The following is a 72,089-nucleotide window of genomic DNA, read 5'->3' as shown; positions in this document are numbered from 1 at the left end:
TTACTATACACATAATGCTATTATAATACGTGATGGAGTTAGACTATTTTAAATTCTATCAAATCTCTTACAGTTGAAAAATGGTAACATCTATTCTAATAAGTAATCTCCCTTTATTTTTATTAGTAATGACTTAGTTTACAAGATTACATTTCAAAGTTATATTTTTCTTGACAATATTTAAGGCAGTGTAAGGTGTAGAAATTATCAGAATTAGGAATATCAGGAGTACCTAACAGTAAAATTCCAATAATATAAATTTTGAAATTAAAAATTATATCTCCAAATGGTGTGAACTCATATCATTTTTAAAGTATGTTGACATAAAATTACAATTTATAATTTTAAAATTCAAAACCAATTTAAAATATACAATTATAATTTTTAAAACTAGAGCCAAAAAAGAATGATATTTATTGACGAAAAATTTTCCTTTCAGACCTTAGATTTATTAATATCAGGCAAAATCGGATTAACTTTAATCTTCTACTATTCTAGTTGCAAATGAGTTAGATTCCAACCAGAAGCGCAAAGATCTTTTTATATCTATCTGCCTTCAGTGCTCTTAAATTTTGCAGCATACGCAATAGTTACAAATCTAAAAACCCATTGAGGAGTGGCAGTCGAGTAATCAGTGGTATCAGGCTTAATTGGGATCAGAATCGGATGATGACTAGCGATGCTTTTATTTACTAAAAAATTTGCTTGTTCTAACTTTACTTTCACAACAAGGGAATCTGATACTTATGAGACGTAAATTAAGGCGCAGCCTTTTAAGCAACCCGAGAGAAGTTGGGAGTTTATATTGATCTTCCCGGGTGTAAACTAATAGACTGACCAGTAGAATTTGATATTATATGTACGACTATATAAAAAAAAATTGCTTTGACAGGTAAATCTACTCAATCAAGATGCCAACAACCACTAAATCTCATCTAGTGTTGTTTGAAAATCTACTGCTTTGACTGGTAGATCTACTCAATCAAGATGCCAACAACCATTAATTCTCATCTGGGGTTGTTTGAAAATCTTTGGTCGATTTTTTTTAAAAAAAATAGGTTAAATCAAGATATTAGCGTGATAACCGCGCCTAGAAATTTCGTCAAAAGTGCGGCTAAACCCTTTTCCCCGTCATTTGACAAAATTCAGACGGGTGTAAGCAATAGTTATTTATTTGTATCCTTGATTTAGCCATTTTAAAAAAAAAAGAATCAGCTATATCTAAGGTTTTTATAGCGCTTAGTCTAATTACATCTCGACAACATCATTTTTCGTAAGGGAGTCTAAGAAAAAATCGAAAAATGACAATTTTGGTATTTACTAAACGCTGTATGATTAGAGAGTGGGGACGCTAAACCTAACCGGATATTGTGGCTAACAGAATAGAGATTGGTTATTCTAATTAAGCTAGAAGCGAGTTAATTATTTCTAAATAAGTATAAGCATATCGGATAAATAATACTTCTACTCCCCCCCCCCACCACACCCTTAAAAAATTATTAATTGTGCCATAGAATTATTTTTGACCATGCCATATACTATAGAAGTAGGAATATAGAGTGAAAGGGTTTTTTTTAAATGGGTATATGTTTTCTCACCCTGAAGGGCCTGCTTACACCGTTTATCAAGTCACATTGATATTGACATTTAGAACTTTTAATTCTTCAACATTTAAATATTTTCAATTAAGGTTAAATTATAATAAATAATTTCTTATTTCAATCGATGATTTTTCATGGGTTTATTCACGCTATTATTTTTTGTCATTTAGACATAATTTTTTGATTAAAACTGACAATCATTATTTATCACATCATAGTGACAGACTCTTTCCTAGTACATGCGTGCAATAGATAAAATAAAAATGCAGGTGATTAATTATAAGGATACACACAGACCTTAGAAAATTTGAATGGTGTATATTATGGAGAGACAGGAGAAAAGATACAGAAAAATTTTACTCTTGAAGAAGGTTGCCTTGAAAATTTTTTGAGTTCTATTTACCAAAATAATATTAAAAAGTCTTCTTTTAAAATTAAAATATTTACATGACCTTTTCAAATCGTTTTCATATTCTCATTAAATATTACAATAATTTATAAAAATCCAGGTTTTAATTCCAAATTCTTTCGATTTCTTTAAGCGATAATAATCTCACTTTATTCATTTTTTTCAAATTATAAGACACTTTAGAATGGTATAAAGGCTAATGACGCCGCTGGAATATATTTTAAATCTATTCTATTCTTATACCATTAAGATGAGTGTATATGATTCAACTATATGAGTTGGTTTGCCATAATTGAATATTTATTTATTTTTTAAATTATATTTATTTTTTAAGCCATATTAAAATTATGTTATTTAATTATGCGTTATGTAATGCGTATTCCTATGCTATAGAAGGATATTATCTTATTGATATTATTCATTTTAATAAGGTCCCTAATAAGATTGCGTTATTATAAGTATGATTTCCCCATTAATTGGTATTGCTATTTTGATGCTTATTTAGTTTTAATATATTCAATTGGTTTTTACCATATTCAGAAAATACAATTTCCTGGTTTATTTATTTTATTTTTTTGATTGAAGGCGTCAGATTGATTATAAATTTTAATTTCTATGCATATCTACTTAATACCCGTATAGCTTTCGGTAATGTATATTTTACTTTTGGGTGAAAATTAAAATAATTTGTTTCCCATGCTGAGAGGGAGCTAAGGAAAAGAATTCATATCTACAAGTATATATAGCCTTATTTTCCAATTACATCATTATCAAGTACAGAAATTTTTCCGATTCATATGCAAGCGACTTAAATTAAACATTTGATAGGTAAAATAATTTCGATTAAAATGAAATTTACAAAACAAAGTAGTCTAAAATACGAAAATATTTTAGTGTCGTTTAAACGACTCAATTTAGAGCCGTTTTCTTTTTTTAAATTAGGGAAAAATATAGTGCAACAAGCCTTAAGAATGTTGCTCAATAGGCGATTAACGAAATCTCGAGGCCTAGACATAGTTTTTTTTTCTGGCTAAAATATTGAGTTAGCCATTTATAAATGTAAAATTTATTAGAAATCAATTTAGAAGAAAGGAAGAAAGGAAGAAAGGAAGAAAGAAAGAAAGAAAGAAAGAAAGAAAGAAAGAAAGAAAGAAAGAAAGAAAGAAAGAAAGAAAGAAAGAAAGAAAGAAAGAAAGAAAGAAAGAAAGAAAGAAAGAAAGAAAGAAAGAAAGAAAGAAAGAAAGAAAGAAAGAAAGAAAGAAAGAAAGAAAGAAAGAAAGAAAGAAAGAAAGAAAGAAAGAAAGAAAGAAAGAAAGAAAGAAAGAAAGAAAGAAAGAAAGAAAAATTATTTTGAATACACACAATTTTGGGTAAAAATTTTTCCGTTATTTTTTTTTTTAAAAAATATCCATATTATCATTATTTCGTTGAGGTAATATTAGTGTTGTTAACTCAATATTTTAGCCAAATAAATATTGCCTAAGCCCACAAGATTTCCACAGTATATGTCTGGATCTTTGTTCCTTCTACGAGCAAAATCTTCAGACTTGAGTAATATTTTTTTGGATGAAGTATTGAGTTAGCAGGTTTTTAAAAAATCGAGTCGAAACGAGCCGTTTAACAACATCAGATATTTATATATATATTTTATTATATAAATGATAAGTTGCGCAAAAATATTAAATTTTTTTTATTCTGGTTTCAACCGTGATGACGACGATTACTACGGTGACGATTACTATGATGGCGATAACGGTAGTCGTATGGATAATAATCATTGTAGTACTGTTCTCTTTTCTTTCTCTCCAGCACCTCCCCTTCTAGACCTTCCTCTGTGCCGTCTCCTTATTTAATCTCTCTGAGTTTCCTAACCACGGTAGGCGTTTCTCTCCTTTTCCTAAATATATATATATATATATATATATACACATAAACTTTATATATATATATTATAAATTTCGAAATTCTATAAATTATATTTTTAACTCCCATAGAAAAAGGAGAAAAAATATTACGGGAGAAATAATTTGTAAGTTTTTCCTATTTGTTAATTTTGCGCCTAAGCGACCTTTTTCGGACAGCCATAAATTGTGGATCACAAATGAATCCTCGAAAAAGACCGGAATTTATTAGTTTGAGATTATTTTTGCAAATCTCTAGTTTCAGAGAGGTATAACTCGCACAAATTACTCTGCGATTTTTTTTTTAAAAAACCCTGTATCTTAATATTTAAATCTATACATTATAATACACGTATACCTGCTTCCATACTCTTTCATTCCATTTTCGTAGGATGAAACGAGGGCTTCGCTTGGAGCCAATTTCGAATCTCCTGAAGCACTAGAACATCTTACAACGTTATAAGTGACCAAGCCGAAAATGGTGATCCACAACTGAGAATTCATTATTATATTTTTATTTTTTTTTTGGTAATAATAATATACACTATGCAAAAAAAAATATATATATATGTTATACAGACAATGTTAAAAATTTAGCTAATTAGAGTGTAAATAATACCTTATACAAGATTAGTAAAATTTATAGAGTGGAGGTAAATAGATTATATACATGTATACTAAAAATAACATATCAGGTGGAAATTTAGAAATTTTTAAATTTAAACAGAACGCATTTCATTGAATAATTTAAAATTCTTAAAAAAAATTTGAAAATTTGATTTTGTGCCGGAAATGTAATCATCGTAAAAATGGCCATCATCCTTATAAATTCCGCCAAGAACATTTGACTCATTTTAAATTTTATAAATACTGACAGCATTTTCGGAATTGAACTTGACTAATAAGGACAATTACCCGATTATGAGTAACTGATTTTCCAAAATTTGCCTCTAAAAAGTGCGTTACACCAGAATATTATAAAAAATAAAATATTAAATGAATTCAACCCAAATTTTGGCTCAGAGAATGTATTATATTTTAGGATAAAATATAAAAAGTTGTAAAATAGCAAATAATTTTTTTATTTTCCTCATTTTGATATTTATTGAAACTATTAAAAAGAAGAAAAATGGCATTATTAGGGGAAAAAATTCATTTATAAAATAAAAAATAATTTAACAAAAAATAAATATATACCATAATATTGGAAAAATTCCTGTTCATATTTTAATTATTTTAATTCTTTAAAATTTTTGTAAATAGTTTTTCTTAAAAAAAAAATTAAATTAAATTAAATGCTTATCAAAATTCTATCAACTTAAAACTTTTCAATTTACACTTTTTGGCAAGAATTACAATTTTTGTTTTTATTATTAGATTTGATTTTCATTTTATAGATTTAAAATTTTTAAATTATTAAAAGTGATTTGGAGGTTATATTATATTTAAAATGATATCTTAAAAAGAATTAAATTATTAAAATATAAATCTAAGTTACTTACTTACTTAGTCCTATCTATACTCTTAGATGACTTTTAATTTTAACCCCCAAAAATATTTTTGTACTTTTAAATTAATTATGATAATTTAATTAAATTTAAAAAAAAATTTAAATTGGCACAACCATAATACCATTAAAAATAAATTTTTTCTTAATATATATTAAAATACTTATTTATGTAATATTACCTTTTTATAAAAGTTTAATAATTATATAAATTTAAGCCTCCAGAAAAGTTTCAATTATAATAAAATTTAATTAATTTCTGGAAAATTTAAAACTTGGAAGAAAAGGTATTTCAAACAAACTTTCTAAAGAATACCAGAAGTAGAGGTCTGCATTGGGCTTGGGTTTTTTTTCTCCGCCCATTCCTTGAATGGGCATGGTCTGGGCGGGTGGCGGGCGGATCGAAATAAATTTTAAAGTTATGAGCGGACGTTGGGCGTGTGAATTTTTTAATATATTTTTCAGGCCAAATGAACAGAGCAGAACTTCAATTTTATTGAAAATAATAGTTTCATTTCGTGATATTGCATATCATATACATATATATATGTTTAATTAAATATCCATTTTAAATAAACAAATAAACAGCCCCAAAAAACCAGCCATTAAAATAATTTTTAAACATTGGGTGGGCGGTATTTTTGACTAAAAACCCGCTTATTGTGGACCTCTAACCGTGTGGGTTATAATGAGCCGGAGTATCGCCCTCATTGTATCTTTAACTCACACCGAAGTATCAATATAGACAAATATCCTACCAGAGTATTCTTATCGGTTCCATCTATCATCCTTGAATGGCCCACGAGGTCAGCTGGCCATCTTTCATTTTTGGTTTGTTGGACATATCCTAGCACCCTGATGTCCAAGCCTGTCGGTGACCGGGGTGGCATTTTCCAGCTCAGAAATTCATCCTAGCATATGTCCTTACACATCTGTCATCAAAGAAAAACCGGAAAACTTTTTATGTTCCTCACCAGGATTGAACTATGGAACCTTCTGTTTCCAAACATACATCATAAACCCATTAGGCCACCCCGGCGACATTTTTAGATTAAATAATATGCAAGCGTATTTAGGTACAACTTATCGTAGACCTTAAAATTACAGTTATTCTACGTGCACTTTTATGAATATTCAGGACCAAACAATAAAATGCTAAAAATTGATTTAATTTTTTTTTAAGGTCCAAGTAGTATTATATTGTACTAAATTTTTTAAATATCCGTCCAATCTAACTAATAGGATTTTTAAAATAAAAAAAAAAACTCAATTAGGTGACCAATTTTTAAAAAAATTTCTTTACTAAAAATACAAATAAAAGTCGAAAACTTATTATAAACGGTTAAAATATCGTGTTCAACTAATTTTTATTTTGGTTCCACCCAAAAAAAGGATCCTTAGTTATCTTTGTGAACATATCAATCTGCATTTTTTTTGTATTTCTTGGTTCGTTAGTAAATGTCTTGATTTTTTAGCATATAAAAGTTTTAAAAAATTTGTTTATTAATTGAGATAAATGTCCGTTTGTTGACAATATAATACGATTGGAGTAAAAAAATGTAGTTTTTATAATTTAAAAAAAAAAAAAAATTTTTTTTCTTCTTTATATCGGGTGTTAATGGGAAAGATGAGATAAAAAATGAAGTCCCAAATAAGAGATTTTTCTGACTCCCAAGGAATTGTATACAATCCCTCTGCTCACTAACTATCCTCTAGTGATAGATTGGTAGGTTCGAGAATTTTGGAATATATGCAGCTTCTAGGCTCTGACTCATAATTAGATTAATGAATGTTTGGTGTCGACCTTTTCTATATAAATAGTAAATCCTTTAGAGTTGATAAAAGTGTTTCAATCAATACAATAATGTGGTTTGGACAATTCCACATCTTAGTCGTTAAACATTATGTCTATTCTCACTTGTTCATCTAGTAAGAGATTACCCAAGATAAATATAGGATTTTTGAGCTAGCGTCAAATCATTTAATCATTTTCTATGAACAAATCACATTATAATAAGAAAAACAATAATAGAGATTTATCTAAAGCAGAACTTGAATATTTAATGATTATGTATATATGTATGCTGGAAAATTTGCCGCGAAAATCGTCGCAACCGGCTATTTGCAACCTTACAAATAATTTGTTGTTATGAAGAAGCCAGCTAATTCGTTAACAGGTTTTAGTAAAATGTATTTTTTTAAATTATAAAATCCGATATAAGGAATATGGCGAGACTTAAAACTCCACGAAAAAAGCACTTGGGAAGTCTTATTCTGCATTATACAATGTCACTTTTCTAAAAAACAAATTATTATTATATCTTAGTTGAGATAGTGCGTAGTTGGATATTGTAAAGCAATCTAATACTAAAAAAAGGGTCTATATCGAAATGCAATAATATAATACCGATTTTATATAAATTGACAAATTTTATTCCACTTTATTCGACAAAGAATTTGATTTATTAACATTGGCAATTTATTTTGGTATAGGAAATTGTAGCATTAGTAGTCTCTTTGGAGTTTGTTAGAAAACAAAATTTTCTAAATCTAGAATTATATAATCTTCTTCTTTTTTTTTACCCTACATATATTTTTAAAAATCAATTTCAATAAAAATGTATAATAAGCTAACCTTATCCTCACTTAGTTCCGAGACAATCTAGAAAGATACTAAGGGGAGGCCTTTCACTCCCAAGTGTAATTTTGGCATTCTCTTTCCAGACAAAAAATTGAGAGATACCCTTAGAACTAGGATGTGACATAGTACAATCACATATTTCATAAATTTCAACATATTTGTCACCTCTAATTGGAGATAGGAACTTAAAAATTCATGCAGCCAACGCTGACACAAACGTCATATCTTAATAAATCTAATGTTTTTTTTTAAAGCAGTAAACACCCAAAAAATTCTAGAACATACCAATTTATCGTCAAAGGATAATTATGAGACCAGTTCCAGTTAGATTGATTACAAATCCTTTAGGAGACAAGAAAATCTGTGTCTCCTCATTTCATATCACATAAAAAGCCTAAACCTTTATGCGGAAACCAGGAATACAAAAAGGTATCTAGATATCTAACTAAATACTAAATGTATTCTATAATACAAATGGATGATTTTCACTTGGTTAATTTTTATAATAACTTATAAGTTATAAGCAATACAATCAATATGTTTCAACTGAACCGAGAGAATTTCTATCTTGTACAAAAATTTGCAGATAAAAACCTTCAAAATATAATTATTGATCCTTCTTGCAAGCCTAATTAAAAAATAATAATTTCCCCAGATATGTTATTTTGTTTGTAATTCGATTTTTGTCAATTGTGTAAGGTATATTTAAATAAAGTATATTTAGTTTAAAAATTGGGTGATTTTTTAGAAATAACATTACGTGTATTTTTAATTCATAAAATAATCAGCTATCCATTTTTTAATATTGCTTACGTAATTTAGATAGTATTGTGTATGTCGATTTATAATTGACATTTATGGACGTTTTTCAATATTTTTTTTTCGAGAAAAAGATGTTTTGATTTTTTTTCCCCTTTTGTTTTAAAATCAGGTGATTGGGTGTTTTATTTAAACAGTATAATAAAGATTTAGATGATCATATGAAATTTGGTGTTTTGATATTTATTGTTTGATATGCATATGGAATAGATCGAATACTATGATAAATTTAAAAAAAACACATAAAGGGTTTATTTCTCAATTTGTAAAAAGGCATAGTAGGTTTACATAAAAATGATTATTTGAATCAATCAGATGTATGTTTCCATGATTAGAATTTCTTAGAGTCTTAATTATATTATTTATATACGACAACAATATATTCTGGATAGATAGTATAATTTATATTAGTATTATCATCACTTGTACATGATAAAAGATGAGAGATCTTCTCAGCAGGCTTGTTTTATATGTTGTAAAGAAATCGTATAATCAGTTTTAATTCGCGTATTGACTGAATTTAAATCCTGGTGTCAATATCGTGTTTAGCTAATATATAAATAAATTTAAAAATGCTTTCAAAAGTAGTTATCAAGTTATCTGAAATTTATAGGATAGGTATTCGACACTTACTTGGAATACATGTCAAAAATTATATTTATTAAAATGTAAAATGACACTAGTGGTAATGTTAATAGGCTTATTTTGAGCCGATTATTAAAATATCGGTTAACGCAATATTTTAATAATGAAAAATAATATGCAAGCCTTAAGGATTTTGCTTATATATGCTATAACGGTTTGAACATCTATTAACGAGATCTAGAGGCTTAGCATTTCTGGCCAGAATATTGAGTTAGCCGTTTTTAAAAACCGGCTTAATTCGAGCCGTTTAACAAAACGAAAAGACATTTTAAACACATGATTGTTCTATTTAATAACAAATTTAGCATATACAAGCTAGCTATAAAAAAAACTAGAGTTGTTAAAGGATCTAGATACGTTATAAAAATTTGGGTATCTGTTTCTAGATAGATTTTTGATTAAAATATCTGTATCTAAATATTATTTTAGACGATGTATTTAGATCCATTTAAAAAGTATCTTTTAACAACTCTGAAAAAAAACTAATTAGATTATATTAGTTATATGAAAAGAAAAAAAATAATTAATAAAATGTTTACGATTATTTTATGTTTTTTTTGGATTTTTATTCTTTTTAGATTTTTTCATTTTAATATAATTCGTTTAAATCACCAAAATATTTTCGCGTTTAATATTTGCATCAACTTAATTAATTCTTAAATTTATTTGTTTTGGGCCATCATAACAATTATTCACAATTTTTATATAGTTATTATTGCCATTATATTGTCATAAATCAGGTAACCATGAGAAACGGTGAAAATAGCCAGTAAAAAAATAATATATTTTTTAAAAAAAAACAGATTTTAATAAAATAAAGTATAAATTAAACTAATATAGAAAGCATCAAGTTTACACAACTCATTTCAAAATAAATTTTCAAATGTTAACATCAACGTAAGTCTCTCCCTTTTATACATTATTATTTTGGAAAAGTGTTTTAAAATTTAAAGTTCGATAAAGAATTTAGTTTCATATATATATATATATATATCTCAATATACTTCATTCAGAAAAATAACATTATCCAAGACCTGAAGATTTTGTTCTTAGAAGGAACCAAAGGTCTAGACATAATATTATCGTAATCTCGAAGCTTAGTGCTATATTATTTCTGGCTAAAATATTGAGTCAGCTGTTTTTTAAAAATCGGCTCAAAACGAGCCCATTTAACAAAACTACTGTTCTACTACTACACACGAAAAAAAAATTATACTTCAAAGGAAAGAGAAAGATATACTGAGATCAGAATCGGATGCCAGCGATGCTTTTATTTACTAAAAAAAAATTTGCTTGTTCTATAACTTTACTTTCACACAAGGGAATTCTGATATAACTCATTAAATCAATGTTAGGACGGTAGCCTTTTAACCGACCAGAGATACGTTTGGAATGCATATCGATCTACCGGGTACAAGTTAATAGGAAGATTTGCCCAAAATTTCCACAAATTTCGCACGCAACCATAATTTTTTGTATTTTTCATTTAATAACTTTTATACCGGAACGTAACACTCCTCTGCATCATGTCCTTTGTTTACACAATTTTTTACAAACTACTGGTAACATTCTGTGATTTAATCCCTTCAAGTACATTCTCAGCCTATATGACGATATTTTCCACAGTTATAACATACTCTATTTTGACCCATCCCACTTAACCATCCCCTCTGATTTTTCTCCTTTTTCACTTTGATTTCTATAAATATTTACATTATACCTTTGATTTGCCTCATTTCAATTTTTTTTTTAATTTTCCATTCCATTTCTTCAACTTTTTTTTAAGTAATTCTTTTTTTTCCCTTCTTTTTCTTTATTTTACTTTTCTAAATTTTTCTTTTTCAATTTTCTTCTTTTTTTTAAAAAAAAATATTTTCCATTTTCTATTTCTTTTATTACCATAAAACCTTTATCATATTTATTATTTCAAATTTCATTATTTCCTCCTCCTATGTTTTTATTTTCCATATCAATTTCATTTCTTTCTTATTTTCAGAATCTCTAATGATCTCTGTTCTATTAACATTAATTCCAAATTTACTTTTTTTTAGCAGAATCTCTAAAAGGAATCTGTTTTCTAATAATCCATATTTTTCAACATTTTTCATCATACATATTTCATTTTTGTAACTTTTCTATTTTAGATTTTTCACTATTATTTTTTCTATCCATTTGTTTTAACAAATCTTATTTTCATTCGCCTCCTTATTAATATTTCTTCTTCTATACCAAAATATGAATGCTTAATAATTAGACTTAAAACTAATACTAAATAAAATACACTGAGACAAATTTTTTATCTAACTCACTTTACAAATTATTACAAATTATTACAAATTCTAAATTTTGTAAATTTATAATTAAACTTATTAAAAAAATTTTATTATAATGATGATCTTTAAAATTTCTAAATGAAAAAAAAAGAAGTATATGCTGACGCAATTATTGTTAAAATAATTATTAAACAAATAATATTGGGAAATCTGATACAAATCGTATTGAGTGTAAAATTTTCACGGAAATATTGTCTGAAATTAGTAGGGTTTAGGTATTCCAAACATGATTGGAATACATTCCAACACAAACAAAAAAAAAAGTGATTTAAAGTTGGAAAAAATATAACACACATTGACGATTACTCATAATAAAATTATATATATATACACTCTTGGGCCTAAAAAAATATTTTTTTGAACGTTATTATTTCCGTCAAGATTAATATTATATTAAATTACTCATAAATGTGAAAATTTTTATTCTAGTGTCTTCAACCGCGTCGGCGGCTCTGTCGGCGGCTCTGTCTACGACTCGGTCTACGACTACGCCTTCGACTACGACGTCTATCGCCGTAATAGTACGGATATCTGTAGTATTGTTCCCTTTTTTCTCTCTCCAGCACCTCCCCTTCTTGACCTTCTTCCGTGCCGTCTCCTTCCTTGATCTCTCTGAGTTTCCTAATCATGGCAGCAGCCGTTCCTCTCCTCTTCCTAAATTACGTTAAAAAATAAATAAAACAAATAATGATAGGGATAATATTATAGAGAAAATATTATTTTTTTGAATTTGAACCCTAGCCCACTTTTTTCGTGCATTAATTTAAAGGGAATGAAAGTAGGGGGGGGGGTGAAGGGGTTGGCTATAAATTGTGAATCCATAAAAGAATCCTTGAAAAGACCAGAATTATTAGTTAAATTATGTTTAAAACGAGAATTTTCCTTGGGAAAGATTGAATCCTTTGAACCACACCGACGAATAAATGCAAATCTCAGATTATCGATGTAAGTCAAATTTGGGAAGTATATTAATCACACAAATACCCTGAAATTTTTTTTAACTTGGGGTCATAAATAGGTGTATATATATACATACCTGCTTCCAAAATTTTTCATTCCATTTTCTTCGGAGGAATCGAAGGCTTCGCTTGAAGCTAATTCAGAATCTCCCAAAGCGCTCGAACATCTGACAACGTTATAACTTACCAAACCGAAGATGGTGATCCATAGCTAAATGATTCATTATTGTATGCAGCGAAATATATGCTTTAAATGTTGGAAAATTAGACAATTAGTGTAAACAAGACCTTATACAAGATAGGAAAAATTTATGGAAGAGTGTAAATGATTGATTAAATAAACATACCGAAATAAAATATCCGGCGGAATTTTAAAATTTTAAAAGAAAACAGAATTCGTTAAATAATTTAAAGTCTTATAATTATTTCAAAAATAATTTTTTTGCGGGAAAATGAGATCTTCGTGAAAAATGGCCCAACATCTTCATAAATTCCAGATGATTTTTTTTTGCCAAGAACATTTGAGTCATTCTTAAATTTTATAAATACTGCCAATATACTCTGCCGATCATAAATATTTAAGATAAAATTAAAAGTCCCCATTTTTGGTATTAAATAAACTATTGTAGAAATATAAGAAAAATTGTCATTTACGAGGAAAAAAATTTCCTTATTAAAAAAAATAATAATAAAATTAACAAATAATGTAATATACCATAATATTCGAAAAAATCTTGTTCATATTTTAATTTATTTTTATTCTTTAAAAAATTTTTCTTAAAAATTAAAAAAAAATATATTAAAATTAAAATTAAAATTAAATGCTTATCAAATTCTTACAAATTTAAATACTTTTTTTGGCAGAATTAACAATAATTTTTTTTAAAAAATTATTAATTTAAGATATGACTTACATTTATAGATTTAAATTATTAAAAGTGATTTTTGGAGTTACATTATATTAAAATAACATCAAAAAAAGGAAAATAAAAAGAATTATTTATTATTATTAATAATATTTATACCTAAGTTTCCCTTATAAATTTAATTTAAAATCTTTTTTGAATTTTTAAAAATATAAGATTTTTTTTTTTGACAAATTAATTATAAAAAAGTAATTGACTTTAAATTTAACCCCTAAAATATATCATATTTAAATTAATAAATTAATATGAATAATTGAATAAAACTTTTAAAAATTGGCAACACCATAATAAAATACCCTTATATAATAAATTTTTTGTAATATTTCTTTAAACTTTCCAGAAAGTTCAATTATAATAATGAAGATTTTTATTTTTGGAAAGGGGGGGGGGGATAATATAAAACTTGAGGTATTAAAAATAAACTTTAAAAGTATGTCGGAAGGGTTCTAAAACCCATTCATATAAAATGATGATATATTTGCAAAAAAATAATTAAAATATAGACAAAGGCATTATTGAAATTTCACTTATTATTTCTTTTGTTATTTTAATTTTCCCTTGGACATATGCCAAGCGGAACCTTAAAAATTCTTAAAAAATATATGCGATAAGTTAAGAGTCCTTACATCAGGAACCAAAAGAACACTATTTTTTAAAACAAAATCTGCAAATAACTATTTAAAAATATATAATAACTATTCATGTTTTGTGGGAACTTGCAGTCCCACCTCTGGTTTTTATAAAATAATGTTTTATTTTATTTTATATTTGACATGTTAATTTTAATATTATAAGCCACTATCAACTCTTTTATAATTTATTACCGTGAGAACAATAACCATGTAAATTTAGTGGTTATATCAGATTATTTAAAGCACAACGCATGTGCATTTTATTTATTTTAAAAATTGATCGTATTCTTGAAGGAAAGATTTAATAGAGTGGCTGAAATTTATTATTTTTCTGATGGAGCATTAACCAATATAAAAATAAAAGGTTTTCATTAATCTCTACAATCATGAAAATGATTTTGGAATAAAGGCTGAGTGACATTTTTTGAAACCGCACAAGGCAAACGTCCATGCGACATTTTGGGGGGGCCGTTACTAAACGGTTAGCAGCTCGAGAAAGCTTGCAACGTCCATATGAACATCACATATTGACAACAATAGATTTATTTAACTATGCAAGAAATAATATCTATGGGGTAAATTATATATATTTGTGAGCAATAATGAATATATGAACATAGAAAGTCATCTTGAAAGCAGATTTTTGAGAGCAAAGAGAATTTCTGGAACACAAAGTTTCAAGCTTTTATTCCCCTACACGAAAACAAGTCATAATTTATTAAAATTCCTTGGATGATTATAATATATGATATATTTTAATTATAAATTTTTGATTGTATTATATGTAATGCAATTTGAGGCAAATAAAGTTATAAATATGTTTAGAATTATTTTGTCAAGTAACTTCGAGACAAAATTTAACTAAAGAATTAAACAAAGCTCATTATTCCAGCCACTTCTCAGAAATTTTGATAAAGATTAAAAAAGTAAGGGCCTGTCATTTGGATAAAATTTTTAAATTAACATTATTTCATAACTATTCATTAAATTAAAATATGATGATATTAATGTTAAATTTGTTCAATTTTAGCCATATAAAGAGTGATAACTCCTAAACCCATGTTCATCCCAGTCTAGGATTTTGTACAAATATAAAGCAGTGTGATATCTATCTATTGAAAAAAAATTTTGAAAAAAAAATATCCTTTTTTTTCTATGGCCATTTTCGGTTTTACATATCCGGTTTACGATATTAATCAAATGTCCATTATATTTATTTTTATGTCATTTTAAAGAACCTTTATTAAGCTACAAAATAAAATTTAAATTATATTTCTAACTTAATTATTTCTCGAGATATTTGAAAATAAATGAGGTGCATTTTGTCAAAAATTTACCATTTTTCCGCGCTTTAAACGGCAATATCTTAGCGGGTAGACAGTGTTGGAAGGTAAAATTTCATTTTTTTTAGTTATAGTGTATACTACCAGCATACAAAATTTAAGAAAAATTAAAGGGGGTTGGGTTGAAACCTTGGTTGATTTGATATGGAATTCACCATACATATATTAAATAATTAAATATTTTAATCCAGTAAAAAAACAGATTTATTCCATAAAATAACCATTTGATTAAAGTTTAACGTTGCAAATACTAACATTTAAACATAGGACACCCTAATAAGCGAGTAGCGAAAAGATTTCAAATATTATAACGATAATGTTTTCGTGTATTTAGTTAACCATTATTAATTTATCGTCGACATAGGATTACAGTATTCTGCGTTAGATGTCTTGCATTTGGCGGGTTTTTCTTCCGGCCCACGCCTGCCCATACTTTGAATGAGCATGGTCGGGTTTTTTTTTAAATATTTTAAACACTCTTCTCTTCTCTTCTCCTCTCCTCTCTTCTCTTCTCTTCTCTTCTCTTCTCTTCTCTTCTCTTCTCTCTCTCTTCTCTTCTCTTCTCTTCTCTTCTCTTCTCTTCTCTTCTCTTCTCTTCTCTTCTCTTCTCTTCTCTTCTTCTTCTCTTCTCTCTCTCTTCTTCTTCTCTTCTCTTCTCTTCTCTTCTCTTCTCTTCTCTTCTCTTCTCTTCTCTTCTCTTCTTAATATTGCATATCATAATAATATGTTTAATTAAAGAATACATTTTAAATAAAATAAAATGAAGAAGCCAAACCAAGCCATTATTAATAATATTAAACATTGGGGGGTTGGCGGATAAATAATTGTAAGTGGGCGGGCTTTCTGGCTATAAACCGGCCCATCGCAGACCTATATTCTACATGAAATAAATATAGATCAGGACCTATCAATTCCCTCTAATCTAATGAATAGGAATAAACTCAATCAATGGATCATATTTTAAAAAACAAATTTTAAAAAAAATATCTTGGTCAACTAATTTTTTATTTTTTTATTTGGGTTTTTCCCCCCAAAAAAAGGAAGCCATAGTTAAAATATTTTATACTAGTGTTGTTAAAATATACATAACTTAAGTCAACTATAAAAGAGTGTATCCATGTTTTTAACCAAAGATATTCCAGATCAATCTTCAAGTTTGGAAGTCAACTTAAAGATTTAATTCGATTTTTTTGGCTAAAAACCTAACTTAGCCACTATAGAGATTGTGAAAGTTATATAATTTAAACAACACCAATTTGAACATATCCATTAGCATTTTTTTTTGTTGCAATAGAAAGAGGAGAAATTCTATTGGTTCATTATGTAAATGTCTCGATACATTAAGAAAGAAGAATTTTCGTTTTGTTGTTCCCCAAAAAAATACATTAAAAATTATATTTTTTTGTAGATTTTGCTTTGAAAAAAAATAATATTCTTTAGGTTCTGATGTAAGGGCTTTTATATTGTCGCCTTTTTAAACATTTTAAAGTTCGGTTTGACATTATGTCCAAGGGAAGAGATAACGATTGGTAAAAAAAATTTATATATAATTTGTTAATTTGGAATATTTAATTGTTTTTTTTTCTCCGCTATATCAACCGAATTGGAATTTAAATTTGGTAAAGAAGATAGGCATGCGAAGTCTAAGGATTTCCCTAAAGACCATGGCATGGACGTTAAGCCCTCTGGTCTTAGGCTCTCATCTAATGATAGATGTGGGCTCCAGGATGTTTGGTATTCGGGCCCTGGTAAGAGAACGGCTAATAGCTAAATTAATTTCTGCATGCCTAGCATGTCTGCCATGACTTTATATATTTACAATTTAGACCATGTCTCCCTTTGGAGTCAACTAATATTTTACATTTGATGCATGTAAGTGGTTGAACTATGTTATATCCAATTCGATGGCCTATGGCAACTCTTAATTATTCATCTGATAAGAGGTTACCTAGGTTGCGACTTGGTAATGCTTCCATCCAACCATTCATAACCACTAGAACAGTCAGCATTCTGTAATAGTTTTATAGTCTAATATACTCCGAAGGGGGGTTTGATGATATTATTTTTAAAAAATATTTAATTAAAGGTTTCGAAAATTTATTGGAGTGATAAGGTTATGGGTAAAGCAGCTTCAGGTGGAGCTAAAGATACCCAAGCTGTCAAGGCCGCCGAATTTAAAAGATTATCTTTGGGAGTGAAAAAGGAAGATATCATGGCGTTATTCATCAAACGCGATGCAAAAATGAAGAAGAGATATAAGTTTAATGGTTATAAATCTAAACCACCCATTTTCGAGGGTAATTGTGAGAAACCCCAATTAAAACCTTCCAATTTAATATTTGAAATATTTTCTAATATGCTTCTAACAAATTCATGAAGACGATTAATAATTTAATTATTTTTTAAAAAAAAAGGAAAAAGATCTAAAAATATGGAAAATCTTTGGTAAAAAAAATATTTTTTAATAGAAAAAGGTTCTGGTTAAGTCCCTAATAAGCCTTCGAAAAATTTTTCCAACGAACACCTCACAGTTGGAAAAACTGCTTAAAGGTGAACCAAGAAGATTAATTTCAATTTTTTTAAAATGATTATAAACGCCTGGACTTAGAGAGTATTTGGAATTTAAATAGCATACTTCAGATTTAGCTTTATTTAGAGTAAGGCCTATCTTTACAGAATTCCTCTACTTTAAAATTATTAGTTATTTTATTATATGATATTTGAAAGATACGGAACTTATAAAAATGGAAATAGATATTTGGATTTCAGGTGTATACATTATAATTTAGAATATTAATAAATATATCATTCGTTATATAGAGATCTCAAGAAAATATTATATAATTTTTATTTTTACCAGATTTTTGTTGGGTGAGAAGAATATAATTTATTAAACTTTAGCCTTTACAGCTAAAAATTTCTTCTTCGCTTGATCATAATATCAGGTTATATGTTTTTTTCCCCGATTTCCTTCCAAATTTTCCTATTTTCTACAGAATATCTAAATTTTAAGGCATTTTTAAATAAATTTTTAAATAAATTTTTATAAATACCGAAAAACTGGACTCCACTTTATTTTTACATTATAAGCTTATGTTATTTATTTTTCTTCAAAATTTTGTGATTTTTGGTCTCAGCCTTAGAAATTTTTATTTAAGAATATTTTATTTATTTTTATACTATTTTTAAGCTGTATATTAACGATAAGAAAATTAGAATTTATCACTTATAATATAAATATATAAAAAATTATTTGTTTTATAATTGATATTGATATTTTTAATTAAACATCAACGATTTAAGGAGCTATATATATATTTTTTCTTCTTTCTAATATAATTCTTAAATCACCAAAATATTTTAGCACTAATATTTGCTTTGCATCAACTTAATAATTCTTGAATATTTAACTGCTTCGTTTGGCATCCAATGATTCCCAAATCTATTTTATTTTTATTTTTGCTTAAATGGAAGGGAAAAAAACGAAAAAAAAACAAGCCAACCGTGAGAAATGGTGAAAATAGCTAGCAAAAATTATGGTGTATTTTTTTTAAGCCTAAATTTTATAGATAGGCATCAAATTTTCCCCACTCATTTCCATAAATTATCTTTCAAATGTTAACATTTAATGAAAGTCTAGCTTTTATAGATTTATTATCATGTAAAATGTTGTTTTTTTTTAAAGTTCGTCAAAGTTTTCCCCACTCATTTCCATAAATTATCTTTCAAATGTTAACATTTAATGAAAGTCTAGCTTTTATAGATTTATTATCATGTAAAATGTTGTTTTTTTTTAAAGTTCGTCAAAGAATTCAGCTTACATATATATATATATATATCATATATCATATGTGACTTCTTATATTCTAGATCAATTATTTTGGTTGTCAATCTACATATTAAAAACACAAAATTGAATCACCCATATATCGTTATTTCCATTTTCACAACATCGCACAAACATTCGATGGATAGTTGTAAATAGCATTAATATTTTTAAACCCCACCCCTCCCCTTGTTCTCATTTACATAATTATATATATACTTTTCTATAAGAGAAAAGAGCAAGTTAGTTGAGAAAAAATTGTTTTTTAAAAAATGATATTTGATGTTTAATTTATTCCCAAAATTGAAGCTAGAAGAGTACTACAACCTTACTTCATCATTTTAGTCAATCAGTTAAGCGAGGAGCGGAGTATGACGGAAAAATTATCATTGATAAGGAGGGGTGTTAGATGATATCTTCAATTAGTGTTGTTAAATTACTTAAATTTGATCATCTGTCTCTCTAGCTCTTATCAAGCTTTTTAGCCTAAAAATTAAAATTTGGATTAAGCTTCTAAAGTTGAGTCTCAACTTGAATATTGATTAGAATATTTTTGGATAAAAATATGCTCACGCTGTATTAATAGGTAAACTAATGTTGGGTATTAACAACACTATCGTCAATAGAACATAAATAGATTAGGGTATAGGATAAATGAATATAAACGGGGGTAAGGGCTATAGCTTATGATTTTCGAATTTCTCGATTAATTTTTTTACTTAATTTTGTATTAGATTTTCCTATATTTTGTTTAGGGGGGGGGGGGTAGTATGGGAGATTAAGGATTATAATCATTAATTTCTAGGGTGTAGAAATGTCTGCCGTGTCAATCAAATGAGTTGCATGCCAATATTGTAAGAAATTCGAATCGAATTCTGACATAGGGTTATTTATAACATTTATTTTTCGTAAAGTTTGTGTTGATTATATCTTTTATACAATTTATTATTTTTTTAACTTGGCAAAAATATACATTATCATTTGTCTTACGTGAAAAATTATAATATTAGATTATTTATATATATATATAAATAAAGATTATTTATTACATTTAATTCTAAATAAATTTATAATTACTTAGTAATTAAATTACAAGGAAAATATTTTCTATAAATAGATAGACCAATCATCGTTATAACGATGACGACGATGATGATGATGATGATGATGGCGGTTCCTGGAACGATCACGTTTTTCCCTGTTTTCGCCTGCCGTTTCTCTCTTTCTTTTGTTTACAAAGTTGTCGGCTGATTCCTCAGCTAAATGAGCCTCGGATTGTGATATCAAATCATTTTCGTCGGAGCTAGAACCAAGTGCAGCGTTGCATTTTAAGACGTAGCAGCTGATCAGACTGAATAGCATAACCCATAGCTACATAATTGACACATATATAAATATATAATAACGTACATAATTCAATCGTGATAAGAAAATGTTATGCTTAATCCAATGACATTTAATACGTATTCTAAGGCGAACAATTCATGCATCGAAATAGATTTTGCGCTCAATATTAATCTGCCGCTGAAACAGCCTTTCTGGTTTTTCCATGTAAGAATTTAATATAGATAAAATGAAATTTTGCTTTTTTTAACTTTAATTTAAATTTATCGTGCAAATTATTTTACACTGGGAAAGCAAAATGGCGAGTCATCAGCTGATTTCTATTGGCGGGTAAAATGAATGAAGAGTCAGTCTAGTATTAGTTTTGTATGTATATATTATTTTTAAAATAATAATTATTATATTATATTTAATTTTATGGGATTTTTTATTAAAAGCGTATACCGTAAATTTAGATGTCTTAAACATGTCCCGAGTATATTATAATTTTATTAGATATTTCTTATTGTATTTTTTTAAAAATTAAAATAATTTTAATAAAATCCTCAAAGTCGTGATTTCTATATATACTACACACATATTTATTTGGCATTCCATGTAAAAAATACGCCTGATCGATTATCATACAATATATAATCCAAAAAATGATTTTTTTTTAAAAATAAATTCTTGCTTTCCCATCACAAACACTTATTCTATCCAAAAGTAGAGAAAATGAAAAATAATATCCAAAATTTCCTTAAAATAATCAATTTTTTTTTAGAAAAATCATTGGCCAACAAAAAAAAATATTTTTTTCTTAATTGAGTAAGTTAAACAAGGATTATTAAGGTTAAAAAATAAATCAAATTGGCTTTTTACAAAAAAATATAGATTGATTTTTATAATTTACCTGTAATATAGTTGAGAGCCAATTAAATATTGATTATCGAGAATATAAACGAATTAATTGATCAAATTTTTTTCTTTTTTTAGGTTTGAGATTCAAAAATATTTAAAAAAGAGATGATTTTTTTTCATTTTAAAAAGGTAATTGATTTGCCTTTTATTAATTGTTTTTTGGAAAGCGACCACAAATTTAATAGCTTCTTTCTGTCTCCCAACCAATTTTAAATTAGTAAGGATTGGCAAAGATTTTAAAAAGTGATATAATTCCAGGAACTCGGTATCGTTCTTCCGGTTCACCTTAATTAGGAATCGCCTAATCCCTCATTCATAGTTATGGAGAATTCGTGGCAAATTGTACGAAATACGCTGTTGCACCGCTAATTTTTCGCTTAGCATCTGTGAATGGGGGGGGGGGGTTAACATTGCATTTACAGTTGGCACAAATTTGCGGCGAAGTATAAAATGGAAATCTGCAAATCACTACCCGAAACCGGTCCGAACAGGTTTCGGGCCGGGTCCGGTCTATTTTAAAAAAGTAAGTTCGGTTTGGGCAGAGCTGAACCTAACATTTTTATGAAAATTTTGAGTCGGTATCACCAATATTTTGTCAAATAGATTTGATATATATTTTTAAAATTCTCGCAAAGGAAAAAAAAAACAAGACGCTATTTAAATAATATACAATTATAAGTAGATAATTGTCTCGTTGGAAATTTCTTGGTATATTAATAGATGAAAACGACAAATAAAAAGTTCTACATATTTAAATAAATTCGCGCCGAACCGGACCGGGCCGGACCGGTTCGGGTCAAACGAATAGATAATTTTTATTTCGGGTTAGGTCGGGTCGGGTCGAGCCGAAAAATTAGGCCCGATGCAGATCAGCTAATACAAAAATGTCTTAATTTTGTGTATTTTATTATATAAATCGCGCCATAAATCTGAATGCAGGGCATAAGAGGGGGGGGGGCGGCACAAAAACAAATATGGCTGCAAAGATTTCTTTTTTTTAAAAAAAAAAAGTAAAAGTAGATGAATATATATATGAATTTTCTTTTAAAAAAATATTTGCACAATTACTTTATCTGATTTTTAATATAATAATATCTGTTTCAACTGAAATGATATCACCATTTATTTTTTTTTGCTTTATCAAGAAATCCGTCTATTCACGTTATGATTCAATAATAATTTGATGGATTGGGGAGAGTGCTATAAATTTTCAATATTTTCTGGGAAAATTTTCATTCTTTAAGATTCTATCAATCAAAGTCTAAAGTTATGCTCATTCTGAGTTGGTTAAAACAAGATTAAAAAAATGATGGTTCACAAGTGAATCGGAGTTTTTTTTAAGAACAAGAAATACATCATAGACCCTAAAGTCTCAGAAATTGAATAGATTGATTGCACAAATTGATGCAATACCAGATCAGCTAAAAATAAAAATGGTATGTTAGGTTGGTAAACTAGACTCAGCTGATGCTATGCTAAATATTGATTGTGCTGAAACACTCGTAAGAAGACTGACCTGGCACCTACAGAACATTCGCTCAGGTATCCTTAGAAACTGGTATTTAGCAAACTTCAGTACATAGGTTTATCCACAAAAAAAAATTACAAACTGAAATTTTTAAAAAAGAAACATCCCCATGATGCCCGTCTGGTACAAACAACTTTTACGAAAATACTCTAGGTCTTGCTTGCACAGAGCTCACACCTTTATATATCCGGGAGGGGGGATCAAAATTAATGATGCAGAGATGGATAGCTTTAAAGGATAGGATAAAACCAGCTATAACGCCGTTAGCTAAAGAATAAAATAATTACCCGAATTTTCGGTGGCTAGGGCTGGGGAGAGTGTTAAACATTCCCTTTGCTACATTATATTCTCTTATAACGTTAAGTGAGATCCAAAACTAAATCATGACAATTATATAGCACTTATATTAATGGAAAAGAGGGGTGTTTTATTAAAATTAAAGGTTAATTCTTTCCTTCTTTAAATTTTAAAAAGATGTTGATAGATTTGTGATCAAAACATTTTTTTTTTTGAAAATTAAAATAAGTATTTAAAAAAACAACGCAAGAGAAAAAAAAATAAAACAAAGGTTAATTACATTATCTTCTATTTCAAAAAAAAAAATAACGATTAACTTTCTACATTTAATAAACTTACATCCAAATACCCATTCCCACCTCCCCCCCCCCTATCCTTATATATAAAAGGTGCTTTGGGAACCAAATAAAGATTCTATTTTTTTTCTTATCACGAAAAATTTGGGAGGAAAATAAACAAATATGAAAAGAAGATTTTCTACTCTTTTGGTAATAATTTTTTTTTAAAATAATTTATATCAGAGAACCTGCGGAGAGGTACCAATTGTTCGACCCGGCCCGGCCCGACCCGGCCCGGCCCAAAGTATATTTAAAAAAAATTAAAATACGATCCGGGTGCAAGTGCCGAGTTTAGGGCCGGACCGGCATGTCTCGAATTTGTACAATAACCCTTTTGTGTAAAAGATTTAGGTAAGGATTCAATATCGTTTTTATAGCCTTTTTCAGTCACATATACATACATATATATTTTTCAAAACGCATGAATCATTGTATTATGAAAATAAAAAATGGATTTATCAATATATAATTAATATATTTTATAATATGCTTCTTTTTTTGAAAAACTGAATAGTTACTGATCGCCATCTCCTGCTTGGCGTATACCGTCGTAAAGAGTTCCGTCGCGTTAGAGGACTCTAAATTAGAATCCATCGGAGCCGTCAATCTTGCCGAAGTTGAAGGAATCGATAATTTAGCCAGCAGGTAATGAAACAAATAAATTAATTGTGAGCAAAACGTTTTCAATTTATAACTTAAATATGTATGGGAAAAACGCCGTAGAAAATATAGGTGTAATCCTTTTTTTTAAAAAAATATATATATATATATAGTATAAATAAATATATAAAAATATAATGCGGTAACCTTAATTACTAAAAAAAAAATGTAATATTATTAACCTTTGTTGGAGAAAATTTTCTTTATTTCTCTCTGATTATTACTATGATCAGAGACCTGCAATCCGGGGTACACGGGTCGGGCCGTATTTAAATTCTTTAAAATATATCCGGGCCGGGTCGGTTCGGAAAACTCTTTACCAGATCGGTCTGAATAAATCCGGGCTGAGTCAGGCCGGGCCGGGTTGTGCAAAATGGCAACCTCTTCAGGTCTGATATATATACTCTTTAGTTCTTCAACCTATACGCACAAATATAAATTTTCTTGTGGTATACTAACTTTAATTTGAGTAGTAAAAAAAAAATTTAAAATCATTTTTTTTAAACCATCTTCATGGCTTCCCTTCTCCCGTGGACAATTATTTGTTGATCCATTGGTCTGAAAAATGTAGCATAAAATAGAGATCTGCAAAGTTAGGTCTGGACCGTACCCGGCCCGAGTCTAGCCCGGCCCAAACGGGTTTCGGGCCGGGCTCGGGCCTAATATTTTAAAAAAAATTCGGGCCGAACGGGTCGGACCTTGGATTTTTTAAAATATATCCAAATTTATCAATTTATTATTGAATTTTTTAAGTAAAATAAAAATATTAGATTTTATTTATCGAAACTAAACGACATTATAACACATGTCTTTTATTTTGAATAATTATAAAAATTTATTTCCATATTTAATTAATTTCGGGTTCGGGCCCGGTCGGCAAAACTTTTTAAAAAAATATTCGGGCCGGGTTTGAAAAATTAGGCCCGATGCAGATCATTACTACAAAATGCAAAATATTATAAATTTATGATATTTAAATATATATAAATTTAATTAGAACAAAGAGAGCGGTGGCTATTAGTACGGGAAATGTTGGGGCGATCGAATCGACGGGTCTGGAAGGAGTCAAATTGATTCGCGAAAAAAGGCAACGCGGTCGCGGTGGAGGTCGCGGTGGCGGAGGTAGCCGCGGTGGAGGACGCGGTGGTGGACGCGGTGGCGGAGGACGCGGAGGCAGTGTAGGACGTGGTAGAGGATATGGTGGCGGCAGAGGAGGTTATTCCAGAGGTAGAGGTTATTCCAGAGGTAGAAGTTATTATGGGGGCAGAGGAGGTTATTACAGAGGTGGTAGGTATTACGGAGGTAGTAGGTATTATGATGACGACGATGATGATGACAATAATCGAAGTAACAGGTATTACTATTATGGGGGTTATGGCGGAAGAAATTTATATGGGGTTGGTCGTCCTAATTACTGTAATTGGTAAAGATCTTACAAATTCCTCACTTCCGAAATTAGATTCGATCCCTTTCCCGGCTTAAGAAAACGATCATTTTTGTTAATAATTTATACGCTTATAAATTCTGTAATACATCTAAATTTCGTAAATTTTTGTTCATCGCGTTTTTAAATAAATGATTATGATTATGAATTAACTTCTATTTTTCTATTTTATAAATAGAGATATTTTATATTTAAATAATGAATTTGAGAGTAGTTTCGAGAGAGAATTAGCATTGTGTTTTTAGCAAATCTTTTTTTAAATCATATAATGAATGGTATATATATATTTTCTATAAATTTATTAAGTTAAGCATCATGAAGCATATTTCTATATATCTATTATATCTATATCAAAAATGGCTTATATATATATATATATATAATTTCAATTCGATATAAAAATAATGAGCAGAAATGTAGGAATCAGCTTGGTTGACTGTAATATTGATAAGGAACAATAAGAATGTAGTTATGAAAGAATTTGATATAATTAGAAGAATTTAGGTTAATTATTTAAAAGCGATGTTATTTATGTTTCATATCATAAATATTTAAATGTCTTGTTATGTATAAAAACAGTGAAATATAATCTGATATTTAAATTGATCCCGTCAGAATATAAAAAATATTTAAATCATAATAAACTAAGACAAAAACAAAATAAACATTTAAATAATATTTTACAAAACATGTGTAACTAAAATATAAACATTTAAGTATCGTGTTACAAAAAAAAAATGTAACTTTAAAAATAATTATCCTAAACCATAATACAACCCGAATTTAAATTAGGCATTTATATAATGAAATAAAATAAGTTTCAATAATAATCCATCATATGTTATTAAAATATAAGAAACATAAAATTAAGATATGTAAAAAAGGATTTTTTTTAAAAGAAAAAAGGTGAGATTAGCTCCTTAGAAAGTAGGATTCAAATGAAACTGACGTAATTCCATTATGAATTTCAATGGGGAGTCTTTGTTTTAAAGTAAAAACCTTCCCTGGGTTCATCAGTGATTTTACGATTAAGTAAACCATGTTCCTTGAAGAAGGCTATAGCTGACAAATGTGGCTAATGTAGATGAGGTTGTTATAGGTAAAAAAATTGTGTTTCATTAGATATTTCCTCTGGTGTTCAAGATTTTTGTACTAAGATTTGTAGGGGCTAAGAGGATATATACAGGAATAGTGCCAAACTGACCTCTCTTCCAAGGAATTGGATTAATGCCATCCGGACGTTTTCCGTCAGATCTAAAAAAATCACTAGATTCTAGGATCGATGCAATCTGTACAAATTTGTGGGCTCTTTGAATAATGGCATCAAAATGATTGTGTCCACGAATGCGTCCTTAACATGGAGATCAACAGGAACATTACATTCATAGTAAAGGTAAGGTTGAATAATTGAGCAATTGGGACAGATTCCAAAGAAATGAGTGAGTTAATTTTTGGTGAGTTGTAATTGTAGATTAAGGGAAGGAATAGCCTTGTGGAACTTCTGCTCAGATTCATTTAGCAAGTAATAAAAAGAGAGGAAGATCTATGGATTGCATGCTTGATAGTAGAGTTTAGGCGAAGCAACAACCCGGATGTCCCATTCCTTTTGAATTGCGTGGTTGGAGAATAAAATTAAAGTTATATTGTTCCACGAAAGTATCTATTAAATAATTTAAGAAAAATATATATACTTAAAATTACTTTTAAAACAAAATATAATAGGAAAGGAATTACCATAAAATTGATATTACAGGTGTCACTCTACCCGCCATTCATTAATCATTCGGTTAGCTCCAGTCCGAATTATAAAACTTAACTGAGATGAAAAATAAAAGTTCTATTAATAGGCGCCAAAATCAAAAAAAAATTTAAATTTTTAAATAATTTTTTTTAATTATTTTTTTCTATTAAGCTTTCACCTTTTTCTGGTGGGTAAGCTCTTTCAATACTCTCTCCACTTTATTATTCATGTTTTCTATCTCTTTTTATCTCTGATATCCCCCCTCCATCGGAATTCCTTATCTATTCTTTTTAAATCCTCCACTGGAGTATCGCCATCATTGTATCTTCATCTCACACCGAAGTATCAATATCGACAGATATCCCACCGGAGCATTCTTATCGATTCCTTCTATCATTCTTGAATGGCCCACGAGGCCAGTTGTCCATCTTTCATTTTTGGTTTATTGTATGTATCCTAGCACCCGGCTGTCCATGCCTGTCGGTAACCGGCATAGCATTTCCCGGCTCATAAATTCATCCTTAGCATATGTCCTTACACATCTGTCATCAAAGAAAAAAAACCTGAAAATTTTTATGTTCCTTACCAGGATTGAACCTGGGACTTTCTGCTCCAAACATACATTTATAAACCCACTTAGGCCACCCCAGCGACATTTATTAAAAATAAAATAATTATTAAAAAAATTTCTAAAAATTTCAGATATTTATTTTATTTTTTTTTTTGACAAAAGTTTTGAAAATTATAATATATTAGATAAAATAAAATAAAATAAATATAAAAATAAATGGGTTAATAATTGGCAAGATTTAGGCCGATTTTTTAGAATGGCTATATATCAATATTTTACCCAGAGAAAAATATTTACCTAACCGTGAACATTTCGCACTTAGATGGAAAGGTTTGGATATCTATTATCGCAATCTCGAGGCTTAGGAAAGTATACTTTCGGCTAAAATATTGAATCAGCCATTTTTAAAAATGACCCGATATTCTTTATGAAATAAATTATGATATACCCTTTGATTAATTCGATATACCCATTAATTACTGGTTAACGGTGCTCATATATATATATACACCAGCTATATATAATTTTTAAATATAGTTAGTTTCAGTGTTGTTAAAATACCTATCTTTATCCAACTATAAAATAGGGTAGCCATCCTTATATCCAGAAATATTCTAATCAATCTTCAAAATTGAGGCTCGACTTAGAAACCTAATACAATTTTTTTAGTCTAAAAATTGACTGACATAATAGAAATGGCTAAAGTTAGGTAATTTAACAACACTAATGGTGACGAGGAGGTATTCTAAGAAAATATCTTCTAAAATAAAAATTCCTCAACCAAATATGATCACTGCTTATATCAACCCATGGGTGGAGTTGATCTGTGTGATATTCCCATATCTGCTATAGAATAAAAATAAGAGGGGAAAAGTGTGGTGGCCAACATTCACCAATTTTATCGATATAAATTTGATAAATTCGTGGAAAATCTGGAGATTCATGAATCAAGATGAAAAGAAGAGTTTGCTTGCATTTAGGCGAGAAGTTACTAATTACTTCCTTCGAGCTCCACTAAAAATTGAAGATAAAAATTTTTAGTACAGGGCACGCAAGCCAGTTTGCATTACAGAGCTAAAACCCTACTGATATATCTGGAAATTATTTATTCAAAATTCTAAATGGAAAAAAAAAACGTAGATGCAGATATTGCCATACGCACTCAAGATATATGTGCCAAACATGTCAAATTACACTCCGTTTCAATGATTTTCATAGTATATAAACCCCTTTTTTATTATAAATTACAAAAAAAAAAGAATAAAGATTCTATTGATTTTACTAAATGCAAACTCTGGCTACGAATGGTTGGAAGCCATCCCCAGCGCCAATCTTGGCCTCCTCATGACTGGCGAACAGCTACGTATATGTAGAGCCCTCCGTCTCGGCTGTAATGTCGTAGTTCCCTCCATCTGCATCGATTGTGGTCAGCCCATTGAATCGAAGGCTTACCATCCCTTGCACCGCAAGTTCTCCCGTGGACGACAACCTCGTCATAAATCTATCAATAACATTTTACTAGCAGCCTTAAAAAAGTTAATATCCCATCTACACTCCCAGGGGGTCTTTCAAACGAATACGCCATACACCCGGATGGTATTTCTCTCATACCCTGGTTAATGGTATTCCGCTAACATGGGATTACACTTGCGTTGATTTTGCTGCCAAGTCTAACCTCTCATTTTCTGCAATCGAAAAGGCAGAAATCCTTAAAAAAAATAAATACGCTGGCCTCGCCAACACTATGTTCATTCCTATCGTTGCCAATACCCTAGACATGTTTGGAAACGAGGCCCTCAATTTCATTAAAATTATAGGGAAAAAAATGAGACAGATCTCAGGGACCCCAATGAAGGATTTTACCTTCGCCAGCAGATTTCCCTGGAAATTTGCCGGTCTAATTTTTTAAGTATTCACTCTTCTCTTGGATGATATATACCCCCCCCCCCTTTTTTTTAAAATATATATATTTTTTTTCTTTTTAATGTCTTCATAGATTATATATATATTATATATTTATTTATTTTTTTTAATTTTTAATATATCCATTTTAATATATATTTTTAATCCTCTGTAATTTTAATGAAAATCGAAAAATAAAAATATAAGTGAAAAAAAATATCTTTGAAAGAAAGAAAGAAAGAAAGAAAGAAAGAAAGAAAGAAAGAAAGAAAGAAAGAAAGAAAGAAAGAAAGAAAGAAAGAAAGAAAGAAAGAAAGAAAGAAAGAAGAAAGTAAGAACCAGGCTAGATTTTCTATTTATGATTATTTTTTTCGGCTGATTTTTTTAGAATATCATTTTTAGCAGTAATCAATATATTTTTAAAAAATTGAGCATTTTTATCCACTAGAAAAAATCTTTGGGTTAATTTAGATTTAACATTTTAGACTGTACAAAAACTTAACAACATAAAAATAAAATTGTTTATAAAATAAAATTAAAATAAGGAACTTTTGCTGGTTTGTTCTGAAATTAACAAACTTGGGCTTAAATTATTTATAAAAAGATACTTTTCAAAAAAAAAAATATATATTATATAATAACATTACACTTTTTGATCATATATTGTATAAGTAACGATACAAAAAAGTAACGTGCTATTCGATACTTTATGAGACGTGTAACGAGTGGCATTTCTTTTCCTCGGAAATGTTTACCCCGTTAATAATCACCTAGAACATTTATCGGCATAAATTTTAACAGCATTTTAAAATTATTTTCTATAAATTTTTTTAACTAAATTTTTTGCATCAAAAAGGATAGATTAACAGATAGGACATTAAGCTAGACAAACCTTAAATTCATAGTGACGCGATTGCGATATAGCCCCGAATACATTAAATATCATATCGCATTTAAAGTTACCGATCGCCGCGAATTTTTTTTTTATAAAAATACAAATTTGTATATCTCTCGTAAAATAAAAGAAGTAAGAATTACCATAATTTTCGTATTGTTGAACGATGGCTGGTAGGGGGGGGGGGGGAGTTTGACATTCAAATTTTTCACTATACTACAATATATTTACTTTAAAACGTTAAAGTGAGATATCCAAAAAAAAATATATAAATCAAATCGGTTATTAGTCGATTGATGACATTTACAGCGAATTATTAAAACAAAAAGGGGGGTTTATATAAAAATAAAGGTTAATTCTTCCTCTCTTAAATTTGGAAAAAATTATGATAGATTTGAATTAAAAAATTAATTTTTTATTTTTTGGAATTAAAATAGGTGTTTAAAACACACAAAAAAAAAGGAATGCATAAGGTTAATTACATTTATACTTCGACTTTAAAATGTTAAAACTATTAACTTTATTAATTTATTGAACTTACATCCAATTAGCAACCACCCCCCCCTCCCCCTCTTCCACTCGCGTATATAATAGGTGTGATTGAGATCGGCGGAGTAATAGATAATTACAAATATATTTTTAAAAAAAAAAATTTTCTTCTTTATTATTACAAAATTTTGCAAGAAAAATTAATATGAAAAAAGGATTTTCTACCCTTTTGGTATACAATCTATTTTTATAATTTATTTTAATTTTCAATTTATATAGCTTTTTATCAGTTATTTTGCCCTTATTTTTTTATCCAAATAACGATAAATATATATTATTTTTTGAGAATTTATTTATATTTTAAAATGATATATTTTACTCAAAAATGTTTTTAAAAATTTTATACTGGAATAGTTATGGATCGCTATCTCCGGCTTGGCTTATAACGTCGTGAGGAGTTCTGCCGCCTTAGTGGATTCGGAATTGGAGTCAAACGGAGCGGTTAATCTTGCCGAAGTCGCCAAAACCGATAATTTTGCCGGCAGGTAAAAAAAAAGAAGCAAATAAATTAATCGTAATTCAAATCTTTTATAATCACTAATAACTTAAATATGTACTCTACTTGAATAATGAAGAAAATAACGGTTCGGAAAATATAGACGTAAATCTTTAAAATATATATATATATAATATAATATAGTGAAGAACCTTATCACCAAAAATTAATATTATTAACTTTTTTTGATTACGACAATATTTTAATTTATATTTTTCTTTATTTGACTACGTGTACGTAAGTAATATACTACTAATAAATTACCTATATTCAGTAATTATCCTATAAAACCTATCTAAAAATTGAATAATTTCGTTTAAGCTCTCTTATTTTATCTTAAAATGATACAATGTTTATATTTATTAGGTCCATTTGATTTTTCTTTTGAATTACCAATCTAATACCATCTTTCATTATTTTAATAAATTTTTTTCACGAAAATATGTTGATAAAATAAATAGGGGCTTTTCCCCCCTTAAAATTAATAAACTCCTTAGTTCTTCTCAACCCTATATGCATTTGATAAAATTTGCAAATTCATCTGTTGAAACTCTAATTTGTCTTCATAACCCCTAACCCCACTTCTTCGTTGATCCAATTGATCTGAGTCCCAGTTAAAGTCATTATACTATACTTGACGCGCATATATTATATAAGATCTAACAAATAATATATATATAATTAATATAAAATGTAAAATATTATTTATTTAGGATATTAAGAATGAAAAATATATATATATTATTTTTTATTATTAGAACAAAGAGAGCAGTGGATATTAGTGCAGGAAATGTCAGGGCTGTCGAATCGGCAAGTCTGTTGGGTGTCAATTTGATTCGTGAAAAAAGACGATCACGTGGACACGGTGGAAAACACCATGGTAGAGGGCACGGAGGCAGTAGAGGTCATGGTGGTAGAGGATATAGTAGTGGCAGGGGTTATTCCAGAAGAGGAAGTTATTCCAGTGGTGGCAGAGGTGGTTATTACGGAAGTGATAGAAGGTATTACGATGATGATTACGATAACGATAATGATAATGATAATAACTATAACCGGAATGTTAGGTATTACGGAAATTATAGAGGTAGTAGCGGAATAGGGGGTTACGGTAATAACTGTAAATGATAAAATCTTATAAATTTCTTCTCCTCTCTTCCTTTTTGAAAGTTTTATTTCCGGCTAAGAAAACTATTATTAATTATTTTTTTAAATTTAAATTTAAAAAAATAATAATTATATGTATAAATGTATTTATTGTATTGTATTGTATTGTATTTTACATATCTAATATGAAAATTTTGTTCATCGCGTTTAGATTGTGTTATAAATTATTATAATTATAATGCCTTATTATATTTCATTTTTATTAAATATTTTCATTACAAAATAGAAGATGTTATTGTATTTAATAGTGAATTTGAAAGGTGTTCGAAGTGGATAGTATGATATGATAGTGCATCAAATTCTCCTTTGAATCATAATCATATGTATATTTTTTCTATAAAAATTTAATCGAATTCCATTATTAGTAAGATGGTTTCTTCTTAATATTGATAGGTTCAATAAAATAAGCAGCATTATGATTACACGTAAGTATGATAAAATAATACAAGTATTTCATAAATCATATTTCAAAAATATATCGTCGGTCTAGAATTGGAGTGCTCCACTAGCGCAATGTTTAAAATGAGAAAAAAAATCAACGTTAAAGTATAAAATAAAATATAGGAAAAAGTTATTGATCCAAAAATTTAATATATTTTTAAATCTAGTTTTTATTTTTATATATGTATATTGGGTATTATAAATAAGTTATTATCCACTTTTAACTCAAAAATTTTGAATGTTTAAAAATGGGAAAAAATCAAACATTGAATTTTTAAAATAAAATATATAGGAATGTGTTATAATTTAATATTAGTTTTTAAATCTAGTTTTTATTTTTGTATATGTGTATGTTGAGTATATAAATAAGTTACCATCCACTTCTATAACGCAAAAATTTTGTAAATGTCTAGTGGGAACACTCCAATTCTAGACCGAAGATATGTCTAGTCTACATTGTTGCATATTTTAAAATAAAATATTATTTTTAATAAAAAATTTAAACATTTATTTTATTGATATTCTTTTAAAAACTTCGAATATTTTTTCGTGACAAAAAAAGTTAGAAAATAAAAATAAATTTTTATTCTTATCAAAAAAAAAAATTATAATTTTTTTTCCATTTTTCAATTTTTCGAAGCCTTCTATTAAGAGAATAAAAATTCTCGACTCAAAAAAAAAATTCTTGGTTTTACCGATTATATATTCCAGGTCCTGACAAAAGTTTTTTTCCTAGGTCTGGGAAGGGAACGTAATATTTTTCTAGGTCTAAACCCTAAATTCGCAGTTAAACTTTAACTGACAACACATGTTTTCGCCCAACTTTGGCAAGGGGAATATAAAGGTAATGTTGGTTAATTATATGAAGGTTTTCTTAATCGGCACTGGTTGAGGATTGAACTTGCCCCGAATTATATTTTTATAAACAAAAAACCAAAATGCAAGTTTTGGTCATTTTCTTTTAGCAAAACGCTTTTACGTTCGGTTTATTAAACCTCTTGTTTAGACGTTATCATTTAACTCCTTTTTTTTTAAAATTATTATCAAAACAAACCACATAAAAAAAACTATTGGTTACATGAATTCCACTGTGGTATATAAAATAAGTTCACGTGATATTTACGTAGTGGTTCACTCAAGACCGGGGTAGTTTGGAACAATTTTTTGTAGAAACCCCGAAGAAGTTTAGTATACTATTAAAAAAAACCAATATGAATAAATAAAAAACTGATGTTCGTAATGGTACTCGAGAAAAATAAATATTTAGAGTTTTTTTTTTTTTGTATAAATTCTTTTTATAATTTAAATGCATTAAAATTCGGATTCATTTTTCTCAACATTTAGGGACATTAAAAAAAGGTATTTATTTTCGATTTTTCGGATAGTTTATTAAGAAATATATTGAAACTTTACACCTTATAATAGAACAAATATGAAAACTTCAAATAATGAAAATTTAAGAATCATAGCGGATACGCGTTTATATCTAGCGTATCGTAACGCGTGTTATAAGGAATTTTTCCTAGGTCTAGGAAGGGAACGTAATTTTTTTCTAATAGTTATAAGCAGAGTCACCATTTAACGCCATTTTTAAATTCACGGTTAGCTTTAACTGACATGTTCCCCAACTATAACACGGGTATATAAACCTAATGTTGGTTTAATTATTTGAAAATTTTCTAATCCGTAGCGGTAGAGGGTAAAACGTGCCCCGTATTTTAAATAAACAAGTTTTGACGATTTTCTTTATCATAACGTTTTCACGTTCGGTTTTATTTATAAACCTCTTGTTTAGGACGTCATCCTTCAATTCCTTTTTTTTTATTATCAAAACAAACATATGAATTCCATTTGGTATATAAAATAAGTTCATGGGTGATCACTCATTCATTTAAAGGAGACCGGGGTTAATTTGGGATTTTTTTGTAGAAACCCTGAATAAGTTTCGTACTATTAAAAAAAAATTAATATGAATAAATAAAAACCGGTATTCGTAACGCTCCTCGAATTTCAGATATTCGGATAGTTTATTATTAAAATATTTTGAAATTTTGTACTTATGATAGAACAAATAAGTAAATTATATATATACACATATATAAATATATCAAATAATGAAAATTTAAGAATCATGGCGAATACGCGGGGGTTCTTTATGCACCGTATCGTAACGCGAGTTATAGAGAATCTAATATATTTTTTTAGAAAGATTTTGTTGTGTCATTCAAAAAAAATACTGTCATATGACGAATGATAATTCAACCACCATCCTCATATTTGTCATTCATGTTGCCCCTAGTTAAACTCTGGCTTCTGACTTCTGATAAATTTATGACTGAGATTTTTTGGATATGGATTTCAGCCTTTTCCCATAATCTTCCGTACAGAAGATATTGTTCCTATCCTTTTTATTGTAGGGTTTTCCCATAAATTTATTCATAAAAAATGCAAAGCTTGCAATTATTTTTAAAACACATATTTTCTTCCGTAAAAATTGGGATAACAAAAATTATTTTTCGAATCTTCTTCTTTTTTTTTTTGGCCAATCACGCATGACGTAATTAATCTATGTTAAGGTTCAAAATTTACAAGTCTTAATAAAATAAATAGCTCAGATTATAATTGGAGTGACCTATAGTTCCTCTGTACTCAACGTGCCCCCCCTCCCACCCCCAACATAACCGATTTATATTCCCCCTTATATAAAGGTTCTAATATAAAATAAAATTTCCTAGTGGATGAAGCTCATCGTCAAAAATTTTTATGTAGTGCTCAATGACATGTACTAATACATAGACTGGCGATGCACTCATTTAAAAGTGTACACCAGTGAAAACAGCTGGGGACGCCGTTTTGATTGCCCATATCATTATTAAAAAAATTTTAAACGAGAGATCAATTTATTCCCATGTCCGACTTTATTAAGGAATCGCCTGATCATCGAGTAAATTAGGGAAGCAAATTATCAATTCCAATAGAAGTTTTCTAAGCCGTGAAAATAAATGCTGTATGGGAGTTATCAAAATGGCGTGTCCAGCTGATTTGCATGACTGCATTCGTTAGTCTAAGTTTTCATTATATGTCATTGGTAAGGTTCGACAATCAAAAATAATAATTTTTTTTTATCACTATTCATTGATTTTGCTAATTGGTTTGAATATATTTTAAAAATGATATTCAAAAAATTAAGCTCAATTATGAATTCTTAACTAATAATCAAATGAAATCATTCCGATAAATAGCCTAAGCTTCCCCCAAAACATAACCTTGTTTTTTTTTCGAAATCGATTTTTTAACATTGTTTTCGTTTTAAGATAACACTTTATTTTAATATAAATACATGTATATAAGATATGTATAATCATCTATCCGATCGTACATCGATATTGTGTGATATATACCATAATAACCTTAAGTGGTGTTTTTTTAAAAATTTCGCCGCACTTATTTGTCGTTATTTTTTATATTTTTGTTGTTTTTTTTTTGTTGTTTTTTATTTGAACGGAGAAAATAAGATCTAAATATTACTGTAAAAATGATTTTAATTTATAACTCGGCTAAATTTATGAGAATTATTTTTAAATTATATATAATATTCGGTGTATTCGTAGTGGAGATAAGTTAAATATTTTAATAAATTTTTTTCTTATATATATATATACTTTCTTTCTTTCTTTCTTTCTTTCTTTCTTTCTTTCTTTCTTTCTTTCTTTCTTTCTTTCTTTCTTTCTTTCTTTCTTTCTTTCTTTCTTTTATATATATATAATTTCGATACACGCTATAGAGCAATATTAATTAACGGTCACCAACTCGAGGCCGTCAGAGAATTCTTATCTCACACGTTGCGTTTTTTTAAAAAAAGGTCATTGAAACAATATTTTGACCGCTTTACGCGACGTAACGAAAAAAATGTATTTTCCTTGGGCGATCTTTTTTATACTTATATTAATAATCCCGGCTTAATCAATAATAAGTGTCCTAAATTTGATTCCCTATTCAATTAAAACTTGTTTTTAAAAAGCTATCACTATGAACCTGTAATCATAACAAATTATTTTCATGTTGTGTTATTCTAAGAATCTCAATGGTTTTACGACTATCCGCAAATGGCTCCTCCTCTATCGCCTCCACGAGGGAGAGTACAATCGAGCGACCATCTTGAAAGTCTAATGGTCGAAATATTCAGCAAACCTAAATACTTGGATTCCCTTATTCAAGGCCTTCAGGACCAAGGGGTGCCCGATGCTATACCGGAATCGTCCGATATAACCGTTCCTCGCCATATGTTTTCGACTCCCATAATCGGCGGCACTGAACCTCCCGAGGGTGCTTATCCCTACATCGCCGCTCTCACGCTGGGCGTTTCCGGTATCAAAGAAAAACATTTGTGCTCGATGATTTTGATCTCCCAGCTGTATTTGATTTCCGCGGCCCATTGTTTCGAGATTAAGTAAGCAGCCATTTTTAAAAAAATTTAATTGTAAATAAAGTACATTACCCCCAGTGAAAACGAAAAAGATAAAAGTTTGATAATAGACGTGAATATTTCTATAATTTAAATCACGTAACCTCCATTCTTTAGGCATTTATGCTCCAGCTATTTTTCAAAAACATCAGGCCTTACCATTTAATTTTGAACTTTTTCAGGTCACTTTGATTCATATTGTATGCAAAAGTTTTAGAAACATTTCTTTCCTATTTACTCCAACCTTAGTAGCAATAACCTTCTGAAAGTTGTGACCCCTGAAATTTATGTATATTCTGGGATCGTCAGGAATTTAACAGCTATTTAGTAAATATTTTCATTATTTTTTAAAAATTATTGTATAGGTTATCATGATTTTTTTTATATTTTCCATAATAAATCATAGTAACAGTTTTTGTTTTATCAATTTTTTAATCCTCTAGGAAGAAAAAAAAAATGAAGAGAAATTTTGATATAACAATTTTATTAAATTTATTTTTTGTTTCGTTCTCCTCTGGCAGATTTCCATTGCGCTTCTATTCAGTATTACTCGGGAAACATAAGAAATTCGGACACGAACCTTCGGAAGAGATCAGAAAGATATCCAAAGTTCTGATCCATCGACTATACGATTCCAGCACATTCAATTATGATATAGCTCTGATAAAAATGGATAAAAATGTATAATTATTTTATTGTATTCCCCTTACCTTATACCTCCGCTTAAAAAAAGTTTTAAAAAAAATTAATGAAATCAAATTTTGTTTGTGCGAGTTAAAAAATAATTTAGCGACTTCTTATAGCTACTTCTCGGTAAACTCTGAACAAATAGAAGTGTAATGAATACAATTAGAAAAAAAGGAAGGAAGAAAGAAAATAAGAAACTATATTCAAACCAATAATTAGGGTTCCATAAACGGTAGACGGCTTTTCAAACAACTGAATAACATATTCCTTTAAATACGATCTAACAAGCTTTGTTAATATCAATCACAGGATCGGAACCAAGGCATATTCATGCTCCTGTGCCCAAAAAATACGTTTCGTTTTGAGTTTTTTCGAAACGCTACGTTAACCCTTAAAAGAAAATTTTTTCTAAACTTTATTCGTTAAATCTGTACAATGTGTTATACATATAAATAAGTAATCGATTATAATTACCTAAAAGTATTTATCACTTATATTTTTATGGCGGGTAATTTATAAATTTGTTTGTTCGACTCAGTGTTGTTTAATGGTTCGATTTGAGCCTCCATTTAAAAAAAAAAAAGAGGCTAACTCAATATTTTATCCAGAAAAAAATATATTACGAAAGCCCTGAAGATTTTGTTCATAGAAGCAACAAAGTTCTAAGACATATATTATCGCGAACTCGAAGCCTTAGGCAGTATTTTTCTGGCTAAAATATTGAATTAGCCGTTTTCGGCTCAAAACGAGCCGCCGTTTAACAACAACACTAACTTGGCATTCAATTTTTCGAATATTCAAAACTTTTAAAAAAATTATATATTTAAAAAATATATATATATATATATTCAAACATATTTAAGAAGATACAAATTTTATATAATGCGTGATGCAGAGCTAAGGATGGAGATTAGATAAAATCTACATATCTCGAAAGATATCCTTTATCTAAGGGTATATATTTTCTTTAGAATCTTCAGTGATTGTTATTAGCTAGTTTTGTTTTTTTTACAACCATTTTTGTAGATAATTTAATTGTGCTAATAATATGATAGGAATCCCCCAAAAATCCTTTTTTCAGCCTCAACGTCTTTTGGGCGACTAATAGCATAAAGTTCCCTGTATTCTGGGTCTAGAATAGGCATCACCGTCTTCTAGACGGGTGGTGTAAAAACCACCGAAAGGGGTTTATGGCACCGATTGTAAAAACCTTGCTACAAAATTACCTGGGTAAATCCTGGAAATCGCCATTAAACGGAGAGGAAGAAAAATAAGAATCATAGGAATATGTTGCTTATCCTGTTTTTATATCAATTTTTGATATACTCAATTTTTTAAATTTAAGCAATTAAAATTATAAAGTTTGTCGGCGATAGGCATGTTGGATTAAATAATATTAAAAATGAATTTAAGATAAATTTTTTTAAAATTTTTGCTCTAGAAATTATGTTTTAATATGGGAGTAGAAATAAAGCCAAAAATAATCAATTATGTTTATTTATATTAATATTTTGTTCAATATTATTTTTTTATGCTCTCTCCACTCCAAACCCTGAATTCTATTTTATAATTGTTTTAAACTCTGAAAACCGAACCCTATTTTATTTGTCGAAGTGTTCTTATCCCTGGTATATATATATAATACAATATTTCAGATTTGATATACGAAAGAAAAAAAAGTTTTCGAGATTGATTTTTAATCCCAAATAAACGAGCAAAAGTATCTGTTAAGAGAGTAACTTCCGCATCATCTGGAACGCTCTGAAATAATTTATAGTTCCTTTTCAGATACGTGATAAAGAAGCGTTTTTCATAAGCTGGTCCAGCTGATGAAATATTTTTATAAACTTAATTTGATAGTATATAATTAGTAATTAAATTTGTTTTTTTTTAAATTATGTGCATATAGGTTATATTTACGGATAGGATAAAACCGGCTAAATTGCCGTTAGCTGAAAAGGAATTGCCAGAATATTCGTATTGCTGCACAGCTGGATGGGGTGATACTCAAGGTTTACGATGCTATATTATATCATCATTTTTTTTTTATTTACGATAATTTTAATATTTTCTTAAATATCACCTCCCTACCTATTTATATACAAAATTGTTCTTTAAGTAGTGAGATGAGTGACTCTTATATTACTCATAAAATATTGAAGATCTTTTAAGGGAAAATTTATTTTACTTAAAAAATTATATGCGCAACCCGACATCGCGTTCGCGCCGCTAGATTCACGTTAGGACCCAAATAAAAATGTGTAAATATTGATGCACGAACTTGTAAAGATTTAGGAAATGAATGCCATTGTCCAAAAGCTGTTATATTTCATTTTTACTTTCTAGTTTTCCTAAGTTATACGCTAGATAATCGCTTCAAAAATAGATGTAAACAAAAAACACTTTGGTATACATAGCAGAAACCTTCATGGGCCTTAATTTTTTGACCAAGCTCGCAGTAAAGTAAGTTTTTAGGTTACGGTCCGGCCAATATCTAATATTTAAAAAAATACCTAAGCCCATAATAATTTTCAAAAAAATTTCCTAATCCAGGTCACTCATATTATGAAAATTTAATTTATTGTATTTAAATAAAAAAAATATATAAACAATTAAGTATATTTAAGGCAATTATATTGTTTAAGATGCTGAAATTTTTTATTATTTATAAGAAGAAAAAAAAAGAGGCAATATTTCTTTTAAGTCAGCAACTGTTTTCAAAGAGCTAAATTTATTTATTTGATTATTTAAGGTAATAACCCAACCCAATAAAAAAACTAGGTCTGGTCTAGGTCCGCTAAAAAATATGATATTCGAAAAAAAGATTCTGACAGGGCTAAAAAAAAAATTTTTTTATAAAAAACAAAGGCGTCAATATTTTTTATTTTGTTGAATATAATTTTTAAAAATAAAATATTTAAATTTTTCTATAGTTAAAATATATTCTGGCATGGCTTTTTCGTGATGAATAAATATAAAATTAGTTCGAGATGGCCTGGTTTACAAATTTAGGCTTCTAAGCAGTTCACTAATACTAGATGTAGCTTAAAAAGGATAGATTTGGGTTGATTTTTTAAAAACCACCAGTTTAAAGATTTTAACTCACAAATAGCAAATAGATGCCCAAACCTTTCTGCCCTTCTATTAGCAAAATCTCCAGGCTTCCATAGTATCAATTGTGGTTATCATCTAAAATCGGACTTTTTAAACAAACACTATACTAATATATATATATATATAGTAAAAGAAAATGAAAATTCTGTGTTTTTCAGGTTTTGGCGATTCCGACGTATTGAACGAAGTGTGCTTACCCTCGATTTCGAGCGCCACTTGCAATGGCAGCGACTATTATAACGGGGCTATAACTAACAATATGTTTTGCGCCGGCGAGGATTTTGGCGGGATCGATTCCTGCAGAGTAACATTTCCCCTTTAATCCATTTATTTTTAAAATTTATTTTCAAAAATCGTTTCCTCGTTAGTTTCTGTATAACACAATGTATACAAAAATATTTCTCATAAGACAGGGGTCCGGCATATAATAATACCTAGACTGACGATGCCTTCATTAAAAGTTGTTCATCTCAATGAAAAACAGCTGGGGACGCCATTTTGGGTACCCATATCATTATTTAAAAAATTTTTAAACGAGAGGCCAAATTTATTTCCTATGTCTGACGTAAACTTTATTAAAGAATTGTCTGATCGTCTATCAATTTAATAGTAGTTTTTAACATGAGTATAATTATTATATGGGTTACCAAAATGGCCGGACCAGCTGATTTGCATTCAACGACACGCTTCAAATGCGTAATTATGAAAGGCATTGTCAGTCTAGGTTTTATTATATGTCATTGTATATATATAATTAGTGGCGTGTAAACAAAAGCCAGCAAATACAATTTTTAATCGTACAATTCACGATTCGACCATCGAAAATAAAAATATATTAAATTTTTTTTTGGAGTGATAATGATGCAATATAATTAGGAATATAGGGTTTTATTTTGTAATAATGGTCATCTAGGTCCCAACCCATACTTTCCTTATTTTTTTTTTAAAAAAATACTTCATACACCAACCCCGGGTCTTGGTTTTACATAACCAACCAAATTAACAACACTAGATATGTATGTTACAGGAAACAAAAAAAAATATTTTTATTTTTTAAAAGATTAATAACTAATTTATAGCAAATGCGGAGATATAGGTCTTTAATGTAAATGCTTCCTAAATAATTTGATAAATCATGGAAGGATGGGGGGGGGGAGGGGTGATAGAATTTTACCACTTATTTAAAATTCTAAGCTCTTTTTTTGTCATTACAAATCTAAATTTTCTAAGATTGATATATATATATATTTTTTAAAGGGAGATTCAGGTGGTCCATTAGTGTGTCTTTTGGGTGACGACTTTAAGCCAACATTGAGCGGGATAGTATCTTGGGGGTTTAGCTGTGCCCAGGCCGGCAAGCCCGGTGTCTATACAAAAGTATCGAACTTTTTGGCTTGGATTCGCTCAAACATAAATTAATCGACAAATTATTTTTATACATATATAGAGATAGTAATTAACAATCATTATAATACCCCATGATATTGAATCAATACAATTATTAGTTGTGTTTATATGTAACATACTACAACGGATAATGTAAATAATGTGAAAAATATAAACGTGAAATTTACGAAAGTTTATAATTTTTGGAAATAAAATTGTATCCTATTTTTTTTTATTAAAAATTAGCTTGAAATCTAATTTTAGTTTATTTATTAATATTTTTTATTATAAATCTCAAAAAAAAAATTTTTTTAAGATAAAAGCGAGCGATAAAAATATTCTTAGAAGTAATTCGCTCGTATGACATTTAAAAAACTGTTTCCGGAACTTGCGTAATCGCGGGAGAAAGTAATTCGGAGACGCCTACGCCGAGAATTACACGCTACCCAAATGAATGCGTTTTTTTTTGAAAAATCTCCCTACGTTATTTTTTTAGGGAACATGTTAGTGAGTGAAATAATCATTTTATGGATAGGCGCTATGTAACACACTCAATTTTGTTTTTAAAGAAAAGGTATAACCCTGTTCTCATAATATATGTTTTAGTGTTGTTAAACTAACTAACTTTAGTCAACTATAAAACAACGTAGCCATAATTTTTATCCAAAAATTAGATGCTTAAATTAATTTTTTTTAGACTAGGTAATTTAACAATACTAATATGTTTTATAGAATTTCAAGGCAAACAAATTTGTATCTGTATAAACGTAATTGAAATTTTTTTTTTCCAGTATATTATACTTTTAAGAGCAAAATTTCCTAGGCAAACAATCGGGTTTTATTTCCCGTATAACAAGAGTGCGGTGGTTAGGTCAACGAGTCCCTATAACCTACCTCCCGAATCCCTCACCCGACCCCACTCCATCCAGGTTGGTACGTAAAAGTTCCAGTAACTAACAATAAAAATACGCGAGTCTGAGCAACAAAATAATAAGTTTTTTTTAAGCAAGGCTTAAAAACACTTCATGACCAATTTTCCATTTATTCACGAATCCACCCTTCTTCAGCATATATATATAATTTTAAAACAATTTTAAGGGTCTATCTATTACAAGTCCAAAAAATACTATTTAAATAAAACAGAGTTTTGTTAATACAATACAATACATTAGAATAGCGAATTAATTTCAATTTTTTTTTTGGCATTAAAAAAAAACATGGATTTAATAAACAAAAAAAAATGCATCTTTTTCTTTAAGACTCATCATTCCCCGATGCACAATTCGCCGGAATTAAAATCGAAAGTAAATTTGAGTTCAATCTTTAAATCATCCTTTTTGATAGCGTCCGCTAGGTAAGGCGGATTCAAGAGGGCGTAACCCTGCCTCACGTGTTTACTCTTCCACTTTACGGGGTTGCTGCGGTTGTGAGAATCCCCTTTAACGGCGAAGCCGTTGTCTATAACGAGACGCGTATCCGGTTGCGGGGTCGTGTCGGAGATACCATAATAGTTCATATAGAGTATGACGCCATTCACGCTATTAGTATGTACGCATGAAATCAAATTTTGAGTAAAATAATTCATTTTTCACAAAATCCAAAAAAATATTATTTATATCGGAATGTCTTTAAAAAAATTTTTTAACCACTTTAAATGGAATTTTAATAATGATACAGATGCTTTCTTTTTAGTTATTTCGAACTTTAACCCAGTTAATATGATAAAGAGTATCATTAATAGACATAAGGATATTACAAAAAACGATATCAAAAATAATAGCCAATTTTTTATAAAAGAATCAAATGTTTACGAAAAAAATTTATATTTATATAAAGCTAATTTTTTTGATAGTTTTATTCAAAAAAATATATAAATATATATTTCCGCTCTATCTACATAAACTAAATATATAAAATAAATGCTCTAATCTGGAAGTGATCTTAATTTGTAATTTAGAGAACTTATTAGGGAATTAACCAAATAATTGTAATTAAATTACTTCTCAGATTTTTTAGATATAATATACACACCCACCCCTCAAATAAATCATTGTAAACGATAGAAAACCTTTGGCCCTCCCCGATTTTGAAAGTCAAGGCATTCCTCATCTTGTCGCCTTTTCTGCCGGTTTCCGTGCCCTCTTCGACAGTGTTCGCGTCGAAAGAAAAGACGTCGTACGCGGACGAAACCGCGTCGAATTCGTATTCCCATAAGTTATTGGAGTCCATAGTGAACGTTCTGGTATTCATGAGCGTAACGGTGTCCATTTTTTCGATTTCGGATTTACGAGACGGGTAATTCTTGATGATGGACGCCATTTTCTATGGGACATAATTTATTTTTCAATGGATACATTTTTTTTACTTCTCCATAAGTGGCTCATATATTCAGGAGACTCTGAAACAAGATACTTCCTAAAAAAAATTAACCACCCTAGAAAAAAAGAAGAAGTAATAACATCTGATATCCCACCACCCTTCCTTAATTGCGCAATACATTTTAGGCCTGACCAGGCACCGATTCTTTTGGCGGCTAATGGAAGTCTAAAAGTTTCCCTGCGGTCTAGGTCTAGAATAGGATCACCGTATCCTCGACAGGGTGTAAAAACCAGCTAAAGGGGATTGATGTCAGGAAGGGCATCCGATTGTAAAAAGCTTGTTAAAAAATTTCCTAATGATTAAATCAGGGAAAACTGGCCAACCTGGGTAAAACCTGGAGATCGCCATTAAACGGAGAAGAGTGATAACGTATGAACGAGATGAACAGGCTAGTGATGATGATGATCAAGCGAATGATTAGACGATCAGGATAAAGATAACTTAGAATGGGGGGGGGGGGAATATAAATATTTAATATCTAATTTTCTAAATAACCTTCCTTTTTTTTCCACCATAAAACGATAATAGTTATTAAATAGGTTTCTTAGTCGTCAAGATTTGATTAATGTAATTTTACCCATCGTAAGTATACCGGAAGTGAATAAGGTGGCGGGAATTGTTAATAAATTTGGAAAAAAGTTACAAAATAATCGAAGAATTTTTTGGTCTAACGCTGGAACTAAATATATGTTTTTTTTTTCAAATTATGAAAAGGTTTAAGACTGCCCACATTATCAAAATTTGGTTTTGATCAATTCATTTGTCCCTTCTTAAAACTATGGGGGGAGGGGGGGGGGGGGGTAATGATATATTACGGATCCTATTATTTATACTTTGAAACATTTTTTTTAAGATGTGATATAAGGAATAATAAATGAATTTTACAAAAAAAAAATAAATATTCATATGTCCCATGGGTAGTGTTGTTAATCGGCTCGTATTGAGTCGGTTTTTTAAAACCGGCTAACTCAATATTTTAGCCTGAAAAATATCGCCTTAGCCTAGAACTTCCGCTGAAAGGTGTCCAAAACCTTTGTTCCTTCTACAAAGAAAATCTTCAGGGCTTGCGTAATATTATTCTGGATGATGTATTGAGTTAGCCGTTTTTAAAAATCGGCTCAAAACGAGCGCCGTTTAACAATACCCATGGGGGGGCTACAATTATTCGATTCGAAAATATGAGTCAAATACGAATAACGCAAATACCAGATTCGTAATGTTGTAAGTGTACGCAACATTAAAAGTTGCGGCGGTTGAGGAAAATTAAGAAAAATTAAATTCCAAAAATTATGGTTATTGATTTATTCGTTTCTTTTTTATGCCGTGTGTATTTAATATTTTTAAATTTTCGAGTTTCAAGTTATAAAAAACAAGAAAAGGGTGAATCAAAAACTGGTATAATTATTGGTAAGAGAACTTATTTTAAAATTTCTTTATAGGCTAATATCGCGGTCTTAGTAAATTAAATAAATTGATATTTAAATTAATAATCTAAAATAAATAAATTGATATTTTAAATCAAATAAATCGTATAGTTTGTATCGAAGATGTAGTTTTATAAAATGTCGTGTCAATTTTTTTTTTTTGTGAACAAATAAACATTATTTTCTAAACCTCGAGGCGGTCACGTGATGTTCAAAAATATTTATTTTTTTGAATAATCATTTTTAATCGCTATTTAATTTTCTTGGCCAAATTAATGCTAGATTTTGATTGGGAAATAATGTGCACAAATGTTTTGGCGGCAAAGCTCAAAATGGATGATTCTTCTCTAAGATATTCCAGTATCTGGGGATGGGGGGGGGAATAGATCAGTTATTTAGCCGAATTAATCTTTGTTTAGAATAAACATGAGTGACATGACATTATTAATACAATTTCTCTGATAGGTATTATAAACGACCCGGTTTCCGTTATTTTTATTTGTGGTGTTACTCATCGAATCTTATGACAAATGCACGTCAAGTGATTCGCTGGCTGTTCATATTTTTTGCATAATTATAATTCTAATAAAATAACCATCATTTCGTTGAAGGGTGACATATCGAATTTCGGAAACGGTTTGTATTGATCCGTATCCGCTTTAACATCGCTGTCGTCATCAACCGCCATTTCATCGTCGTCTTTCGAAAAAAGTTGGTGAGGATAAACGGGGGCCTTGGTTTTCCAGAGCTCCTTGAAGTTAACGGCCACGGCTTTGAGTTTGGCCGAAAGAGGGAATACGATAGCTTTCGATATTATTTAAAATAATAAATTTATTTTAAAAAAAAAGAAGAATTTATAATTTTTCTTCATTTCTATTTCTTTTAATTTATTTCTTTCTCTTTTTTTCTTCTTCCTTTCGTTCTCAGAGATGCACCTTCATGGAAGTAGGAGGATCAAGACCTAGAGGAAAGCCCAAGATGACGTGGACCGATGTGATAGCGGCGGATATGAGATGTACGAATCTTACAAATGTTGATTCTCAGGAAGGTCAAAGATGGGGAAAAAAAATCAGAGGGAAAATTGGCCTACCTGGGTAAACCTGGAATTCGCCATAAAACGGAGAAAGAGAAGAAGAGGTTCTTTCTTTGGAGAATATCTTAGGAGATATTTGGCTCGCCTTTTGAAACAAGGTTTTTAAAAAAGGATAAACAACTGCTTCAACGACAACACTTTTTTTGATATATGATATCAAGATTTAATAGGATTCATGGGCCAGGTCATCAAGGAACAAGGTTCCAACTGTAAATTTACTCGTTGATCCAATATGCTAATATTCAAAAAATGCTCTTCCGCCCACCATACGAAATTTGCTGGCTAGACCCCGGGTTTACCCTAAATAAATATTTGCAGCATCTTTTCCTTTAATGGACAAATTATGTTTTTATCATTATATATAACCAAAAATGTATCATCAGAGACCTGCAGGGTACCATTTGTACGGCCCGGCTCGGACGGGTTTTTTTCAAAAAATTTTTTCCGGCCCAACCCGGGTTTTATATTATCGGGCCCGGCCCGGATTTTTTTTTTTAAAAATATATTTATATTTATTTTTGATTTTTATAGCGAATAATGGCTAGTTAAAGTCCGGAGTTAGGGCCGGGCCTGCAGTCTTTGTGTATCATTAATCCCTAAAAATATATATATATATTAAACTTTTATGGCGACATTCGTGGTCAAAATTAAAGAGGGAACGCAGGGAAGGTTGATAGATCAGCTCCAAGAGGCAATAATAGAAATAGAGGTCGTCCCAAGGGAACAAAGACGAAACGAAGTACGGTTCTCCCAAGATGGCATCGATCTAAACATATTTTATAACATTATTACTTTTTTGTTAAAATCCATCTTTCTTTCCGTTCTAGGCGTCACGTGATTGTGCCGGACACTCGTTCACATCTTCGATTTCTACCAATTATTCTTATTTTTCTTAAAATGCTCATAAAATTAATAACTGACCGCTGTCAATTACTTAGATATGGATGTCATTAGAAGATTTTTAAAAAAAAAATTAAGATACGGTAGGGCTGATTTAAGTTACGGAAGAAAACCAAATTTCCTTTTCCCGTAGGAATATCGTGTCCCAACCTATTTTTACGTGATAAAAAAATAGAATTTCAAAAATATGCTCAAGTGTTTCGTAATCGAATGACACAAAATCTGTTCTTTCTATGTCTCATTCTTTCTTTCTTTCTTTCTTTCTTTCTTTCTTTCTCCCCTTTCTTTCTGTTTCAAGGCGGTGCCAGTTAAAAAATTATTTGTTATATTTTTAAAAAATAAAAATAAGACGATTGGATTGCGTTAAACATATTGTATAAATAATGTGGTGGCGTTTGGTTTTAGTCTTAAGTCAGGGGTTTTCGCGATATTTCGCACTGCCGTTAGCACAGCTGATTTATTTAAAATTCCATCAATATTCATATTTCTCTTGTACAAAATCAAATACATTTTTTTTTGAAATAGAACTTAAATATGCTGACTGACTCCAATGATCGCAAATAATTACCGTTAGTTTTATAAGATTAATTTTATTAAATTAGCGTAATGCAAATTAGTTGTTGCTCATAACTTATAGCTCGCGGCATTGTTAAATTATCGCTTTTTTAAATCGTTCATTTCAAAGATTCCGTGGTAGAATTGCTATTGAAATCACAGGATTAAGTAATACGTGCACTTCCGGCGAAATTCAAAATTTAGTTATTAAAAATTCACCCACTCCCTCCCCCAAGAAAAAAACACTGATCAAATCAAGCACAATCATGAATTCGCTAAAATCCGTGAAGAAAATAAATAAAATAATAAATGTATGTTCACTTTAGTTAGGTCTTCCCCGAAATCCTCGCGAGCAAGTTGGGCAGGATCCTTGGTCAGCACGGTAATCCTGTCCTTCAATCCATTGCACGAAATCAAATCCTTAAATGCTTTCGTACAAAATTGGTTTCTCCCACCATCCATAACGTATGACTTTTAAGAAACGAGCAATTTTTTGTTTTTAAAACAAAAAAAATTATCTCACCCTTCCGCGATATTTATCAACGCAACACAACAGTAGTGTTGTTAAACGGCCGGTTTTGAGCCGATTTTTAAAAACGGCTCGCTAAATATTTCATCCAGAAAAATCTTACGAAAGCCCTGAAGATTTTGCTCATAGAAAGGAACTAAGGTCCAGACATATATCATCGAAATCTGGAGGGGGCAATATTTTTCTGGCTAAAACATTGAGTTAGAGCCGTTTAACAACACTACGGTACAACCACTATATCCTTCAAAACCACTCTTTTTATTCTTAATAATAAGAAAAAAAGAAGCAAACAAATTTGATTTTACGAATCTAACATTCGCCGATATCTATCCCGTGTCACTCCGACGAGTCAGCTGTAAAGGGCACATTTATTAAATATTTCCTAAGAAACCTAATCATCGTCAGGGGATGTGCATGGGCCAAATATTTCAGGGTGAAACTTCGCCCAAAACCTCTGAACATGATTGTTTTGAGTAAGAGAACCAAATACAGTGACAAATTTAGAAGTCCCAGAACGTAATTTATATATACATCAGCGTCAATATTTCAACTATAACCCTATCTTAAATTCAAGAACACCTATTTTTTATTCCGGAATTCCAGCATGTTAAGAATATCTACCCAGTAAATTTTGGACAATTATGTTCCTAAATTTTTGGGCCATTTATAATTTATATTTTTTAAAAAAATATCTATGGAAAAACAAATAAAATGATATGCGGAGAGAAAATTCCCTTGAAAAAAAATCCCACAGAATTTGTTTTATTTTTCCTAGGGAATTATAATTTCGTGATTCTTTCTAAACATGTCGGATTATATTTCCGGTTAAAATCAGATTTTTTTTCGATTTATAAAAAACGCGCGAAAATTTGAATAAAAAAGAAGGCATTGACTGACACGCCAACATATACTATATATCGTATTGAGATAAGGAATCCATGGACCTTCGGGATCTCTATAATTTCATGTCTCACTGAGAAGAGAGATTTTTAAATTTGGAAAACACCTGATTTGACCGGATATGCATTCCAGCACAAAAAAATAAGGCAATTTTCAACCAATATACATTTATGTAATTTTTGAATTAATATTTAAAGAATACTTTAAAAGTTAAACAGGCAAAATAGTCTAAACTTCAGTCAGATCATATTTTTGAAATTTAAAAAAATCCACACACAGTAAATGGATTTAAAATTGAAAGATTTGGAATACCAATAGGATTTCACATATCAGCTTGGATAGCGGAAACAGAATTCGGATCTACTTATTTAAAAATATTTCAGAGATTCTAAATCTTTGAATTAGGCTGTGCGACCCAATACCAAAAAAAATATACTTCGAAATGAACTATTTTTAACGTAAAAATAAAATGGAGGTTCTGTAAGTTTATTAAATTTTTTTCTAATTAGAGAAATTTTAAAAAAAATTAATTTGGCGGGAATTTATAAATTTTAAAAAAATTTACAAAACTTTTTTAAAAAAATCGTTAGGGAAGGTTTCTAGGTTGAATGTTAAATAACGTTACGGTGGCGATATTGAACCACACCCAACATTTGATACACTCGAGATAACCAATGGCTATTAATAATAATATTTTCATATTTTTTTTTAAAAAAAAATAGTCAATTTCGAAGAACGCGTCGGATGAGTGCGCGTATCTCAGATCCGATAGTTCTGGGTTCGAATCAACCAAGAACCATGATTTTTTTTTTCTTGAAGTCAATTAAGGTGGTCCTTACTAGGGCGGGAACGATACGTAGCGGACTCGACCACGTGATTTCGTTAATAATGAATCTTTTTATTTTTTAAAAAAAAAAAATGGTCGTCGTTTACCAATCGATATAATGTTGAAATCTGCCCCATATCCATCTAACACTAGCCAAGATTTTTGGGACATGTTTACTATTGTTACATGGGTTCATTTTGAGCCGATTTTTAGGAACGGCTAACTCAATATTTAATCCTGAAAAATATTATGCAAGCCTTGAGATCTAGCACCACAAATTGCGCAAAGGTTTGAACACCTATTAACGAGATCTCTGAATAACACTTAGTATTAGTTTTGTTAAACAGCTGTCTCAATATATTGGCCAAAAAAAATATTGCCTTAAGCCTCGAAATTTCGATAATATATGTCTAGACCTTTGTTCCTTCTATGAGCAGAATCTTTAGACTTAGGCAATATTTTTTTGGCTAAAATTGAGATTAGCCGTTCCTAAAAATAGGCTAAAATCGAACCATTTAACATCACTGGATATGTTTTATAATTTTATAAAGTTACAAGAGTACAAATTTTCGATATTTTAAAAAAAATATATATTTAGGTCATAAACCTTAAGGTTAAAGGTATTCGTATTTTTTTTAAAAAAATCTAAAATTTGTCAGTTACTTTCGATCCGGGGTAGAAGTGAGCAAGGTATATAGGCAATAAGGATCCGTCCGATATGACGATGAAGGTGGCGTTCTCGTCAAATTTCTTTTATATATATATAAAAATTAATATAATATAAAAAGCCAAGTATTTTTTGTTAATACTCCACAAAATGTTATCACGTGATCAGCTTCAACGGTCCAATCAAGGCTCGAATATGATTGGAGAAAAAGTTCCTCCTCGCCTTCACTCCCCCATTTAAGCTCTAATAATTTTTTTTTATAAGAGTCGAGTCTAACCACGCATGCGCGAATACGCGGCGAAGTATATAAAATAACGCACAAATAATACATCATATTTTGTACACTTCGCCTTGAATTCGCGCTAACTATCAGATGTTTTAAACGATTAAGGGCTTTTACGTTTCAATGACCCGGGTTATCATCGATACATATATATTTTATAAAAATTTTAAATAATTTTTCGCGCGCATTTTTGTTTTTAAAATTTTGAAAAGACCGGATATTGTCGAAAAATCGCTATAAAATTTAAGGGTATTTTTATTTTTTTTTTTCAATAAACGAAAAATCGACATATAATTTAAGACATGATGCCGATCGATCGCCAACAAACAATAACGTAATCCCCATAACCCGCCACAAAGGATGTAATTAATATGCCAATCTAAATGCTGAAACGGCAAAACTCAATTCCTACTAGCCCTTACCTCTGGAGACCTCCTCAAAAAAAAAACACTGTTGATATCTATTTAATTTCATCAAATAGGTAATAACGGATACCGTTAGCAGATAAGCTTACATATTATTTTTTAAAAAAATTGTAAGAATAAGAAATGGTATAATCTCTTGAGAATACATTTTGTTTAAAATAATATTATGTAAGCATTGGCATTTAACATATAGGATGTCCAAGCATTTCTGCAAAGCTGGCTACTTGCGAAATCTTTAGGCATATACATAATGTTATTTTTGGTTATTATCATAATTGGGCCGTTTTTTTTTGCTTTTTAACAACACGGACTTTTTACAACTAGATTAACCCTTTTTGGGAAGTGGGATGGGTGGGGGGGGGGCACAATAATTTTGAAAACTAATCGCAAAAATTGGTACATTTATTTATTTTTTTGGATTCGAAAATAAAAAAATTAATTAATTTTGAATGATTTGTAGTTTTAATCAATCAAATAACGTGTCATACAAAGGCGAAACAAATATATGGGTATTAGTGTTGTTAAACGGCTCGTTTTTAGCCGATTTTTAAAAACGGCTAACTCAATATTTCATCCAGAATAATATTATATTACGCAAACCTGAAGATTTTGTTTGTAGAAGAAACAAAGGTTTGGACATCTATTAGCGGAATCGTGAGGCTTAGCAAATATTTTACCGGATAAAATATTGAGTTAGCCGTCTTTGAAAATCGGCTCAAAACGAGCCGTCAACAACACTATTGGGTATATGAGCTGGCAAATATTCGTGAATGAAGGTTAATTATAAAGTCAAATTAATATCTATTTTTTTTAACATATTATTGATATTGTTATAATAAGTAGAGATCTGCAAAGTTAGGCCCGACTCGAACACCCGGTCCGATTTAAAATAATTGGGTTCGGGCCGGGCCTAATATTTTTAAATATATCTAAATTTATCGATTTTACAAATCGAATTTTTTATGTAAAATACATATTTTTGATTTAATTTATAAGAAACTAAAACGCTATACAACATATTTTATTCTTAAGTCATTATAAAAATTAATTTCTATATTTAAATAAATTCGGGCCGGGCCGGGTCGGTAAATTTTTTAAAAATAAATTTCGGGTTCGGGCCGGCATCGGGCCGGGTTTTAAAAGTTAGGTCCGATGCAGATCACTGATAATGAGTAATAATACATAATTTTGATCATACGAAAATGTTTCACACATCTAAATTTATGGTAAGTTATTAAACATATAAAAGAGATTATTTTTATTATTAGATTTAAAAATTTCTTATTCAAAAATGTTTGAAAGTAATTAATTAGTTGAATCATCATTCATTTGTAAAAAAAAAATTTTTAATATTTGGGAGTATGGGTTACGCTATTCAGTTTGATCAACTGCTACATCTTGAAATCCCATGTGTTGAATTCCAACGTGGAAAAATCTGAATCCAAAGTAAATTTAATGGAAGATTCGAACGAGTATAGCAGCTTTACAAGTCGGGGAAGGAGAGAATTGGGTGCTAAGAGGAGCTTAGCCTATGAAAGGATTCGAGGAAGACGGGATAAGAGTCATCACCATAAAAGTCATCATCATCATCATCACAATAGCCATTATTATAGCTACTAAGAGTATTACGTGTCATTTATATTCGAATTAATAGAATATTTATCGGCCGTTATTATACCATATTTAAAATTTGATATTATACTGTAGAAAAAAATTTTACCAGAATAACCAATGGTTATTTATTTACACCAAAAAGAATATATGTTTATTTAAAAATAAAAAAATTTAAATTTTATTGAAAAAAACCTTAATTTTTTTTTTCCTTTCGGAATTTTTGGCAGTTAGGCATTATAATTTGTATACTATTGTGCTTTACCATGTGGAAGGGGATGGGGAGGCTTATTAGACAATAACGCATTAGATATGTAGGGTGCAGGGTTATATTTTAACAAATAATGATTATTTAGGGTAGTGATCTGCATCGGGCCTAAAACCGGCCCGGCCCGAACCCGAAATTTTTTAAAAAAAGCTTTACCGGCTCGACCCGCCCCGAATATAGAAATTAATTTTTTTATAATTACTCAAAATAAATGACATGATATGTTACATTATGGCATCTACTTTCTATAGAATAAAATAAAATAATTTTATTTTACACGTAAAAAAAAATTAATAAAAAATTGATAAATTTTTAAAAAAATCCAAGGCCCGACCTGACCATTTGTATATCTCTAATTCAGGGTACCCCATCTCCATTTTTAGCCATTTTATTTTCAATTTTTTACATATTCTTTCAACTTTAAATCTTTTTTTTTGAAAAGCGTTTTTTATTTTTTAAATTTAAAAAAAAAAAAATCTAATTTTAACCGGAAATGTATGCCGCCATGTTTGGAATGCCAAGATTACGAATATGTATAACAATTTTGCAGTTAACCTTTTGAGTTCATTTATAATTTATATTTTAAAAAAAAAGTATATGGAAAATTTAATATAAATTTATATTACGTTTTCTAAAGTTCGATGGAAAAATTGCCGAATATTTATAGGGTAGGTAAATTCCAAACATGACGGCGGCATACACATCCGGCAAAATCGGATTTTTAAATTTAAAAAAAACGCGATCAAAAAAACGCGATCAAAAAAACGCGATCAAAAAAACGCGATCAAAAAACGCGATCAAAAAAACGCGATCAAAAAAACGATTTAAAGTTGATAAAAATAGCACATTGCCAGAAAAAACACATTGACGCAGCTAACATATACATTAAATTACATCAGAAAATCTCTTATTACTTTTCATATTCGACGCTGGAATAAGATTCCGGCTAAGTCATGATTTTCAAAAAATTTTAAAAAAAGCGCTTGTATACAAATTTGCTAAAACTTTCGGGTCTAACCGAGTTCTGAATTTGCTAAACCCCCTCGCCCCCCCCACCTACAGCGGATATTCCTAGGAATAAATGATCGTATAATGTATTGATTACCATTCGCTTCAAGTAATCGACGAGTTTGTAAAAATTGGAATTCGCTTCGTTCAGGTAAGCCATCCGGCGCCTATTATAAGCCAAATGGAAATAGCAATTACAGCACGTGTCATAAGAATTCGCGACGCGGGAGTCCACTCCTTCCAACATTGGTTCGCCGCTGTCGAGGATATCGAACCACATACTGTATTGATCCCTGTGACAGGCGAGTGTCAATCGCTGTCCCTTAGTTCCTCGCAGAGTTTTCGGATTGGCGAAGAAATACAAGACTTGCAGCCAATGATCTCTCCACTTGTTTCGTCAAGTGTTAATTGTAACAAATAAAAAAATCTTATAATATAATTCTTTCTATGTCCAAAATCTTTTTTTAAAAAATTACGGAAAGTTTTAAAACTTTCAAAAGTTTTTAAATTTTAATGAAAATCGTATGTAAAATTTTTGAAATTTTCTAGAATTATTTTTTGGACACTTAGATAAATCCTTGGAAAAAAATGGAAGAATAAAGTATGTTACATCCGGCCAGAGGACTCTAGCATAAATATTAAAGCAAGTGTATTCATTCTAAGAGTCCGCAAGTGAGTCGGGTATGGAAAAATCATTTTATGCTGGGGTGGGGTCGGGAAAACCGTTTATAACTACAGGTCGGGCCGGGTCGAAAAAACTTGCCACGTGGAATTTCTGGCATCGCCCACGATATTTCCTAGAAAAAAATTCTTATTATTATCGGAAATAAGTTTCTTTAAAAAAAGAAAAGAATCTGTCATTAGGATCTTAATCGTCAAAATTAAAGATATGACCACTGTCAATCAAATTGGGACATGGAATTTCCTTGTGATTCGAGATATTTATTCTGATCTATTATATCTTTAACCTCCGTCCTAAGCTGAACAAAGTTGCGAATTCATTTTTGTCGGTTTACTTCCTCCGCCTACACAAAAACGTGGTCTGGCAAAGCTAATTTGTAGTGTTGTTAAAGGACTAGATTATTTAGCCGATTTTTAAAAAACGGCTGTCAATTATTTAATTAGGAAAAATATTATGCAGGTCTTAAGATTTTGCTCGTATACATTTTGTTCCCGTTATTGCAAGAGGAAAAATTATTTTAAACCCAACCTATAAGGAAGTAAAGATTTTATCAAGTGGCAATGGCAAAAAAAATTTTCCAACCTGACTTAACCCAAATAAGAAAATAATAATAAAAATTTACTGACCTATGGGTTTGGTTTTTGGGTTGGATCACGTTTTTTATAACTCTATTCCTACCTAGCCTTAGTTGGCACCCCCAACTATTTTTATCTCAATTATTTATTCTTACGTACATGGTAATGCTGATTTAATTTATCTCCAATTTGAGGTGGTCCTGTATTTATCACGTTACACATTCTTTTGACCAACAAATTTGAATAATCATTTGTTTTATCTGATAAGATATGATCCGGTAGCAGATCTAATTCCCACCATACTAATAAACAATCGCACGTGCCAGATTCAATGAGTTGCATGTCAATGTAATTCACTTCGTTGTTTGGTAATTGGCGATTAAAATCGAATCTTAAATAAATTATAAAAAATATATAAGCAAAACTAAAGTTGAAAAAAAAAAGAATAATTTTAAATCTTTTGTTGATCAAGATAATTTTACTTAAATAATTTGAGGGGCTGAGTAATAACATTGTAATCTTCTCCTTGAATTAATTTAGCCATTTGAATTTGCAAAGGTACACAATTAATTCCACTACAGTTAACAAATTGATCTGGAAATTTGATATTTTTAATTGATAATTTATTAAAGGAGGACAAATTGTGGGATTGCAATAATAATCCATGTATAACTGCAGACGATGGTATCATAATTGTTTCAGTGATCTGTGAAGAAAGTGCACTATTTTTATTAATTAGATGTTTAATCGCATGATTAATAGTAGGAATAATGCCTTCACCAATTAATTCTGAATCGAATATTTCACTGACCACAATATTTGGAAAAATATTTTTACTAATTATTGGAAAACTGACTAAAACTATATCATAAATCAAAATATAAAATTATTAAATTACATTTATCATATTTTATTGAATGTTCATTGAATAATGATATTTTTTCAGAATACTTATTAATATCAATTATATTTTGTGCACATTTAGCCATGGGTTTAAGAACCTATAAGCATATAGACAATTTAAAAATTATATTTTTACCTCAAATGTAATTACACAATCTGAATTTAAATAAGCAGCAATCATTGATAGTAACCCAGTCCCAGAGCCAATATCTACTACATTCACCTTTTTCTTTCTTTCTCTCAAATATTTGACAGCTAGGTTAAGAGCTTTATAGTATTTAGTATTCTTTTACTATTTATAAAATTATATTATCTATATTTTTACTCGATCACAATCATGTAACATATCAGCATAATGTGATATAGATATTTCTTCATATATCAAGTTATCCTTCTCGTGTTCAGTAACCATCCCTTTCTAGTAGTTTTAATATCAAATTTGGAAATAAAAGGGCACATTGGTCACATTGTAGACAATTTTAAAAATCATATGATTAAACGAATGATTGCTCTATATAAAACATCGGCAAATAGCATATACACTATCCAATAAAAATCTAAACTGCCGACTCAGGCATTTAAATGTCTATCACTTCAAATAAATAGTATAAATAAATTATATTAAAATTTTATGAATCTTTAAGTCATAGTTTTGGAGCATTAATGTCTAAAAATATAAGGAATCAGTATAACGCATATCATTATTAATATATATATTTTATTTATATTACTTATTTTATATCTTTTATTCCTGTAATGTAAGTTTAATCTATTTTTAAACATTTTGGATATTTAAAATTGAAATATAGCCTAAAATAATATTTAAAAATAACCGAGTTTAACAACCCCAAACTTACTAAAAAAAATTGGTAAAACCTAGTAGTCAAAATTAGGCTACGTATAAAAAGCTTGACTAGTCGTCTGTCAGCGTTATCTAAGATAAGTCTAGCCTTGATTATTATTAATTTATATGTACTAAAATAATTTATATATGAATATTTTATTTATATTTATTAAGATTAGCCGAGCTCCTTAGCCGATGTCTAAAATTAATTTTAGCTCACTTTTCATTTTTCCCCCTAAACTCATCTAATACGTTGTCGATTTTTTAAAATTAGTCGATTACACAATGCTAGTAAAGACTCCTTAAACAGGGATTTGCTAGCTAGGAACTTTTGATGCTAATGTACTCCCATTCTCAAAATTTATTCCCAATTTTAAAAAAAATGGATTAGCAATTTATTTTTTAAAATTAGCACCAAATTTTTAAATAAAAAGTCCTCATCAAACAAAAGCATTCATATTTTATTTAAATAACTATATATCATAACAAAATTTAAGGGATTTTATAATATTATTATAATTATTTTCCTTTAAACAAAGTATTAAAAAATCAAATATATATATATTATATTTAATCTATTTATAATTATTGCGATCGTTGAATATACTTTATTACATGATATGCATATTTATTTTGATTATTATAAATCTATTACCCAGTTTAGATTTATTATATTCCTCAAATTGTAAGTTTATTCCTAAGCGAATTATAATTATTTATTAATTCATTACGGTGTTATTTTATTTTTTGATTATATAAAGAATGATTATTTAGTTCGAAAGCACTTTTTAACCTTTTCATTTATATACATTTTCGTTTTTATATTTTTATATATCTATTTATTCGATAACATTAATAAATTTTATCTTAATTAAGTTATATTTATTATAATTATTAAACTTTTAATTTAGATATAAAATAAAATTAATAATTTAATTTTATTGTCTTCATTTATCAGGATAACAATATTTTTTAATAATAATCATAAATTTTCAAATTTTATTAGATGATCCTACACATCAAATGAAACAAACCTGCATACATAAAAGACGTTAAGGTTGTTTTAATTCAATATAAATTTGTATTCCCCTGATTTTTATTTCAATCTTGAATTAGTTTCACTTCAATTCTGAAAAAATGCAAAAATCAAAGGTCTACATTGGTAAAATAAAAAATATATATTTTTCTACTATAGCTTTTAGATTGAGATTATTTAAAGACTTTTATATTATTTATGAGTATGAAATGTTTTGTAAATAAGATAATAGCAACAAAAGATTAAATATTGTGAAATGTTTGCAAAGTCTGCCATCGCAACAATTTATAGTTTTAAATAAGTAAAAATCCATATATTATTATGAATAAATTTTTCAAAGAATATGCCACATTAATATCTTACACATTTAAAGATAAAATGATGGGAACTTCACATTTTAAGGTATTTAAAAAAAATTTTTTTGGTTGTCCTATTAAATTTACATGTATCAAAATAAAATCAAATAAATACATGCCATGCTGCATACAAATTATATCATTTGAAATAATATTACTATAAAAGTGAATGATGTATTCGAGTATGAGTTGTACCCACTTGATATTGACTTCCAAAATCTTAATTTATACTCAATCATTTGATGCCCATTATGAAACAATGAAATTTATATATATATGTATATATATATATATGCATTTCTAATAAAGTTGGCTGCAATAATTTATATATAAGCGTTCTGAATTTGTTACAAAAATATTCAATTGTAATGAAAATAAATTTAAACATAATCCACCAGCCATTTCTTTTTATATCTAATTCTATAAGAAATTGCGCTAATAGTATGGTCCTTATGTAAAAGATTTTGTGGACTTCGAGAGTCTTAAAAAAAACACTTTTGTAGAGCACACAAGAATTTTATTAAAAAAACAAATTCATATTTTTCTGCCCCATGTAAAAACTGGAATTTTATCAATTCTTTTAAAAAGATTTAGCAATAATTCATGATGGATTAAAACTATCAATCCAATTAGTTCAACTATGATCTGAGCCTTGATGCTTAAAATAAAGAAGGCCAGCCCTGTCATTCCAAGTAACTGAAATATCGTGAAAACAATCAATAAATTTATTATATATTTGTAATTCATTTTGTCAGTTTATATATCTTTTACAAATCAATATAAAAACATCAATTATTCATATTAACACAATTAGCAAATATATTTGAATAACATTTAATATGCTGAAAGAAATTTATACAAAATGGATTCCATATTTCTGTTTGTGAGCAATTTTAGGTAATTATTTTACAAAACTAAGATGTGAACTACTTAGAATACTGTTAAAATTACCGTAAAGAATATAGAAAACGATGGAATTAATTACACTTGTTAGGAATGATTATATGCACAAATAGCCATAATCCCAAAAAAAAAATATATTTCATTTACTTAAAATATTAACGATATATATATATTAATGTTGTTAAAGTAATTAGTCACAATTTGTAAAATAATAAATTAAAGTAAATTATACTTTTGAAAAATTTGATTATTAACTACTACCGATTACATTATATCTATGATCTGACAGCAAGATTAACATTTCGGGTTATATTTTATAAAATATCCATCGCCTGAGAATTGGATTATTCCATCTCCACTTTTTTTTTGTAATTTTACAGGGGAGGAATTTTAATCAAGCTTCTAATGTTTTCAATAAAATGGTTAACCTTATATTGGCTATAATCGACGATGCATTCATAATAATGCAGCATATGAAAGCATCGTTGAATGCAAATCAACTGGACCCGCCATTTTGTAACCCATCATATAGTAATTATTCTCATGTTAAAAACTAACTATTAAATTGATAACTTTGCTTCCTTATTACCTCGACGATCAGGCTATTCTTTAATAAAGTTTGCGTCAAACATATGAATAAATTGGCCTCTCATTTAAAATTTTTTAATAATGATATGGGTAATGGCGTCCCCAGCTGTTTTTATATTGATGTACACTTTTAATGAATGCATTGTAAGTCATGTCATTGAAAATAACCTAATTCTCATTCGACGATACGTTATAAATATCGTATTTATATAAGAGAAGAGAAGAGAAGAGAAGAGAAGAGAAGAGAAGAGAAGAGAAGAGAAGAGAAGAGAAGAGAAGAGAAGAGAGAAGAGAAGAGAAGAGAAGAGAAGAGAGAAGAGAAGAGAAGAGAAGAGAAGAGAAGAGAAGAGAAGAGAAGAGAAGAGAAGAAGAAGAAGAAGAGAAGAGAAGAAGAAGAAGAAGAGAAGAGAAGAGAAGAGAAGAAGAAGAGAAGAGAATAGAAGAGAAGAGAAGAGAAGAGATAATGTCGTCTCTCTTACATATACCAATCTTGTAAGTACGTTTGTCTATTCTAACAAAGCATTTTTTGCATAATAAACACTCATTGGACATTAATTTTTGAAAAATAAGTTTATTATCAAAGTCAAAAATAAAAAATTATTAAGCCCCACCAAAATTTTATTTAAAAAATGAAATATAGTGTGTCATTTATTATATATATTTACGGGACACTGATATATAACACGAAATATCTTTGGGACCTATTGACAATCATATCATAATCCTCTTGGCTATCGCAGCTTTCTAAAAATGGGGTAACATGTGTCGAATATGTGTAAAGAACGAATTACAATTTTGAAGAAACAAGTTAATTCGAATAGAAAATTTGTAAGGGTAAATTGAAAGGTTTAAATTATAATAATAAGCAAAATTAAAGGACAATTTATAAAAAATAGTCATTGATAATGGTATGTGCAAATTTTTAGTAAATAAATATATATATATAAATATTCATATAAATAGTAAAATTGAAAATGTAATGATAAAGAGAGAGAAAAAGGGAAAAGGGGAATTTTTATATAATTTTTTTTTTGGTTTAGTTTATTTATGTTATTGTAGAACGATTTGGATTAACTATAATATATGTTAATAATTTGGCTTCTTGGATTCGTGTACGTATTAATAGCTTGTGTTCTAGCAGCATGTTGTTGTTAAACAGCTCTGTTTGAGCCGATTTTTTTAAAAACGGCTAATTCAATATTTTATATCCAGAATAATAATAATACGCAAGCCCTGAAGATTCTGCTCGTAGAAGGAATAAAGGTCTAGACATATGTTATCGAAATTTCTAGGCTTAGGCAATATTTATCTGGTTAAAGATATTGAGTACAACAACTAAAAATAAGTGTTCCTTTATGCGGAATAGGACAATTAACGCTACATCAACTAGGAATCGCTGTCAGACTTTATGGGAAAAAATTTTTTTTTTATTATAATACAAGTCATAACAATAATCTGAGTTTTATTACATTATTTTAGCTTTATTTATTAAGATAAGAGATTCATTCCTTTAATTTTCGCATGTATACGTTATCACTATTGCGAGAATAGTTTGAATAAATGTGCATTACATATTTTGATCTTTTTTATCCAAAGTAGTTAGATGGTGTATGTCAAATGTATATTACAATTTTATTTATTTTTTTTGTAGGTTTTATATATTTTCTAAATTTATTGTTGTCTCAAAAAAAACAATAAAACTATTATCTTTTAGGAGGAAATTAAAGACATTACAAAACTGCCAAAGAAAGAAAGAAAGAAAGATAGAAAGAAAGAAAGAAAGAAAGAAAGAAAGAAAGAAAGAAAGAAAGAAAGAAAGAAAGAAAGAAAGAAAGAAAGAAAGAAAGAAAGAAAGAAAGAAAGAAAGAAAGAAAGAAAGAAAGAAAGAAAGAAAGAAAGAAAGAAAGAAAGAAAGAAAGAAAGAAAGAAAGAAAGAAAGAAAGAAAGAAAGAAAGAAAGAAAGAAAGAAAGAAAGAAAGAAAGAAAGAAAGAAAGAAAGAAAGAAAGAAAGAAAGAAAGAAAGAAAGAAAGAAAGAAAGAAAGATAGAAAGAAAGAAAGAAAGAAAGAAAGAAAGAAAGAAAGAAAGAAAGAAAGAAAGAAAGAAAGAAAGAAAGAAAGAAAGAAAGAAGGAAAGAAAGAAAGAATCTCTTCTCTTCTCTTCTCTTCTCTTCTCTTCTCTTCTCTTCTCTTCTCTTCTCTTCTCTTCTCTTCTCTTCTCTTCTCTTCTCTTCTCTATAAAAAGCGAAATGTAAATCCTAAGCTTTTAACAATAATAAATTTATATTTCTAAGGCTTATTAATTACCTTAATCGGACTAATGATGGTAAACAGTAAATATCATTAGCTTATAATTTTATATTTTTTAAAAAAAATTATACTAAAAATATTTAAATTATAAATATTTTAAAACTATTTATTTTAAATTATTATTGTAATTAATATTATCATTTTTATTTTAAGTAGTTTAATAGCTAAAAAATATATATATTTTTTTTTAGGATGTGTACGTAAAAATATTTAAAACATCATGCATATTATATAATATAAAACTATTTCGCATGTCGTTACTATTATAAGATGTTAAAATTTTGTTTAATTTTGTATTTTTATTTTATTCTAAATATTTCCTTTTTAAGACATTACCTGGCGCCTGCATCCCAATCTTCTCAGTCTCAGCAAAATAGGCATACCCCCTAAAAAATGAGTCAAATAATGAAGAGTATTATATTATTATTTAGATAAATTATAAAGAAATTAGTTAAAAATATTTTTTTTTATTCTCGAATTTTTCTTTCTATTCTTTCTTTCCTTCCATCCTTTTAACTAATATGAAAAACGATATCATTTGTGATTTCAATTATGCATATGTGATATTTTTCAATTGATTGGATATTGTTTTATTTAGCATTCAAGGGTATTATTACATATATTCGATTTCCACTACTATTAAATATGATACATAAATTTTAAAAGAATCAAATAAAATTGAGAATAGGCTACGGTTAGAATTATTCATTTAATTTTTAAAATGAATATATTTTATTTTTTAAATTAAGGAATAGATAGGGGTAAATATTAATACATTTTATAATATAAATTTATAAAAAAATATAGCTTTGCGTGTATAAATAATTTTAGCAATTTTTTAAGGTTAATATTTTACTTAAATTTTTGTATTATATTAAACATTTTTTTTTGTTATATTTTGAAATTAAATTAATGAGGAATCTATTTTTTTTTTTAAAAAAAAATTTATTTATATTTAAGTAAGTGCCTATATAAAGGCTGTGATATTTTATATTACCGCATTTTAAAATATATATTTATATTGTATATTTACTAATAATTTAGTTTATATAAAAATATCTAAATTATATATACATATATAATGTATATATATTTAATGATAATATAGATTTCATTAACTCGTGCTAAAAAAAACATATTTTATTAATATAGTAATAAATGCACAATAAATTAATATTAATAATATACAATGTACCGCATATAAAAATAAATGTTTGTATTGCAATATGATATTCATTGTAATTTTGTTTTGTTTGAAAAAGCTAATGAAATGCGAGACACGGAAACAACGACAAAAAAAATATGTAAATAAGCAATGACATATAATAATATATATACATAGAATGACGATGCATTCTTTAAAAAAAAGTGTTCATCATTGAAAAACAGCTGTGGACGCCATTTTGATTTACCCATATCATTTGTTAAAAACTTTAAGCTAGTGATCGGTTTATTCCTTATTTCTATCGAGATAATAAGGCTAGGCAAGTTTCCTGTTACTCCTCAAGGGATAATCAATGCCCTTAAAAAAAATCTTAATCTCTCAGACAAAATTTATTTATACTACAAATATTCGAGGTTAATGGATTGGTTAACCGAAAATCTAGCATTTTTAGAAGAATCCAAACTACATATTATATTATTAATACTAGGATTTTAGACCCCAGCAGTCACTGTTAGGTGAATTTCGAAGAAGCATCCATCGGCCAGTTATATGGGTAATGTCGTTTTGATAAGAAGTCGTAATTACAATATAGATATCATTATAAAATATAGGGGCAGACTTGGGCGGAGCTGAACAAAGGGGGTTTGAAATTTATTTCTACAATAAGATAATTGCGATCGATGTATTCCTACAGGCTGATGATACTTGCCTTAGGTTCGACATTAAAATGTTACACTCCAAAACATGTTTTATTATGGTATTTAATTTTTCAATAATCATTTAGTTTGTTGATTTTTTTAAAGAAATTATACTAAAAATATAAGGTTCCTTCAAAGTACTACATTATAATTTAACAAATGAAGGCTTGTTATTTACTCTTCTACTAACTCATATGCGCGCGCTATACAAGATTACCTATAAAGGGAGTGTCAATGCACACCTTAGCGCATTGTAGGCTAGAATTTATAACCAATAATATTGATGGATTTCATATTTCCCAACAGCTTATATAGTATGAATGAATGATTTTTTTTTGCAGGGTGCATGCTAGCATTTGTTAAACGGCTCGATACGAGTCGAACTTTTAAAAACAGCTGACTAAAATTTTATCCGGAAATGTGTTGCGCAGGTCCTAAAGATCTTGCTCATAGATGGCACAAAGATCTGCACATCTATTTAGTGAAATCTCGCGGCTTAGGCAATATTCTTCAGGCTAAGTTATTGAGTTAGCCATTTCTAAGAATCGTCTCAAATTGAGCCGTTCAACAACACTAGTGCATCAGAGTTGTTAAAAGATACTTAAATGGATCTAGATACAGATACATCGTCTAAAATAATATCTAGATACCGATATTTTAATCAAAAATCTATCTAGATACAGACACAGATACCACATTTTTATATCTAGGAGGATCTAGATACTTGTATCTAGATCCTTTAACAACTCTGTAGTGCATACACCAAAACGCTATTACTTTCCAAGCCATTCGCCAAGAGCTCATTTACTTTTAATGTCCACAAAATTATTAAGGTAAATTTTTTATTATTTTTTTGTATTTGGTCATAAAAAAATTAAAAAATTTTGGATATTTTCCGTATAACATCTATCGATAAAAAGGTAATTTTTTTTGTATATGACACTTGTATGGTCATCTATACCCCGGTTATACGTGGTCCAAGGTTATTTGGGTTTTTTCTTATTTATACTTGAAAATTTTTTTTTTTAATTTTGAAATTACCCCCCAAAAAATTATTAAATTACATCATTAGTGTCAACTACCGTTTTGACCTAGCAATAATGTTTGTTAATATTTTATTTATACCAGTCCATTGTACCCCGGTTTCCATTATAAAATAACTCATACCAGCTATATAGATCAATGTTGTAATTTTTTTTAAAAAAATTTGGTAAATATGAATAGAAAAAATCTCTTTGAGCAATCCGCCTTTGTTTAAAACTAATTATGAACGCAATATTTTTACTTCATAAATGTATTTTTTTTTTCGCGATCGCGTTTCGATATGATTTGCATTCGATGATATGACTTCTGGGTAAAGTATCGTGCCACTTTGAACAAACAAAAAAAATATATAATATATAATTCATTTGTATTCTTATTATTTTAAAATATAAATTAAAAATTATTATTTAAATATATAAATAATATATATTTAATATTATTTATTGTGTTGAAGTAATATAAGTGTAAATATAATATAATTTTTAAAAAAAATCAATTAAAATTTAATTATTTTGAAACATAAATTAAAAGGGAATATAGAAATAAATATATAAAAATATAAAAGGTAGGTTTAGGGTACAATAAGAAATAGAATTGAATCGGTGCAATATTTTAAGAAGTTCAATTTTATTTAATTTTTTTTTTGCTTCCTTCTCTAATGTAAGAAGAGAATGCATGATATAGAGAGATGTAATTTATGAAAAAACCTAATTTATTTTATAATTAACGCAATGTAAGGTATATAATATACATATATATATATAATATATATTATTTTAAAAAATTATTAAAATATTATAGAGAAAACGCTAATTATTATGACGATATGCTTTTTTTAAGCTTATATAGTTGAAAAATTAATTTTTTTGCGAGAAAGATCTTGGTAATTTAATTATATATAAATTATCTTATTTTATTTTATTTTTTTTAAAAACGGAAGATTTGAATATGGAATACTGTGTCAGGCGAAAAACGGTGGCACGGGTCATACGATCTTTGATATTACTTTATCCTAAACTAGTGTTGTTAAAAGTGATGAACTGCATCTGGTCTAATTTTTCAAGCCCGGCTCGAATTTTTTTTTATGAAGTTTTGCCCAGACCGGCCCTGAACCCGAATATTTTAAGAAAAAATTTCGAGCCGAGCCGGTTTTATAATTACTCAGGCCCGACCCGGCAAATTTTTTTAAAAAATATTAAGCCCGGACCGGCCCGAAGCTCGTTCGGTCCGGACCTACTTTTGGAGATCTCTAGTTAAAATGGCGCGATTTGAGCCGAGTGTAGAAAACGAACGTATTGCCGAATCCTCGGCATTTTGCTAATAGATGTCTAAACCCCTTGCGCCATCTATATTTTAATTGATCGTAATTTTTTTTTGTTTCTATAGGGTTTATTTATAAAATATAAAATTTTTTGAATAAATTCAAACAGAAAATTCCAATTTAAAATTTTAAATTCTTTCGAATTTTTTTGATAAATTATTTCAAAGATGGGGGGAAATAAATAGAGAAGAAAAAATGATATATGCATACATATATAATCAAAGAAAAATTTGCCGCGATAAGTTCAAGTCAAAAAAAAATGATAAGAAATCAAAAATATTTGAAAATAACTTACTATTATATCTTTTTTTTTTATATATTCAGTCAATTTTGATTAACCTCACCCGTTAATTATCTATTGATTTCGTTTTAAAGTTGTATAAATTTAAATTAAATCAATTGTATAAAGAAATAGGATAGAATCAATATCAAGTGAAAAAATTGCAGCGTGAAAACGCAAAAAAATCTTGTCAGTAGCAAAAAGATTTTATATAAGAAATTACATTTATTATTTTTTTTTCCAGAATCTGTCTTAGGGATTCCTTTCCTTGCTAATCTAAACCTGCTACTAGATAATTTGAACAATATATATATATATTTACCCAAATGTTACAAAAGGAATTAAACTTATATTCATAATTTCGTCGGCTTTGAATTGGAGTGCTCCTTTTGCGTAAATATTTAAAAAAAAATGAGAGAATCAACATTTTAAATTTTAAAATATAAAATACACGAACTGAAGCTATAATTTTGGCAAAAAAATTATAATTTTTTGACCAAATCTAATTTTTATTTATAAATATATATGTATGTATATGTAAGTAATATATATTGGGAATAAATAAGTTATTATCCACTTCTATACTCAAAAAATTTTTTGAAAATGTCGAACGAAACACTCTATTTCTAGACTAGACCGATGATTTATTATATTTAAAAAAAATATACAATTTGTTATATATAATTTAGAGTTGTTAAACGGCTTAACTCAATATTTTAACCAGAAAAATATTCCCTAAGCTCGCGATAGTCATGACCTTTGTTCTTTCTAATGAACGGTATATGGGTTTGCGGAATATATTTTCTGGATGAAATATTAGTTTGTCGTTTTTAGCAAAGCGGTTTCAAAACGCAAACACTAATAATATAATTATTTTGTAAAACTTTATATATTTTCATAGTTTACGTAATTGTAATATACATTTGTTTTTATTAATATATAAAAACAATTAAGAAATTATAATTATAAATATAAAATATACAAAAGAAGAGTGAATGCCTAAAATTGGACCGGCAGATTTCCAGGGAAATCTGCTGACGAAGGTAAAATTCTTCATTGGGGTCCCTTTAGATCTGCCTCATTTTTTTTTCCCATGGTTTTAATGAAATTGAGAGCGTCACTTCCAAACATGCTTAGGGTATTGATAACGATTGGGATAAACACGGTGTTGGTGAAGCAAGCATATTTGTTTTTTTTTAGGATTTTGGCCTTTTCGATGGCAGAAAATGGGAGATTGAACTTCGCGGCAAAATCGACACAGGTATATAGTCCCAGGCGAGTGGGAGACCATTGGTCCAGGGAATGAAAGATATACCATCGGAGCGTATGGCGTTTGCGTTTGAGAGGGCCACTGGTTCGAGAGTGGATGGAATATTAACCTTTTTAAGAGCAGCTAGGAGAATGAATGTTGTTAATAGATTTATGACGCGGTTGTCGTCCATGGGAGAACTTGTAGTGCAAGGGATGGTAAGCTTTCGATTCGATTCGATGAGATAGCCGCAGTCGATACAAATGGAGCACAGCATTTTGATATTATATTTATAATTATATGATAAAAAATAAAAATAAACATTTTAATTCCGTTTTGTTAACAGTTACATATTAAAAGTTTACAGTTACAAAACTCGTTATAGTTAGTAAAATTTTTTAGAAAAATAACTATTTACAGTTATATCTTAAAAGCAAGCAGATACATTTAAGTTACTTTATAAATTAATAACTCATCATTATTTAAATACAATTTTTTTTTTTAAATTTTTACAACTATACAAAACTAATGTTAAAGATTTGCAAATTTTATTCAAAAGAATTTAAAAACGAAAATAACAATTTACAATAAAGACAGATCAAAAAAAAAATATTATCTATTTATTTGCGTCGATGTCGAATTACATTGAGTATAATTGTCAATTGAAAAAAAAGTCTATCTAAACCAATGACATATATAATACCTAGACTGATGATTCATTCATTAAAATGCATTTTTAAACGTCGTTAAAAGCAAATCAGCTGGACCCGCCATTTTGGTAACCCATACAGTAATTATTCTCATGTTAAAAACTACTATTAAATTGATAACTTGCTTCCTCATTATCTCGATGATCCGGTAATATCTTTAATAAAGTTTGCATCAGATATAGGAAATAAATTAGACTCTCGTTTAAAATTTTGTTAATGATTAGTGTAACCAAGATGACGTTTCCAGCTGATTTGCACTGCTGTACACTTTTAATGGATGCAGTCTAGGTATTAATGAACAGAAACTATATTCATTATTGACACGATTTAAATGAGTCCTAAAAGATTTGATTTTGACAACATATTTTTTTTGAGAAAAAGACGAGGCTAATAGGATTCGCGTTGATAAACGGGTCGATTTGAAGCCGATTTTTAAAAACGGCTAACTCGATATTTTATCTCGATTAATATCACGCATGCCTGATCATTTTCCTTATAGATGGTAACAAAGATCTAGACATCAATTATCGAAATCTCGAGTATCTGGAGGCTTGGACAATACTTTTGTGGCTAAAATATTGAATTAGCCGTTTTCAAGAGTCGGCTCAAAACGAACCGTTTAGCGACACTAAAAAAGGAATATTAGTAGGCCTTCTTGCAAAATTATTTTTATTAAAAGTTTGTAGAAAAGGGATATTTGGTTGATTTTTACGATTTTCTACCTATCATTTTGGCATTGTTTTTTGTATTAACGAGTGCAAAGATTTTCTCATTTTTTTTGCCATTTTGCTCCTGCCCCTTTATCCCAAGATGTAGTATTTGTATTCGGCTTTAAATTGCTTTAGCCACTTTTTCTCCACACAAAGCTATATAACCTGAGATTAAATTTATTCAAAAGATTATGACCTTATTAGAATATGGATTCATAAAAATTTGTTATCTAAATATCAAAGCAAAAAACCCTCCGAAATTACTAATTTTTTAAATAATGATGTGTCAAAATAATGTTTCGCCATTAACTGCAAAAACATGACCTTTGCCTTCCCACATACATACACTTTAAAAAAAAAATAACCATAAGATCAAAGCCATAAA

General features: G+C 28.8%; 1 protein-coding gene across 3 annotated transcripts; it reads right to left on the bottom strand.

Annotated features, from left to right (window-relative positions):
• Nucleotides 1–44,638: 44,638 nt before the first annotated feature.
• Nucleotides 44,639–58,975, bottom strand: LOC135927924 (protein arginine N-methyltransferase 7-like). 3 transcript variants are annotated; one of them, XM_065464194.1, is made up of 12 exons: nucleotides 58,818–58,975; nucleotides 58,629–58,778; nucleotides 58,488–58,590; nucleotides 58,072–58,444; nucleotides 57,749–57,980; nucleotides 56,430–56,720; nucleotides 52,734–52,820; nucleotides 50,137–50,286; nucleotides 48,982–49,126; nucleotides 47,863–48,071; nucleotides 45,533–45,786; nucleotides 44,639–45,002 (listed from the first exon to the last, which is right to left on the bottom strand). In XM_065464194.1, exons 1-12 carry the CDS (start codon nucleotides 58,902–58,904, stop codon nucleotides 44,729–44,731), a joined length of 2,355 nt encoding a protein of 784 aa, XP_065320266.1. In that variant the 5' UTR covers nucleotides 58,905–58,975; the 3' UTR covers nucleotides 44,639–44,728. The 3 variants fall into 3 exon arrangements, with proteins under 3 accessions (XP_065320266.1, XP_065320267.1, XP_065320268.1); XM_065464195.1 differs by having other exon boundaries at nucleotides 58,644–58,778; XM_065464196.1 differs by having other exon boundaries at nucleotides 44,640–45,002; nucleotides 58,629–58,759; nucleotides 58,818–58,957.
• Between the last annotated feature and the right edge of the window lie 13,114 nt (nucleotides 58,976–72,089).

The sequence above is a fragment of the Gordionus sp. m RMFG-2023 genome, chromosome 4 (assembly GCF_954871325.1).
Source record: "Gordionus sp. m RMFG-2023 chromosome 4, tfGorSpeb1-WG-v2, whole genome shotgun sequence".
In the NCBI taxonomy this organism is placed as follows: domain Eukaryota; kingdom Metazoa; phylum Nematomorpha; class Gordioida; order Chordodea; family Parachordodidae; genus Gordionus; species Gordionus sp. m RMFG-2023.
This window is presented reverse-complemented; position numbering and strand designations above follow the sequence as displayed.

Coding starts and splice junctions, on each gene's coding strand:
- LOC135927924 (XM_065464194.1), bottom strand. CDS start 58,904: ATGGTTACTGAACACGAGAAGGATAACTTGATATATGAAGAAATATCT. Junction 52,821..56,429: donor TCGATTACTTGAAGCGAATG/GTAATCAATACA, acceptor TATATATAAAAG/AAATTTGACGAGAACGCCAC. Junction 45,787..47,862: donor CACCCTTCAACGAAATGATG/GTTATTTTATTA, acceptor TATGTCCCATAG/AAAATGGCGTCCATCATCAA.